The sequence below is a fragment of the Ovis canadensis genome, chromosome 2 (genome assembly GCF_042477335.2).
Source record: "Ovis canadensis isolate MfBH-ARS-UI-01 breed Bighorn chromosome 2, ARS-UI_OviCan_v2, whole genome shotgun sequence".
Lineage (NCBI taxonomy): Eukaryota > Metazoa > Chordata > Mammalia > Artiodactyla > Bovidae > Ovis > Ovis canadensis.
Window position 1 is genome coordinate 188639521 of NC_091246.1, and position 72089 is coordinate 188711609.

The following is a 72089-nucleotide window of genomic DNA, read 5'->3' on the forward strand; positions in this document are numbered from 1 at the left end:
TCTCCTGCACTACAGGCAGATTCTTTACCATCTGAGCCACCAGGGAAGCCCTCACTGAGTGCCTATCCTGTGCTGAATTCTTCACATGTGTTTTTTTCATTTAACCCCACTGTCATTCCCATGTAGCACATAAAACTTACTAAGTTTTACTAAGAAGTAAAATGAAATTAAAAGTTGCTTGCTCCTTGGAAGAAAAGCTATGACCAACCTAGACAGCATGCTAAAAAGCAGAGACATTATTTCAATGATAAAGGTCCGTCTAGTCAAAGCTATGGTTTTTCCAGTAGTCATGAATGGATATGAGAGTTGGATTATAAAAAAAACTGAGCACCAAAGAATTGATGAGAAATATCAATAATCTCAGATATACAGATGACACCACCCTTATGGCAAAGTGAAGAGGAACTAAAAAGCCTCTTGATGAAAGTGAAAGAGGAGAGTGAAAAAGTTGGCTTAAAGCTCAACATTCAGAAAACTAAGATCATGGTATCTTGTCCCATCACTTCATGGCAGATAGATGGGGAAACAGTGGAAACAGTGTCAGACTTTATTTTTTTGGGCTCCAAAATCACTGCAGATGGTGACTGAAGCCATGAAATTAAAAGATGCTTACTTCTTGGAAGGAAAGTTATGACCAATCTAGATAGCATATTCAAAAGCAGAGACATTACTTTGCCAACAAAGGTCTTTCTAGTCAAGGCTATGGTTTTTCCAGTGGTCATGTATGGATGTGAGAGTTGGACTGTGAAGAAATCTGAGTGCTGAGGAATTGATGCTTTTGAACTGTGGTGTTGGAGAAGACTCTTGAGAGTCCTTTGGACTGCAGGGAGATCCAACTAGTTCATCCTAAAGGAGACCAGTCCTGGGTGTTCATTGGAAGGACTGATGCTGAGGCTGAAGCTCCAATATTTTGGCCACCTCATGTGAAGAGTTGATTCATTGGAAAAGACCCTGATGCTGAGAGGGATTGGGGGCAGGAGGAGAAGGGGACGACAGAGGATGAGATGGCTGGATGGCATCACGGACTCGATGGACATGAGTTCTAGTGAACTCCAGGAGATGGTGATGGACAGGGAGGCCTGGTGTGCTGCGATTCATAGGGTCACAAAGAGTCAGACACGACTGAACTGAACTGAACTGAATGATAGCCTCTAAATATGAACTAGGCATATAGTAGGAAAAGAATTATTTCTCATGAATGGAGGTATGTTAACTAAAAGGCAGGGCTCCCTTTAGAGCCAACCACAGGCCTCTGGGATTGGTGCTGTACTACCCAAAACGTTTACTAAGGACTTGGAATAAGATTATGATAACATCATGACATGCAGATACAGGCTGTAGGTAACACAAAGCTGAAAGGGCTCATCATTATGTTAAATGGTGGAATTTGTACCCCAAAGATCTTTCCAGGTAGTAACTATTGACATGGTTTAAGAAAAAAATTCAACAGGGAAAGTATAAACCCTTTTGATTAGGCATCCACTCCTCACCCTCAATGGACAATGTGGAAACATCCAAACAACTCAAAATTCTACCCACAACTATAAAAGAACAGGATAAGAGAAAATGTGGTTTGTGCACATGGAAAGAATTTTCAGTTGTTTAAATTTAACAACTCAACACAACTTAATACTGGGATGTGGTTGCCAAAAATGCTACTGTGATAGGACATTTTGTTAAAAGAAGGATCCAAAACAAGGGACATGATGATGCAACTCTGGTGTTTGTTCTGGAAGTAATCCTATGGAGAGTATTAACAGACTGGAGTATGTCCAGAGAAAGCAACAGTTACGGTAAGGGGACAGAGGACCTGTGATATAGAAAATGACTAAAGAAACAGTATATTCAGCCAGGACAAGAATCTGTAGGGAGTGTGGAGTCGGAGGAGAACTGAACAAAAAGCTGTCACACAGAATGGAGTCAAGAGGCAGGAGCAATAAAAAAGGTGAGTGCAGTTGAACTCTAAGGAGAACTCTGTCATACACAGAGCTGTCTGTGCAAGGATGAAGAAGTGAGAAAGCTGCAATCCTGGAGACATTCAACAGAAATACGAAGGTCATTTGTCATGGAGAATATCAAAGTTGTTAGTAATAATACCCACAAGACTATGATTTTTTATGACTTTATAAGATGTATTCCTTACAACAAGAAGTGCTTTTAGCAATGAGGAAATGAAGGATCAGAGGGGTCAAGCAACTTGCCCAAGAATACCCAGCTGGGGATAGAGAGCAGAGATCAGAACCTAGATCTGCCTCCTTTTAAACAATGCTCATGCTTTTCCACTGGCTCACATGTTCTCAAAGAAAACCGAGCTCTAGGAGAGGATCATTCTTTAAAATAACAGAGGAGCTATGAGATCTTCTGGAGCTAAGGTATCTAATAAACCCTCCAAGAGTACTGAGCATCACCAGGACTCTCTAAGCTATCACTGAGCAACATATAATATTACTCTGTTTGGAATGTCTTTTCTACTGATGGTTCTGTCATACATCAATAGTAAAATCAATTTTATTAATCTAAGATTTTTTCTGAAGTTTTAAGTTCTTTTAATTCTCTATAATCATTATTAAAGCATTAGTTCCTAGCTTTAAAAAGAAAGTAGTTTCTCAAATATCAAGGAAGTTAAAAATTTAATTTTTTAATTGAAAAACATTATTATAGTTGATTTACCATATTGTTTTAGCTTCAGGTTTATAGTAAAGTGATTCAGTTCTATATGTATATTTTTTCAGATTATTTTCCATTATAGGTTATTAAATGATAGTGAATATAGTTCCCTGTACTGTAAGTAAATTCTTGCTGCTTATCTATTTTATGTATAGTATTTGGTATCTGTTTTTCTCATACTCCTAATTTATCCCTCCCCTTCCCTTCCTCTTTGAATTTAAAGTCATTTAAAATAGTTTATTTGTATGGAAAATTATTTTGATTGTTCCTGTTTTGGGGAAATCTAAGGTCCCACCTTACCTGTCTCCTGAGAAACCTGTATGCAGGACAAGAAGCAACAGTTAGAACCAGATGGGGAACAATGGACTGGTTCAAAATTTGGAAAGGAGTATGTCAAGGCTGTATATTGTCACCCTGCTTATTTAACTTATATGCAGAGTCCATCATGCAAAATGCCAGGCTGGATGAAGCTCAAGCTGGAATCAAGACTGCTGGGAGAAATATCAACAACTATAGATATGCAGATAACTCTCTATGCCACTCTAATGGCAGAAGGTGAAGAGGAACTAAAGAGCTTCTTGATGAAGGTGAAAGAGGAAAGTGAAAAATCTGGCTTCAAATGCACCATTCAAAAAATTTAAGATCATGGCATCCAGTCCCATCACTTTATGGCAAATAGATGGGGAAAAAGTGGAAATAGTGACAGATTTTATTTTCTTGGGCTTCAAATTCACTGCAGATGGTGACTGTAGCCATGAAATTAAGACACTTATTCCTTGGAAGAAAAGTTATGACAAACTTAGACAGAATATTAAAAAGAAGAGACATCACTTTGCTGATAAAGTTCTGTATAGTCAAAGCTATGATTTTTCAGTAGTCATTTACAGATGTGAGAGCTGGACTGTAAAGAAGGCTGAGCACCGAAGAATTGATGCTTTTGAACTGTGGTGCTGGAGAAGACTGTCGAGAGTCCCTTGGACAGCAGGGAGATCAAACCAGTCAAACCTAAAGGAAATTAACCTTGAATATTCACTGGAAGGAGACTGATGCTGAAGCTGAAGCTCCAATACTTTGTTCAACTGATGTGAACAGCCAACTTATTGGAAAAAGACCCTTATACTGGGAAACATTGAGGGTAAGAAGAGAAGGGAGTGGCAGAGGTTGAGATGGTTAGATAGCATCACTGACTCAATGAATATGAGTTTGAGTGAATTCCAGGAGATAGTGAAGGACAGGGAAGCCGGGTGTGCTGTAGTCCATGGGGTCACAGAGTCAGACACTTAGCGACTGAACAACAATTTCCAGAAGAAATCTAAATTCAAGCCCTTAAATTTCAATTTTACGTCATTACGTGCATTTTACGTCAAAAGTTTAGTCACTCAGTCGTGTCCGACTCTTTGCGACCACATGGACTATCGACTACCAGGCTCCTCCATCCATGGGATTTTCTAGGCAAGAGTACTGGAGTGGGTTGCCATTTCCTTCTCCAGAGGATCTTCCCAATCCAGGGACCAAATCTAGGTCTCCCACATTGTAGAGAGACGCTTTACTGTCTGAGCCACCAGGGAAGTCATTACATCACCTAGCCTTATGCATACTTCTTTTAGGGAACTTTGAAATATTTAGTCATTTATGTCCTCCATTTGGATCAGACAAAATATTCTGCTGTTTGTATACAGATGTACCCCCCACATGTATATATAATTGGGAAGCCAGAGGAAATTCTCTACTACTTTTTTGATCCCCGTATAAAAGCATTATACACTTTTAGACAACTGTGAGTCTAGCTTAAGTTCATTTAGAATTTAGAATACTCATATTGCCTTTGGGAGACTGAAAGCTGTATAAGCCCTCAGGTGTGCATTCATTTGAATGAAGGCGTGTTGCAGAGCTAGAATGACCATGTGGTGAATTAGCAGGAGAGAAATCTCTCAGCACCTTGTTTTTTGACCTCAAATTGTATGGGCCCTTGTAATAATTAATAGCTAGTGTCACCTCTTTATTCTTGGTCTCTATCATTGCCTCTCTGACAAATAGTTTATAGTCTATAATCTTTCCAGTTGTCTTCTCACCCTGATGTTTTATACCTCAGTGACTTTGTCTCAGAGTTGTGTTTTGCATTTGCTTGCTCATCCATGGTGACCTTGTTTGGGCTTTGTTTAGTTTATTTGTTGCCTGATGATACATACCAAGCCTTACAGGGACCATTTGATTTTATATACATTCAATTTATTGACTTTAGTCATCACTGCTTCCTAACAAACCCAAAAAGCACCCTGAAAGGGTTACATCAAGGCCAAATCTAAATGGTGAACGCTCTTCTCACTGCCTTCTTTCAGAAGATTGGAGGTTTAACCTGCCTTGTTCCCCATCCTGCCCCACTCTTTGACCACATTTTTTTTTTTTTCCTGTAGCCAGCATTGATCTTACTAATGATCACAGATGGAAGAAATTCAACCATGAAAATTCAGGTTAGTTTACCCGTCTGTGACCAGATTGATTTATAAGCACCTCCATCATTCCTTTTTTCTTCCAGTTTGTTTGAGTGTGGTATAGAGCTCATTCTCAATTTAAAAATTACAAGCAAGCTAAGGTCAGTAATTGCAGAAGATATTTACTGAGTTTGCATAAAAAAAGATAAGTGTCCCTATTAAATTAGCTCACATTTGTGATTACTACTGAATAGTGGGTGACCTCAGTGTACGGAGCTACAAAATGATAAATAATTTATATTGAACATTCTGGGCATATTATCAAGAAAATGAATAAAAGCTTTGCCTACAAATATACCAAGAATTATCCATGATTGTCACTGTTAATTATCTATTGCTGTTTGTTAAGCTAGTACAGTAGAAAAAAATTTCTGTTACATGATCTAAAAGATTTAAAGCACGGTCCTGAGAACAAGATAAATTCTTTTTTTTTTTTTTAAAGCAAGGAATTAGGAATCAGAAGATCTGATTTCTATTCTGACTCAACTAATAGTAAATCTTAGGCTCATCCTTTCCCTCTGTGAAAGGACTCCTGTCTTCTCAAAATACTGACAAAGGATGTAGGAAGATCCTGAAACAGATCACAGACATAAAGAACAGATTGTGGTTGCCAAGAGTTGGGGGCAGGGGATGGCAGGGAAGAGAGGGTATGGGAGCTTGAGATTAGCAGATGCAGACTATATGTACAAGATGGACAAACAAGGTCCTAATGTATCACACAGGGAACTATATTCAATGTCCTGTGACAAGTTATAATGGAAAAGAATATGAGAAAGAGGTGGATTCTTAACCACTGGGGAAGTCCCAGGGTCTTGTCTTTTAAATTTGAGGTCTCTGACCCCAAACTTAGCAGACTTCATGATTTTACATAGTCTCTTGTCTGAAAAGCCTGTCAAGACAGAATTTCAACTTTTCCCAATCAGCAAATAATTTCTGGGCAAGAGCAGCTTCCTTGCTATGCTTACTTTTCTGGGGTCTCATTTTCCCTTAGATTTTTGCCTGCTAATCCCTCTTTATCTTTTTAGCTCTTCGATGTTTTTAAGGTAATACTTAAAATACATTCAAATAAACACGGTTTCCAGTGGGAGGCTTTTTATCTTTTCATAACTTGGCCCACATTAACATGCTATAGTCTTTCTACAGGTCACTCACTCATGATTCTTGCTGAGAAACCAAACTGCCTTTTGAAATTGGCCTGTCCCTCTGGAAGAAGCTGGTGCCAAGTCTGAACATTTAGAATGCCATAACTCAGACTTTTTCCCAAAGTAAAATTAAAAAACCACAATTAAGTGCAACTCCTTTGCACTACATAATTCTGTCTCCAATATGCTAAAAGAACCAGCACATTTTAAGTGGACAAATTGGTGGTAGATAATGATTTTGCCTTTCTTTCTTAATGTTTTTCTTGTCAGTATTTTGAGGAAGACTGATTCACATAAATCATCTAATATAGTGCTTTCCAGTAAAATTAGTGATGATAGAAAAGTTTTAAAAACTTCAGTGTCCATCCATATGGGGTTACTGTGCTCTTGAGATGTGGCTAGTGCAACTGAGGACCTGAATTTTTATTTTATTTAAAGTAATTTAAATAGCTTCATGTGTCTAGTGCCTGCTGTATTAGAACATTCTAAGATAAATGTATTTTTGCTGTGCTAAGTTGCTTCAGTCATGTATGACTCTTTGCGACCCTATGGACTATATAGCCTGACAGGCTCCTCTGTCCATGGAATTCTCCAGACAAGAATACTGGAGTGGGATGCCATGCCATCCTCAAGGGGATCTTCTCAACCCAGGGAGTGAACTTGCGTATGCCTACGTCTCCTGCATTGCAGACAGATTCATAACTCACTGAACCACCTGGGAAGCCCATATTTCTGCTACTTCAAGTTATACACTTATTATATAAAAAGGTTAGGTTAAAATAGTTTTCTGATCATAGACCTCTCTTCAGAGGCTATGTAGTTCATGAAACCAAAATAGTAGCAATCACTATTGACATAAGACAACAAATACAACAAAAAATTAACCCTATAAATATTTATTGAGCTCCTTACGGACTAGGCACCACCCTAGGCACTGCAAAGGTGCCATAAGCTGGATGAGCCTGCTTACTATGTAGATCATGATGGACTGACTGATGACAGAGATTTCATAAACATTTTTCACTGTAAAATACAAATTCATTACTTAAACTTCTCCTAAACATATTAGAGAGGGATATTTATTTGACAGTGTATAAACATAGCCAACTGTGAGCTCTGTGAGATACTCCAAAGAAGGAAAAATTGTTTTATGGGACAAATTTTGTCCTGGAATACTATAGGATCTCAGAATCCCCATACTGACAACATCTGTTTAATTTTTTCTAATCCAATGTTTACCTTCAAGTGGGCCTTAGGAAGCATCACTATGAACAAAGCTAGTGGACGAGATGGAATTCTGGTTGAGCATCATCCTGAAAGATGATGCTGTGAAAGTGCTGCACTCAATATGCCAGCAAATATGGAAAACTCAGCAGTGGCCACAGGACTGGAAAAGGTCAGTTTTCATCCCAATCCCAAAGAAAGGCAATGCCAAAGAATGCTCAAACTACCACACAATTGCACTCATCTCACATGCTAGTAAAGTAATGCTCAAAATCCTCCAAGCCAGGCTTCAGCAATACGTGAACCATGAACTTCCATATGTTCAAGCTGGTTTTAGAAAAGGCAGAGGAACCAGAGATCAAATTGCCAACATCTGCTGGATCATCTAAAAAGCAAGAGAGTTCCAGAAAAACATCTACTTCTGCTTTATTGACTATGCCAAAGCCTTTGACTGTGTGGATCACAATAAACTGTGGAAAATTCTGAAAGAGATGGGAATACCAGACCACCTGACCTGCCTCTTGAGAAACTTGTATGCAGGTCAGGAAGCAACAGTCAGAACTGGACATGGAACAACAGACTGGTTCCAAATAGGTAAAGGAGTACATCAAGGCTGTATGTTGTCACCCTGCTTATTTAACTTATATGCAGAGTTCATCATAAGACCACTGGGCTGGATGAAGCACAAGCTGGAATCAAGCTTGCTGGGAGAAATAACAATAACCTCAGATATGCAGATGACACCACCCTTATAGCAGAAAGTGAAGAGGAACTAAAGAGCCTCTTGATGAAGTGTTGAGGAGGAGGGAAAGATGGCGGAGGAATAGGACGGGAAGATCACTTTCTCCTTCACAAATTCCTCAAAAGAACATTTCAACGCTGAGCAAACTTCACAAAACAAATTATGTAGCTGGCAGAGGACATCAGGCAACCAGAAAAGCAGACCTTTGTCTTCAAAAACAGGTAGGATAAAATATAAAAGACGAAAAAGGAGACAAAGGAGGTGGGGAGGGAGCTCCGTCCCGGGAAGGGAAGCCCGTCCTGGGAAGGGAATTTTAAGAAGAGAGGTTTCCAAACACCAGGAAACACTCTCCCTGCCGAGTCTGTGGCGAACCTTGGAAACACAGAGGGCAACATAACAGGAAGGAAAAATAGATAAATAATTAAAACCAACAGATTACAAGCCCAACAGTAACTCCCCCAGCGGAAAAGCAGCACAGACGCCTGCATCCGCCATTGGGAAGTGGGGGCAGGGCAGGGACGCGCGGGAGGCGCGGGCTGCAGAGCTTTGTAAGAATCGGGCAGGAACGCCCCACGCGCAACCAGAACGACCTAACCTGGGCTAGCAAATCAGACTGTGGGATAGCTACCACGCGAAAAGCTCGAACATAAGACCCCGCCAGGACCGAGCACAGAACAAAGGACGGAACGGAAAAAGCCGGCTGCAGACCATCCCCCGCCGGGGACAGGCAGCCAGAGCCGTAAGGTCTGGAAAGGGGCAACTGCAGACCCGGAGAGACTTTGCTTACCTAACCGCAAGCAGGCTCCTTTGCTAAGACTTCTGGGGGAGCTGGACAGTCACAATTTGCCTCACGGGGTGCGCCAGCAGTCCGCCCAGAAAGCTGAGCAGCAGCGGCAGAAAAGGTGACAAGCCGCGGCGACCGCGCTCGCCAAACTCGCCAAACTCCTGAGCTACTCGGACCTGGGAAGGGCACAAAGCGCAGTTCCAGCCGAATCTGTGCCTCTGAGGGCTGCCTGAGCGCCGAACCTGAGCGGCTTGGACCAGGGAAGTGCACACAGCCTAGGGCCGGCCCCAGACGGTTCCCAGCTGAGCATCGTAGAACCGGAGCGGTTTGTGCGCCGCAAGAAAGGACAGGTCAAGCGGAGCAGAGATACTGTGTGCACACGACAGTGCTATTTGTTCGCAGCATCCCCCCTCCCCACAGCGCGACTGAACTAGTGATCCTAAAAAACCAGCAAACAGAAGAAGTTAATCAGAGGGAACCACCTTGGAAGTGATCCCACACGGCCCATAATACCAGAAAGGGCAAGATATATATATATATATTTTAATATTTTTAAAAGCACTCCTTTTTTTTTTTTTTTTTGCTTTTTTTTCTAACTTTTTTTTTTAATTGTTGTCTTCTTTTTCTCCTTAAATTTTTATTTCTATAACCTATTATTACTAATTTTTTTTAAAGACCTTTTTTTTTTTTTTTTTTTTTTAAGGCAAACACCATATATAGTCTTTGGATGGTTGTTGATGGTTTTTTTTTTTTTTTTTTGATTGTCTGTTTGTTTTTTAATAATTCTTTTTTTTCTTTCTTCCTTTTTCCTTCTGCTTCTCTTTAATATTGTATCTTTGAAAATCCAAACTCTACTCTAGATTTTTAATCTTTGCTCTTAGGTGTTTATTGCCAATTTTGTACATTTAAAAACCCAAACTTCACTACCCCAGTTTACCTGAGAGCGAGATTACTGGCTTGACCACTCTCTCCTCCTCTGGACTCTCCTTTTTCTCCACCAGGTGGCCTCTGTCTCTTTTCCCCCCCCATCTCTCCTCTATCCAACTCTGTGAATCTCTGTGTGTTCCAGACGGTGGGGAACACCTAAGGAACAGGTTACTGGCAGGAATTGTCTCTCTCCCACTCATTCCTCTCTCTGATCCTCCTGGTCACCTCTGTCCACTTCCTCCCTCTCCTCTTCCCCGTATAACTCTGTAAATACCCCTGAGCGGGCCAAACTATAGAGCGCACATAAGGAAGTGACTACTGGCTAGTTTGCTCTCTTCTCTTTTGATCTCACCGCATCTCATTCCAGTTACCTCTAACTACCTCCTCCATCTTCTCTTCTCCTTATAACCCAGTGAACCTCTCTGAGTGTCCCTCAATGTGGAGAAACTTTTCATCTTTAACCTAGATGTTTTATCATCGGTGCTGTATAGATGGAGAAGTCTAGAGGCTACTGTAAAAATAAAACTGAAAGCCAGAAGCAGGAGGCTTAAATCCAAAGCCTGAAAACATTAGAGAACTCATGAATTCAGGGAACATTAAGCAATAGGAGCCCATCTAATGCCTTCATACCTACACCAAAACCAAGCTCCACCCAAGGGCCAACAAGTTCCAAAACAAGACATACCACGCAAATTCTCCAGCAACACAGAAACAATCCCCTGAGCCTCAATATACAGGCAGCTCAATATTATCCCAAAACCTTTGATGTCTTGTAACCCATTACGGGTTACTCCACTGCACTCGAGAGAGAAGAAACCCAGCTCCACCCGCCAAAACTCCAACACAAGCCTCCCTAACCAGGAAACCTTGACAAGCCACTGATAGAACCCCACCCAAAGTGAGGAAGCTCCAAAATAAAGAGAACTCCACAAATTACCAGAATATAAAAAGGCCACCCCAAACGCAGCAATATAACCAAGATGAAGAGACAGAGGAATACTCAGCAGGTAAAGGAACAGGAGAGCTGCCCACCAAACCAAGCAAAAGAGGAAGAAGTAGGGAATCTACCGGAGAAGGAATTCCGAATATTGATAGTGAAAATGATCCAAAATCTTGAAATCAAAATGGAATCACAGATAAATAGGCTAGAGACAAAGATTGAGAAGATGCAAGAAAGGTTTAACAAGGACCTAGAAGAAATAAAAAAGAGTCAAAATATAATGAATAACGCAATAAATGAGATCAGAAACACTCTGGAGGCAACAAATAGTAGAATAACGGAGGCAGAAGATAGGATTAGTGAAATAGAAGATAGAATGGTAGAAATAAATGAATCAGAGAGGAAACAAGAAAAACGAATTAAAAGAAATGAGGACAATCTCAGAGACCTCCAGGACAATATGAAACGCTCCAACATTCGAATTATAGGAGTCCCAGAAGAAGAAGACAGAAAGAAAGATCATGAGAAAATCCTTGAGGAGATAATAGTTGAAAACTTCCCTAAAATGGGGAAGGAAATAATCACTCAAGTCCAAGAAACACAGAGAGTTCCAAATAGGATTAACCCAAGGCGAAACACCCCAAGACACATATTAATCAAATTAACAAAGATCAAACACAAAGAACAAATATTAAAAGCAGCAAGGGAAAAACAACAAATAACACACAAGGGGATTCCCATAAGGATAACAGCTGATCTTTCAATAGAAACTCTTCAGGCCAGGAGAGAATGGCAAGACATACTTAAAGTGATGAAAGACAATAACCTACAGCCCAGATTACTGTACCCAGCAAGGATCTCATTCAAATACGAAGGAGAAATCAAAAGCTTTACAGACAAGCAAAAGCTGAGAGAATTCAGCACCACCAAACCAGCTCTCCAACAAATTCTAAAGGATATTCTCTAGAAAGGAAACACAAAAAGGGTGTATAAACCCGAACCCAAAACAACAAAGTAAATGGTAACGGGATCATACTTATCAATAATCACCTTAAACGTAAATGGGTTGAACGTCCCAACCAAAAGACAAAGACTGAACGAATGGATACAAAAACAAGACCCCTCTATTTGCTGCTTACAAGAGACCCACCTCAAAACAAGGGACACATACAGACTGAAAGTGAAGGGCTGGAAAAAGATATACCACGCAAATAGAGACCAAAAGAAAGCAGGAGTGGCAATACTCATATCCGATAAAATAGACTTTAAAACAAAGGCTGTGAAAAGAGACAAAGAAGGCCACTACATAATAATCAAAGGAACAATCCAAGAAGAAGATATAACAATTATAAATATATATGCACCTAATATAGGAGCACCGCAATATGTAAGACAAATGCTAACAAGTATGAAAGGGGAAATCAACAATAACACAATAATAGTGGGAGACTTTAATACCCCACTCACACCTATGGACAGATCAACTAAACAGAAAATTAACAAAGAAACGCAAACTTTAAATGATACATTAGATCAGTTAGATCTAATTGATATCTACAGGACATTTCACCCCAAAACAATGAATTTCACCTTTTTTTCAAATGCTCATGGAACCTTCTCCAGGATAGATCACATCCTGGGCCATAAATCTAAACTTGATAAATTCAAAAAAATCGAAATCATTCCAAGCATCTTTTCTGACCATAATGCATTAAGGTTAGATCTCAATTACAGGAGAAAAACTATTAAAAATTCCAACATATGGAGGTTGAACAACACACTTCTGAATAACCAACAAATCACAGAGGAAATCAAAAAAGAAATCAAAATATGCATAGAAACTAATGAAAATGAAAACACAACAACCCAAAACCTGTGGGACACTATAAAAGCAGTGCTAAGAGGAAAGTTCATAGCAATACAGGCATACCTCAAGAAACAAGAAAAAAGTCAAATAAACAACCTAACTCTACAACTAAAGCAACTAGAAAAGGAAGAGTTGGAGAACCCCAGAGTGAGTAGAAGGAAAGAAATCTTAAAAATTAGGGCAGAAATAAATGCAAAAGAAACAAAAGAGACCATAGCAAAAATCAACAAAGCCAAAAGCTGGTTCTTTGAAAGGATAAATAAAATTGACAAACCATTAGCCAGACTCATCAAGAAGCAAAGAGAGAAAAATCAAATCAATAAAATTAGAAATGAAAATGGAGATATCACAACTGACAACACAGAAATACAAAGGATCATAAGAGACTACTATCAGCAGTTGTATGCCAATAAAATGGACAACGTGGAAGAAATGGACCAATTCTTAGAAAAGTACAATTTTCCAAAACTGAACCAGGAAGAAATAGAAAACCTTAACAGACCCATCACAAGCACGGAAATTGAAACTGTAATCAGAAATCTTCCAGCAAACAAAAGCCCAGGTCCAGACGGCTTCACAGCTGAATTCTACCAAAAATTTCGAGAAGAGCTAACACCTATCCTCCTCAAACTCTTCCAGAAAATTGCAGAGGAAGGTAAACTTCCAAACTCATTCTATGAGGCCACCATCACCCTAATACCAAAACCTGACAAAGATGTCACAAAAAAAGAAAACTACAGGCCAATATCACTGATGAACATAGATGCAAAAATCCTCAACAAAATTCTAGCAATCAGGATCCAACAACACATTAAAAAGATCATACACCATGACCAAGTGGGCTTTATCCCAGGGATGCAAGGATTCTTCAATATCCGCAAATCAATCAATGTAATTCACCACATTAACAAATTGAAAAATAAAAACCATATGATTATCTCAATAGATGCAGAGAAGGCCTTTGACAAAATTCAACATCCATTTATGATAAAAACTCTCCAGAAAGCAGGAATAGAAGGAACATACCTCAACATAATAAAAGCTATATATGACAAACCCACAGCAAACATTATCCTCAATGGTGAAAAATTGAAAGCATTTCCCTTAAAGTCAGGAACAAGACAAGGGTGTCCACTTTCACCGCTACTATTCAACATAGTTCTGGAAGTTTTGGCCACAGCAATCAGAGCAGAAAAAGAAATAAAAGGAATCCAAATTGGAAAAGAAGAAGTAAAACTATCACTGTTTGCAGATGACATGATCCTCTACATGGAAAACCCTAAAGACTCCACCAGAAAATTACTAGAGATCATCAATGAATATAGTAAAGTTGCAGGATATAAAATCAACACACAGAAATCCCTTGCAGTCCTATACACGAATAATGAGAAAGTAGAAAAAGAAATTAAGAAAACAATTCCATTTACCATTGCAACGAAAAGAATAAAATACTTAGGAATATATCTACCTAAAGAAACTAAAGACCTATATATAGAAAACTATAAAACACTGATGAAAGAAATCAAAGAGGACACTAATAGATGGAGAAATATACCATGTTCATGGATCGGAAGAATCAATATAGTGAAAATGAGTATACTACCCAAAGCAATTTACAAATTCAATGCAATCCCTGTCAAGCTACCAGCCAAATTTTTCACAGAACTAGAACAAATAATTTCAAGATTTGTATGGAAATACAAAAAGCCTCGAATAGCCAAAGCAATCTTGAGAAAGAAGAATGGAACGGGAGGAATCAACTTGCCTGACTTCAGGCTCTACTACAAAGCCACAGTCATCAAGACAGTATGGTACTGGCACAAAGACAGACATATAGATCAATGGAACAAAATAGAAAGCCCAGAGATAAATCCACACACATATGGACACCTTATCTTTGACAAAGGAGGCAAGAATATACAATGGAGTAAAGACAATCTCTTTAACAAGTGGTGCTGGGAAAACTGGTCAACCACTTGTAAAAGAATGAAACTAGATCACTTTCTAACACCGTACACAAAAATAAACTCAAAATGGATTAAAGATCTAAATGTAAGATCAGAAACTATAAAACTCCTAGAGGAGAATATAGGCAAAACACTCTCAGAAATAAATCACAGCAGGATCCTCTATGATCCACCTCCCAGAATTCTGGAAATAAAAGCAAAAATAAACAAATGGGATCTAATTAAAATTAAAAGCTTCTGCACAACAAAGGAAAATATAAGCAAGGTGAAAAGACAGCCTTCTGAATGGGAGAAAATAATAGCAAATGAAGCAACTGACAAACAACTAATCTCAAAAATATACAACCAACTTATGCAGCTCAACTCCAGAAAAATAAACGACCCAATCAAAAAATGGGCCAAAGAACTAAATAGACATTTCTCCAAAGAAGACATACGGATGGCTAACAAACACATGAAAAGATGCTCAACATCACTCATTATTAGAGAAATGCAAATCAAAACCACAATGAGGTACCACTTCACACCAGTCAGAATGGCTGCGATCCAAAAATCTGCAAGCAATAAATGCTGGAGAGGGTGTGGAGAAAAGGGAACCCTCCTACACTGTTGGTGGGAATGCAAACTAGTACAGCCACTATGGAGAACAGTGTGGAGATTCCTTAAAAAATTGCAAATAGAACTCCCTTATGACCCAGCAATCCCACTTCTGGGCATACACACCGAGGAAACCAGAATTGAAAGAGGCACATGTACCCCAATGTTCATCGCAGCACTGTTTATAATAGCCAGGACATGGAAACAACCTAGATGTCCATCAGCAGATGAATGGATAAGAAAGCTGTGGTACATATACACAATGGAGTATTACTCAGCCGTTAAAAAGAATTCATTTGAATCAGTTCTGATGAGATGGATGAAACTGGAGCCGATTATACAGAGTGAAGTAAGCCAGAAAGAAAAACACCACGACAGTATACTAACACATATATATGGAATTTAGGAAGATGGCAATGCCGACCCTGTATGCAAGTCAGGAAAAAAGACACAGATGGGTATAACGGACTTTTGGTCTCAGAGGGAGAGGGAGAGGGTGGGATGATTTGGGAGAATGGGAATTCTAACATGTATACTATCATGTAAGAATTGAATCGCCAGTCCATGTCTGACGTAGGGTGCAGCATGCTTGGGGCTGGTACATGGGGATGACCCAGAGAGATGTTGTGGGGAGGGAGGTGGGAGGGGGGGTCATGTTTGGGAACGCATGTAAGAATTAAAGATTTTAAAATTTAAAAAAAAAAAATAAAATTAAAAAAAAAAAAAAAAAAAAAAAAAAGAGCCTCTTGATGAAAGTGAAAGAGGAGAGTGAAAAGGTTGGCTTAAAGCTCAACATTCAGAAAACTAAGATGGCATCCGGTCCCATCACTTCATGGCATGTAGATGGGAAACAGTGGAAACAGTGGCTGACTTTATTTTTCTGGGCTCCAAAACCACTGCAGATGGTGACTGCAGCCATGAAATTAAAAAGATGCTTACTCCTTGGAAGGAAAGTTATGACCAACCTAGACAGCATATTCAAAAGCAGAGACATTACTTTGCCAACAAAGGTCTTTCTAGTCAAGGCTATGGTTTTTCAAGTGATCATGTATGGATGTGAGAGTTGGACTATAAAGAAAGCTGAGCGCCGAAGAATTGATGCTCTTGAACTGTGGTGTTAAAGAATATTCTTGAGAGTCCCTTGGACTGCAAAGAGATCCAACCAGTCCATCCTAAAGGAGATCAGTCCTGGGTGTTCACTGGAAGGACTGATGTTAAAGCTGAAACTCCAATACTTTGGTCACCTGATGTGAAGAGCTGACTCATTTGAAAAGAACCTGATGCTGGGAAAGACTGAGGGCAGGAGAAGGGGACGATAGAGGATGAGATAGTTAGATGGCATCACCGACACAATGGACATGGGTTTGGGTGGACTCCAGGAGTTGGAGATGGACAGGGAGGCCTGGTGTGCTACGGTTCACAGGGTCGCAAAGAGTCGGACATGACTGAGCGTTTGAACTGAACTTAATCCTTACCAAATATGAGCACAGAATCCCATTTTCCTCACATATTCCTATTACTATTAATTCTATGGAATACATTTTGAGAATTAGAGATTTATGCTGAGGAATTTTATAAGATACAAATCAGAAAAAACACTGGATAGATTATGATAGTTTTTTTCAAAGTAGTGTTTGAAGATCTTTAGAGGACATGAATATATTCTCAGTAGTACATAATTTTATTGGAGAATTTTGAAATGATATGATTTTAGTTACACGATAAGCTTCAAATATCAATTCAAGTGTGCTTTGAATTGTATTGGTAAAACATTCTAACAGAGTACTGCTATGTGATTTCTCTTAAGATTGACTTCTAATAGTCTTACATTGATTAAAAATCAGAGATGGATTTAATTTATCACTTGCTCTAAATGAACATCAAGTAATGGTAGGGATAACTGTACAAATAAAGGTTTAATAAAGAGAAGTATTAAAAGAATTGAGCCATCACATGATAAACTGCAATTAAGAGCATGTATTACCTCAAAAATAATTCATTCTGTAACAATTATTTCAATATTTATTGTTGTTGTTGTTGTTCTCTTGCTCAGTCATGTCCAGCTCTTTGCAACCCCATGGACTGCAGCACACCAGGATTCTGCATCCTTCACCATCTCCCAGAGCTTGCTCAAACTCATGTCCACTGAGTTGGTGATGCAATTCAACCATCTTGTCCTCTGCCATCCCCTTCTCCTCTTGCCTTCAATCTTTCCCAGCATCAGGGTCTTTCCCCGTGAGTCAGCTCTTTGCATCAGGTGGTAAAATTATTGGAGCTTCAGCATCAGTCCTTCCAATGAATATTCAGGGTTAATTTCCTTTAGGATTGACCGGTTTGATCTCTCTGCATTCCAAGAGACTCTCAAGAGTCTTCTCTTAACACCACAGTTTGAAAGCATCAGTTCTTTGGTGCTCAACCCTCTTTATGGTCCAACTCTCACACGTGTAAATGACTACTGGAAAAACCATAGCTTTTACTATATGGACCTTTGTTGGCAAAGTAATGTCTCTACTTTTCAATATGCTGTCTAGGTTTGGTCATAGCTTTTCTTCCAAGGAGTAAGTGTCTTCTAAGTTCATGGCTACAGTCACTGTCCGCAGTGCTTTTGGAGACCAAGAAAATAAAATCTTTCACTGTTTCCCCATCTATTTGCCATGAAATAATAGGTCCAGAAGCTATTATCATCTTTTTTTTTTAATGTTGAGTTTTAAGCCAGCTTTTTCACTTTCCTCTTTCACCTTCATCAAGAGGTTCTTTAGCTCTCTTTGCTTTCTGCCATAAGGATGGTATCATCTGCATATCTGAGGTTATTGATATTTCTCCTGGCAATCTTGATTCCAGCTGTGCTTCATTCAGCCTGGCATTTCACATGATGTACTCTGCATATAAGTTAAATAAGCAGAGTGACAATTTACAACCTTGACATAGTCCTTTCCCAATTTGAAACTAGTCTGTTGTTCCATGTCCAGTTGGTCCATTTCAATATTTATTGAAATGCTTCAATTTCAAAAATATCTTTCACATTCTGTAACTTGAAGATTACATTTTTAAGCCTTTGTTCATATTTATTTTGTGAATGTTTTGGTTTATAGATGTATGAGTTAAGCCTAAGAATTTTCTAACTAGTTTTATATCTAGAACATTACAATTTTTTTAAGTCTAACTAATATTAAAATAATCAAAATCAAAACTAAGGTGACATACAAATTATTTATGTGTGTAAACACTGTTGTAAGATATTTCTATTACATTTTGAATGCATCATATAGCATTCTTAAATATTTGGCCAATATTTAAAATTGGTTTGCATTCTATGACTATGCATCATCTGTTAAATTGGCTGTATGGCCAGAAAAGGTCTGCAAAGTATTAAAATCTCATCATGAATACTCACAAGTTGACTGGTTTAATATCACTGTGGATAAAAATAGCTTTATTGAACTGTTCAAATATAGCAATATCAGGTTTTGTGGATTTTTTTCCCTCTTGATGTCTGCTATCTTTTTAAAAAATTCCATACACAACATACACACTATGCAAAGCATGCCTTCAACTATCACCTGGAGGTCAAGGATTTCAGAACTCTATTTCTATCCATTTGTTCACTTCAATTTCAGACACACATTACCAACACTCTAATCAAGAGTTTTACCTAAATGTCCAACAAGTATTTCAAACTTGTTGAACCCCAGATGCCAGTTCTGTGTTCTTGTTCTAGACCAGTGGTGTTCACTTCTAGCCAGTCTATGAAACTCAAAACTCTGAATTCATCTTCCACTTTTTTCTTGTTTGTCCTCACCCTAACATCAGCAATCAGCAAGTCCTGCACATTCTCTGCACCCTAGCCATTGTCTTAGTTCAGGCTTGTACCACCTTTTAAACGATGACTGCAATATCCACCCACATAGATTCCCTGATGCATCAGTTACCTTCAGTGCCAATCTAGCTTGAAATATGAACATAACTAATCTCAAGGAAAGTCCTCAGGTGACTTGCTTCTGCCTACATGAGCTGGCCAAGCTTCATTTACTGAGGCTTCTGCCTTAAAAGACTGAGTTTATGGAAGGCAAGGCCTTTGTCTTGTTCATTTTTATTTCTGTGTTTTATAAAATTCTTAGTATGTAATTAGTGTTACATGTAGTTGAATGTTAAGCACTAATGAGTGGCTAAGAGCACAGGTTTTAGAATCAGACAGATCTAGGTTTAATTTCTGCCTCCTCTGCCTCTTAGTTGCTAACTGACCCTGAGCAAATTAACTTTTAAGACTGCAATTCTCAATTCTGGCTTCATGTTAAGATTACACAAGGGATTTATTAGAAGGGCCCAAGCCCCCACTTCAGCCCAATTAAATCAGAATATATGGAGGGTGAGGCTCAGGGACTAGAAATTTTAATAGATTCACAGGTGATCTTATTATGCAGCCAAGGTTGAGAACACAGCTCTTGATCTTAATTTCTCATCTACTATGTAGTAACTGTTTTGAAGGGGTTTGGAGCATCTGAAAAGAAATGGAATTCAGTATACTGCCTGGCACATAGTGGTGATACAGTGGTAAAGAATCCACCTGCCAATGCAGGAGACACAGGAGACGCAGTTTCGATCCCTGGGATGGGAAGATGCCCTGGAATAGGAAATGGCAACCCATTCCAGTATTCTTCCCTGGAAAATTCCATGGATGGAGAAGCCTGGAGGTCTACAGTCCATGGGGTCACAAAGAGTCGCGTACACGCACACACACACACTGGCATATAGTACGTCACAATGTTAACGCACAATCTTAATTTGTAACCTTCTTCTCAATCGCTAGCCACTAGCTGCTTTGCCTTCAATTCCTGGAATGTACAGATTTTGCAGCTTTAGTACCTTCACTCTTGCTCTTCACCCTGCTCTTAGAAGATTCCTATCTTCAAGTCACACCTGAAGTCATATCTAGCCTCCAGGTTTTCCCCTTTATTTTCTATTGCATAGGGAGATGTTCATTGTCATCACTTGTCTCACTTTGAAATTATATATTAACTATTTACTGTGTGTTTCCCCAAATGTACTGCAAACTTCAGAAGGCAGAAAAGGTCACTTTCCTCCTGGGATTCAGTGCCAAGTGCCTGGGGGCGGTGCATGATGTTCAGGTAATCGTTGTTAAAGATTGGATGAATAAATAGTCCATCCTGGACTCTCAAAAAGGCAAAAATCCTTGACTTTTTGTGTCCCACAACTATATGTATTCCTAAATCCAAACTAGTACTGCTGTCACTAGTGTTCCAGTTTCTAGCTCTTGACTAGGAAAAATGTAACACTTTTTTTTTTTTTCCTCAGGAAGATGGTTTTAATTTGGGTAAGGCTTCCAAGTCCAGGTTCTTAGAGGCTTAGTCATCAACTCTTGGGCAATAATTGTTAGTCTAACAACATCTCACTTTAACAAGGTAAATAAACTTCTGTGGGTGTTTATGTTAGCTAAGTAAGAAAGGTTTTGTTTTCCAGTTTATCTTTTGTCCCATTCAGTTGGGAAGCCAAACAACATGTAAGGTTAATGGAAAAAATGTTTTTCTTAAGTTACAGAATTATCAAATCATTGATACATTTGCCTATGAAAAGGACCTTAGAAATAACCTAGACCAATCCCTCATCTTACAAACGAGAAAAAAGGCCAAAAAAAGTGAATTTTTTGGACATGATTATGCACGTGCTGTCAGAGCACCAGGTTTCAAGAATCCTTCACCAGTGTTCTCTCAGCCACATTACACCAGTTTCAAAGTAACCCAGTTATTCCAATTTCTCACAGTTCTTCATCAATTTATATTCTGGCATCAAGCAATTTGCGATTTTCATGTTTCCATAATAATAACAAATGCTTAGTCCAAATTCATGAGTATGACATTCAGATCTCATGTCTCAAGACATCTGTCCATGCGCCAGGCTCCATCATCTATTTCAAGTTTTCCCATCTCTGAGCTCTCACCAGAATGTACAGCCCCATAATATCTGCCTCCTTATAATCCATGAAAACTGTCCCCAAACTTAATCAGAAGACAGTGGTTCTCTGTGTTTCTCCTGAGGACTTTGTATTCTGCTCTATACCGCAATAGGAATGACTGTGTTGGATGTAAGAAACTTAGAAATTGGTGCCACATGGTTCTTGCTTTTTAGGTCTTGTCTCTTCTTGAAATCAATAAATATTTAAACTAAAACAAAAGCCTCTCCAGGATAAAATTTTCCATAAGTAATTTCTTGAAGACAATTTTTAAGTGTTTGAAAAAGGCAAGACGCTGATGAATAGGACTCATGCTGCTTTAAAGAGGGCCCCGGATGTAAGGACATTTTGAAGTTACTGTCTTTTCTGGGTGCTTTTCTCTTTTCAAAATTGCTCATCCATTCAGTATAATTCATCCTTATCCATTTTTTTTTCCCTACTGGTAGTGTGAAAACCTACAGGAGAGAAATTTACGACCTTTAGGAAACATTAAACAAAATAAAAAAGGCCATAGAGAAAATAAGAAAGGCCATGTAAATACTTGCTTAGGTGTATTTTGGTGCAAATTTAATATCGCCTTCAAATTTTTCACAAATAAACATACCCATAAAAAAGTCAGAAACATAGCATCATTAATCAGTTCAAAGTAAAAACAAAACAAAACAAAACAAAACAAAGGAATTTCACCAATACACTTCTTTGCACAGCTCTTAAACAGTAATTCCAGGCCCAAACTTCATGTAAAAACTTTCCACAAAAACACTGTAACCTGACCACAACCATATTATGATACTACTTCTGACAAATAAAGGGTTGTAATTTCTCTACTTTGTATTTTCCTGTTAGTAGTTTGTATTTTACTTCGCAAAATCGACTGCGCTGTAAACCTCAAAAGCTCTTTCTATGAAAACTGTCCCCATACCGCTTTACCTGGTCAAATTTGGGGAACGATTATTAATGAATGCCGCATAAAGTGCTGTGGGATGGAGAAGAGAGAATTATCAATTATGCTCTCTCCCCAAAGAAGTTATGACTTTAGAAGGGAAGGAAAAAAAGGTAAAGAATAAAAGTCGGCGAAATCACAAAAGATACTGTCTGCATCCTTAGCAGGAGGACCGGCGACCTGCGCTCCAGAACTCCAATTTCAGCTCCGAAGAGAAGGACGCGCCAAGGGTTTGCGTGAGTAGCTGCACGATTCTCTGGCACCGCCCATAGGGTCTGGGCAATCCTCACAACCCACGACTGCCCGGTCAGCAAACAACAGCTGATCTGGTTGTCTCCACCAATCGACGGTCCACGCCTACAGGTGCCCCTACCCTCGCGGAGACCGGAAGTTCTTTTGCCCCGGCTCTCCGGCCTTCCACCTGGCCCCTGTGGGAACCGGAAGTTATTCTGCCCTGATCGTCTGAGCGTCTGAGCATCGGCCGCACAGGCGCAGTGGAGCTCGGGCGGAGTTGTGGGAGGGGAGGAGGAAGAGGCGGAGGGGGGTCGGGGGCCGGTCCCAGAAGATGGCGGAGGCGGGGGTGAGTTGGGGTCCCCTAGGGAAGCGCGAGTGACTTGATGCTGAGGGAAATAGCCTGAGGAAAGGGGTGCCTTCGGGGGGAGGAACTGCTTGCATTTTTGCAACCTGGGAACCCTCCTGGCAAGTGTGAGGAGCCAGGACCACAGATGGGGCCTCCGGGGCTCCGCTTACCTGGAGGAGGGTCGGCGAGATCCGGAAGGGGACGTCTGGGTCAGGGAGAGGGCCTAGGAGAGGCCGAGACTCCCTGGACAGTGGAAGAGTGCCCGGGCGGAAAGAAGGCTGGCGGACGGCGGGAAGGGCGACCTCGAAGATATGAAGGGGTAGAGTCGGCGAGCTGTCAAGCTTAGAGCTGTCAGGACTTGGTAGGCTTGTAGCCAAGGAGACCAGACTCAGGCTTAGGAGGGGAAAGGATCTGGAAAGGTTGGTATTGTATTGATAGTACGCTTATAATCCGCCAAAAGGTTTGTAGATATTGGGCTGAGGAGTGGGACTTTGGCATTTTGGATTTTAATTGGAGACCTCTGGAGTAGGTATGAGGTAAAGCCAAAGAGAACTCTTGCCAGGACCTAGAAGTCAGTTTCCAAGATTTTAGGCTTTGTCACTGAAGATTGGCAATCTAGAAAAGGAAAGCAGTGTGGGTATAATGGGGGGCGAAGGGGAAAGGGTGCTAAAACTTAAGTGATAATGACCTATGTCCAGTTAGTATTGGCAAAAAGTTAGTGAAGTATGGCGTTAGCTAGATAGTCTAGGAAAAAATACCAAGGAGAGCTGACTATTCTGTAGGGTTATTGAGGAAATGCTTCAAGAAGGAATGAATAGTCTTGACAACTGGGGCACTGAGACTGGCAGGGATCAATATTGCAGTGGTTTCAGGGGAAGTCAGGCTCCAGTCTTGGGTTCAGGAGGAATGAAGGCAGCCTGGCAATGGCCAGCTTGTATCTTCTAATTTGGGGATTTGGCCTTGATAGGGAACAGTTGAGTGAAAATGAATGGTGGGACCCCTTTAATATCCCCCCTTCCTCTCCCGCTTAATAGCCATGTACTCTTCCTGTTCCCTCCTTTCATTCTTTCTCTGGTCATTAGGTTGAGCAGTGTTTTGTTACAGTTCTCAGTACATATCTGATATAAAGTGACAAAGCTATGAATCATGTATGTTTAAAAGAGGTTAATTCTTTTTAAACTGACAACTGTTGCTTCTACATATGGCGGAAAGTTTAAAATGCAATTCAGTAAGTTAAAGACAGAGCTTATTTTCATCGTTATCAGAAAATTATTCTGAAACGATGGAGTAACCTTTTTATGGGCTGAGATTTGTTATTTAAAAGCAGTAATGGGATGCAAATATTGCTTGTTTAATAGTTTCTGTGTTTGGATTTTAATGTTGATAGGAGAGATGAGCTGCAGGGTCTTCAAGGCTGACATGTTTTTTTCCTAGAAGTTCTAAGTGTCTGTAGCCTATGAATCACATCTGTATGATTTTTTTAAAGGAGAGTTTCATTGATTTGTGTTTTTCTAATTATGACACTTATTCTATTTTGAGAATGCCTTTCTAATTACTAGAGCATAGGATAAGAAAGTGGGAGGTAGTAATTTAATTTTATTATTGAGTAATCTTTCTGACCTAAGTACCTGAAGAGACAGGGTAATCTGAGGGAATAAACACACTTCTGTGACTGCTTTTCCTCTGAAGACTAAAGATCTTGTTTGGTTTTGGGGGTGTTGCAATTGTTAAAATACAATTGATTCTTCAGGAGATTTTGTTTGTGTGTTTGTTTTCAAATGCCTTTTGCCTGGAAGTTTTTTTACTGGCAAATGTAAACTTTGATTTTCATCCACAAAGCGGAAAATCAGTTACAACTCTGTTTTATTTATCTGATGGTAATAATAACCCATTGATTGGCAGCCATAGACTGGGAGTAATGTTTCCCAGTTTTGATGATTTGTTACTGATCTATCCAAACTATTTGAACTATTTTCATTTTGTTCAGTAATGTACTCTATAGAAATTGTAAGTCAGGGGCTTAACGTAGAATTTTTCATGTTCTGTGGAAGTTTCTTCTTTGTCAATTTTTGACACACAAAAAAAGTTGTCCTTTTCTTTTTTGCTTAAAAAATGGCTTTAAAAATTATTTCTTGTGTGGCACTAAATTGTTTTTGTATGGTGTTTTTAGAAAAGGCAATTGTGGTGAAGAAGCACTCTGGAAAGGGAGCCACTGTGCTTGGGGCCAGTGCAGGTACTACCTGGCAACAGTTTTATACTTGCAGTAGCTAGCTTAACCTATTTTATTTTGGTAAGGATTAAAAAAACACCTCCCTACTTACTAGGATTATTGTTGAGGATCTATTGAGATATTATCTTTTAAGTGGTATTTTTATACCGGAGACTTCTTGATCAGAAAATTATTTCTTGGGTAACCTAAATTTTTGAAATATAGGTGTTTAAAAATTTTTTTGAGAATCAAATTTATCACTGGTGTAATAGTAACATTTAAAAGTATAGATACACGTTAGGCAGATATTATCAATTCATAATCAGAAAACTGAACTTTAAAACATATAAAGGATACTTATTCCAAGAGCTTTCACTTTAAAATAACCTACTTCCCTAATGAGTGACTATTATAAACATGCTTTTTTAGGAACTTAATTGTTGTGCAGTAGGGGGTGTAGAATGTTTCATCCCTTCAGTTTGGCCATTTCTAGGAGTTCGCTCTATTTATTTATCATAGGAAGATCCAGTATATACATTCTTGATCTTGTCACTTCACTTAACCACTTTGGGTCTCATTTGCTTTGCCAGGAAACTGTTAGATCACTGATCCTTAACTTCTTTTGGATCATGGATTTTTTTTTTTTTTTTTTGGAGAACTTGATGTGAAAATGTCCAAACTCTCTTCTCCGAAGAATGCTTATATGCACAACTTCTTTGCTTTTGTTTTGCATCAGACTTACATACCCCCTGAAGTAGATGAACTCCCAATTCCCTTCCATTTCTTAAATTCTAGGATAGTGTGATTCTAAAGCATTCTAACTTTTATTTTGTCTCCAGAAATTATATACTATTGGATTATTATGTAGTCACAAAATTAGCTTTTTGGTCTTAAAAAAGTAGTTTAAAAAAATCTTCCAAATAAACATCAGACAAGTGTGTTAATTTTAAAAATCTACTTTTGGGGTAAAGTAGGAAACCATAAACAAGCACTTTCAGGAAAGATTGAATAAACAGCTGCGGCAGAATAACATAAACAGTGTAAAAGTCTCTAGCAGCCTTGAAATAGAATGAGGAAGGAGTTTAGCAATCAGTGGCTCTTGGTGGGAGAGCCTTGCTTCCCTGTGAGTGTTTGGGTGGTTGGAAATATGTAGGGCCATTTTTAGTTATCTCAAAGTGGGGAGGGGGCGTGCACTGGCATTTGGTGGACATGAGCCAGGGTTGCTCAATGTTTTGTAATGCTGAGGGCAGTTCCAAACAACAAGAAATTGTCTTGCCCTGTCTTATCCTGCTCTATGACAAAAACTGGTGAGTGATGTGAGATGGAGTGTACTACACCGGAAACAGGTTTTAAAAACTGAAGCTATTTTGTTCTTTTAAAAACATTATTCGACATAAAATTCCCCTTTGGAAAAAATTCAGACAGAAACAAGTGATTTACTAGAGCAGTTGGGTTACTGAAAATGTGCATTTACTCTTTGTGCACTACTAGCTGTTCTGATAGCAGAATGCAGGGGGTATTGTTGTGTCTACTGAAGTTTGGGAAGTGAAGAGTTGACTGTTGGTTGAATATTGTATGAAGTTGGCTGTATGATTTTTTTCTTTAATACATCTTTTACTCCTTGATCTGGTACTCTTAAGATCACAAGGTGTTTGTACATTTATTTTTATGATCTTTCTACTTGGATATTAATTGACATTCATAATGTCATTTTATTCTTAGTGCAGAGAGCTGACTCATTTGAAAAGACCCTGATGCTGGGAAAGATTGAGGGCAGGAGGAGAAGGGGATGACAGAGGATGAGATGGTTGGATGGCATCACCGACACAATGGACATGGGTTTGGGTGGACTCCGGAAGTTGGTGATGGACAGGGAGGCCTGGCGTGCTGCGGTTCATGGGGTTGCAGAGTCGGACATGACTGAGCGACTGAACTGAACTGAATGTCATTGGAATGTTTACAGTTGAGATTGTTTTCCGGTGTCTATCCATCTTTTCAGTAACCAAATCCCCTTCTGTAAGAGATGTGCCAAAAAAGAAGCCTGAGGAGTTGGGCTGGAATGGGACTCAAGGTTTATAGGAAAGAGGAGGGGTTTTAGCATCAGTCAGATGTAGGGTACAATTCCAGTTCTAATACTGCCAGTCGTGTAACCATAGGAAAGTTGCTAAGACTCTGACTTAATATCTTCACATGTAAAATGTGGAAGATAATACCTACCTGTAGCATTATTTTGAAAATTAGAGTTACTGTGTGCCTGGCATAGTGTAGTCCCTCCATAAATACCCATTTATAATATGCTTTATCATGATGGTGATGATGATGATGAATTCTGTAGCTACTGAACACCAGAACACATGACATTTTCCCATGAATCAACTGTAATATGTACTGCTTTCTCTAGGCGACTAAGCTATAGAGGTCAGTGATGCTGTAGACTTAAGTAGGTTTGTGAGGTTGAGGATAGAATTCCCCCTCTGGGTGTTGGGCATACGCTTTGAGTGTGGTAGAGGCAGTTAAAAAAAAAAGTCTATTGTCAGTGTTTATTGCATGGAACTGATAGGCTGTGAAAGTTCCTAGTACTTACAGATGTTCTCATTTTTTTATACTGTTTATCTCTAAAATAAGCTCCTCCATCCCTCCTACAGTGTACACATGGGCTTTATTCCAAAATTCATTTGTAAGGTAGTTTGAAACTTGGAAGCTTAGAGGAAAGGTATTTTAAATGATTAAATGTTTGGTTAGGTTCACCTTCCAAAAGACTTGTTTAACCCAGTATAGTTTGATTCAGAAAGAGCTAACCCAATTTGATTAAACAAATGTGAATTTGTGGAGCTCCCAGTATGGGCTATGTAGGTACCTTTCTGGGTTCATAGGCACAATGAAACTTGGTAGTGAATAAGATGTACAGACAAAGCTTATATTTCATAAAGCAAATATACATATCATCCATAATGTTGCTGTTCAGTTCAGTTCAGTCGCTCAGTAGTGTCCGACTCTTTGCAACCCCATGAATCGCAGCACGCCAGGCCTCCCTGTCCATCACCAACTCCTGGAGTTCACTGAAACTCACATCCATCGAGTCAGTGATGCCATCCAGCCATCTCATCCTCTGTCGTCCCTTTCTCCTCCTGTCCCCAATCCCTCCCAGTATCAGAGTCTTTTCCAATGAGTTAACTCTTGGCATGAGGTGGCCAAAGTACTGGAGTGTCAGCTTTAGCATCATTCCTTCCAGTGAACACCCAGGGCTGATCTCCTTTAGGATGGACTGGTTAGATATCCTTGCAGTCCAAGGGACTCTCAAGAGTCTTCTCCAACACCACAGTTCAAAAGCATCAATTCTTTGGCGCTCAGCTTTCTTCATAGTCCAACTCTCACATTCATACATGACTACTGGAAAAACCATAGCCTTGACTAGATGGATCTTTGTTGGCAAAGTAATGTCTCTGCTTTTGAATATGCTATTTAAGTTGGTCATAATTTCCTTCCAAGGAGTAAGCGTCTTTTAATTTCATGGCTGCAGTCACCATCTGCAGTGATTTTGGGGTCCCCAAAAATAAAATCTGACACTGTTTCCACTGTTTCCCCATCTATTTCCCATGAAGTGATGGGACCAGACGCCGTGATCTTAGTTTTCTGAATGTTGAGCCTTAAGCCAACTTTTTCACTCTTCTCTTTCACTTTCATCATTAGAAGTGCCATATTTAAGTTTTAAATAAACTAAGATTGAGAGAGAATATCATTTATGTACTGAGGTGACAATGCCCAGGATACATTGTTGGATGGGATAATAGTAAGTTATGAAAATGGTCTATATAGTACTTTCCCATTAAAAAAAATATATTGGTATTTATAGGGGAAAAAAGAAACATCTAGGGGAGTATGTAAGAGTTTGGGAGGCTGGACATGATGATGTGAATGAGGGTTTTGGAGCCAGACAGACTGCATGGATTTGAATTCTATTTTGCCGTCTTACTAAGGGTGGAAACTTGAGTGACAACCTTTCTTTGCTTTTTTACCTCACCTGTAATATGGACATAATTGCGCTTACCTGTTAGGCTTGTGAAAATTAAATGAGTTACCTTATGTCAGGTACTTAGGATAGCTCGTGTGTGCCAAGTCGATTCAGTTGTGTCCAGCTCTTTGCGACCCTATGGACTGCAGCCTGCCAAGCTCCTCTGTCCATGGGGATTCTCCAGGCAAGAGTACTGGAGTGGGTTGCCATGCCCTCACTCCAGGGGATCTTCCCCACCCAGGGATCGAACCTGTGTTTCTTATGTCTCCTGCACTGCAGGTGGGTTCTTTACCATCAGTGCCTTACATAGTCTCAACTGTTATTTGCTTTAAACAGACAAGGGGACTCTGGAGACATGGGTTCAATCCCTGGGTCAGGAAGATCCCCTGGAGTAGGAAATGGCAACCCATTCCAGTATTTCTTGCCTGGGAAATCCCATGGACAGAGGATCCTGATGGGGCTACAGTCCATGGGGTTGCAAAAAGTCAGACATGACTGAGCATGCATGCATGCTCTTAAAACTCACTTCTGGGTACAAAGGAAAGATCACTTTGGTTTGTGGAGGGCAGGGAGTGATGGTGAGTGAATACCTAGAATGGCTGTACTTGCTAAGTTCTAGGTTTTACGAATCAGATGCCCTGTGCCTTGAACTCCTTAGAATTTAGCCAAGAGGTTATTCTGTTTTCTTAGCTCTTTCTTATGCTTCCTACTCCAGCTTTCTCACAGTAGCTCTCATGATTGCGACAAAGGTGGACTGGGTGGCAGCAGGGGTGGTCACAACTCTGGCCTGGGGACAGTGGGTCAGGTCTGCTTTCTGTGCTTGATGGATGTGTTAGTGAATGGGTGGTGGTCTGTTTTTTATAGGGCACTTTTGTGCAGAAATTCACATGTTTAAGCATTAAACATTAAAAGAATCATTTTATTCCCCTAGGGAGATCGTTCTCAAGAGCAAGTCACATTTTATTGAGAACAGTAAAACACTAACAGTCAGAATATGCCAATTTTCTGTAAAGTTCTGTAAAGTGTAAAAATTTCTATGTGAATCTCCAAGCCCTTCAGTTACATGGGCTTGGAGATTTGGGTAGAAGAAACAGAAACCTGGAGATTTGATCTTGTGGTTTCTCCAATAGTAAAAGTGTCTCAGATAGCCTGAGCTGCGTTTTTCACTGATGTGGGGCAAGCAGGGTCACTAGTTCTGTCCTGGTAAATATAAATTTAGCACTTTATTTTTTATTATAATATGCATATAAAATGTTTTTTACATCTTATTCCATAAATAACTAAATAAGCATGTAAACTTGTCATTTCATTATTTGTTCTTTAAAAGGAACTAGTATTGAGATCAGGAAAACTGTATAGTCATTTATTAGGCATACATTGATTGCTTTTTTCTTATCTCTTGCAGGATTCCTGATAGGTCCTGTTTTAGGACGAGATGCAGTACTGTTGAAACACCAGTCTGCTTTGGTTCATACAATCAGCTTTTTCAGCTGGGAAACCATTTCTTCTTCCTTTTTTTTTTTTTTTTGGCCGACTTAACTGAACTTATGCAACCATGGCAGAAGGAGAGACAGAGTCACCTGGGCCCAAAAAGCGTGGTCCATATATCTCATCCGTCACTAGCCGGAGTGTGAACTTGATGATTCGAGGAGTAGTGCTGTTTTTTATTGGAGTATTTCTTGCATTAGTGTTAAATTTACTTCAGATTCAGAGAAATGTGACACTCTTTCCACCTGATGTGATTGCAAGCATCTTTTCCTCAGCATGGTGGGTACCGCCGTGCTGTGGCACAGCATCAGGTATGTGAAGGCTGTTTCTGTAACACAGAAAGACATTAGGATAAATGACCGTGGCTAGTGTCTGGGAAATAACTTGAAAAAGTCAGCACTACTGGGTTGTAGTTTAAATACAGTACAGTGGGCCTGTTTTAAGTGATGAGTTTAATGAGTTTAGATGAATCATACATTCATGTAACCACCCCCACAGTTCAGCTATAGCACATTTCAGGTACCCTCTAAATTCTTTTGTGCCCTTTTGCAGCTTACCATCAACCTCAGGCTGAATCTGGATTATTTTCACCTGTTCTAGAATTTAGTATAAATGGAATCATAGAGTTCTTATTTGTTTGTGTCTGATTTCTATGTGACCCATAGGACCTTTAAAAATTCAGTCCTAAAAACAGTCTTGATTCTCTTAAGCATGAGGCTTTTAACCTCTTAATTTTGTTCTTTCTTCAACCCATCTCATATAAATTTATTTGAAATTATTTTGATGACACTGGTTTTAAGGTTTTGATGTATGTTATCGTCTAGTTTTTCTTTTTTTTTCTGCTTTTAGGTTTTATTTTTCATTAAAGCAATGTTTTCAAGAGCCTGTTTATTTTTTTAATTTTTATTTTTACTTTATTTTACTTTACAATACTGTATTGGTTTTGCCATACATTGACATGAACCCACCACGGGTGTACATGCGTTCCCAAACATGAACCCCCCTCCCACTTCCCTCCCCATAACATCTCTCTGGGTCATCACCGTGCACCAGCCCCAAGCATGCTGTATCCTGCGTCGGACATAGACTGGCGATTCGATTCTTACATGATAGTATACATGTTTCAATGCCATTCTCCCAAATCATCCCACCCTCTCCCTCTCCCTCTGAGTCCAAAAGTCCATTATACACATCTGTGTCTTTTTTGCTGTCTTGCATGCAGGGTCATCATTGCCATCTTTCTAAATTCCATATGTATGTGTTAATATACTGTATTGGTGTTTTTCTTTGTGGCTTACTTCACTCTGTATAATCGGCTCCAGTTTCATCCATCTCATCAGAACTGATTCAAATGTATTCTTTTTAACGGCTGAGTAATACTCCATTGTGTATATGTACCACAGCTTTCTTATCCATTCATCTGCTGATGGACATCTAGGTTGTTTCCATGTCCTGGCTATTATAAACAGTGCTGCGATGAGCGTTGGGGTACATGTGTCTCTATCGTCTAGTTTTTAAAGTAAATGAAAACTTGAAAAATGGAAGACAGTTGATCCTTGAACAGCACAAGTATGAAGGGTTATGTGTGGGGTTGTTTTTTTTTAAAATAAATATGTATTACACAGTCTGAGATTGGTTGAATCTGCAGGTGCAGAACTGTGTATACAAAGGACAAACTGTAAAGTTACAGGTGTATTTTCAATTATACAGAGGGTGGTTGTCCTTAAGTCTCAGTGTTGTTCAAGGGTTGACTGTAATTTTATACAAATTTAAAGCCTCATGTTATTTTTTGGATTTTTGTATATTTTTTTCTTCATATCTTGTTTTTAGATATATTTTCAGAATAATAAATTCTTAAAGAGAAGTAAGGCAGATTGTCTTTGATTAAAATCATTATTCTATTAGTTTAGATCTCTCTTTGTGGGCAATGTATATTGGATAAAGTGGAGCATTTCTGAATGCTGTATTGATGATGCACTTCTATAATGGATAGCTCTTTGGCTTTTTCTAGTGAGACCAATAGATTACTACTACTTTATGTAATAAAGTAATAGATGTAGAAGAAAGCCATTCTTTTCTACCACACGGGTAGAAGAGAATTCATTATTTTATGAATGTCTGTTTGGTATCTCACACTTAATATATATCACTACCTTTCAATATAATGTAGATCTTCCTTGATTTATGTCCTAGAGTTAGAGGGCCAAGGGTGAGGAGTTAGCTGTGAGATAGCTTTAAAATGATCTTGTGAAACTTATTGGACACTTACATAATCCCATTGCGTGGATGGAAAGGCATTTTTGTGGTAAGGTTTCAGCATGGTTTATATACTGATGTCTCACTATTACAGTATTTACCTTAAAAGAGAACTTGTAAAGGTTATGATTCTTCATTTCCCTAGGGCTGCTATTATTCTCTGAGAGAACAGGTGACAGTTCAAATAGACAAAGGGAAGAAAGCATAAATGATATTTTATTATTCTCTATTGTATTCAATATCTACCAGTCCTCATGTGTTTTCCTTTCTTTCATTTATATTCAGAAGAGAACAGTTTTCCCAACAACTTTTTCTACTTCTTTATTTCCTCCTGTAGCAGAGCTGCTGACCCTGTACAGGAGAAGCTTTTCAGGACTTAGAGGAGCGTGTCTTTCCAGAATAGACAAAAGGAGCAGTGGGGAAGGAAAACCCTTGTTTTATTGAGTGTCTATTAATGTATTGTCTGTCCCTTAATCCCAGGGATCTGTAGGGCAACCTTGGGAATGAGATGTTTGCATTGTGCCTATTTTGAGGGGATGAGGAAATAGGAGAGGGTGTCAGTGAGCCCAGGGTTCCAGAGCAGGGAGTGGTATGGCCACATGACATCACGTCATCACATGCTGGGGAAAGGCACAGAGGGAGCCTCTCTTCCTCCCCTCTCTGAGCTGCCTCTTTGAGCCTTCCAGACTCGGTGCCTGGCCTCAAGGTACAGTGGCCTACAGTGCACTGGCCTGTGCTGCACCTTCTGGGGAACAGCTGGAGAACCGGCCTGAGGTTTCATTGCATCTCCCTCACTGGGAGGAGCAGGGGGTACATCTCTCCCTGTGATGTGGGCACTTTTGCCACAAACTCACATTTAGGAAGGAAAATTTCTAATGTTAATGCTACATTTCAGTCACCCTGTTCCTACTTTCCTACCTTTTCCCAACCACTGGCTTGTCACAGTTACCAGCTTAACCTCATATCATTTCATGTGGAGTATTTACATTTACACTTCTTGCTTAAGTGTTTCTTCTGAAAGCGGTACATTCCATTAGGTGCCCAGGCAAATGAAAGGAGAGATTCCAGTTAAGTCCACTCCTGATGGTGTTGGGTAGGTCATGGTGTTTAGTAGGTGGGGACAAGGATATCAGGTTTGTGGAAGCTGCCGTAGATGGAAAATAGATTCTTACATAATTGCTGCCTCCCCCACACCCCAGCTCCAATTTTAGGGAAAGTGTTTAAAAAAGGTAAATGCTGTGAGAAACTGTGTGTACAGTTTATGTGTATATATGATATGTATATGTTTTTGTGTATATATGTTGCTGTGCATTTTCAAAGTTCTCTTGGCTCTTATCATCTTAGATCAGAAAAACTGATAATTATCCTTTGATTTTTCTGTCCAATCAATATTTGTAGACCGAGCAGCTACCTTCTGGAGCATCTCCGAAATCACCACTTTGTACATGTAAACCCTGTTCTGGGAAATTCACTAGTGGTGCTTCGGGAGGGGCAGCTAGTAGAGAATCCTGGTAAACTCCTTTGGATCCCATTTTCCTTTTCCTGGTTGTCTGTTTTCAGTTTGATAATGGGCAGTATTTCAAGTTGGTTAACTTTTTTAACTTGCACAGAGCATTAGAATTGGAGTTAAGAACCTCTTGAATGTGGTTGAGAGCTACAAAGGAGTATTTCTGAAGAAAAAATAGGAAAAAAGATTATGTAGCTAAAATAACTGGAGAACTTGACTGACAAATCATTAGTAACTAGACTGTGTCTGTGTCTATGAAGTGAATATCTGATTTAAAAATGCAAAACAAACATCTTTCCTGTTGACCCATGCAGTCAGTCACCCTGTTACTGGAGAGCCTTACAAGGCTCCTCCTTTCTCTCTCATGGCCCACACCGGGTTTCCAAGTTTTCCATCTCTCCCATGCCTCATCTCGGTCTAGGCCCTCAACCACTCTGCTTTGAATTTTCAGTCATTTTGTTTTCCTGCCTTGGATTTTGGCTCCCTTGCCCCCCAACCAAGCCCTTCCTTTCCTGTCCTGTGTTACACCCTCACTACTGGAAGCACGTTTGTCCCTCTATCTGGCACAAGTGTGATGGTGTTATTTTCCCAGTGACTGTGGGAAAAGTCTCTTTGTATGGCCTGTAGGCTTTGCACGGGCTTTCCACCACCTGTGGAGCTAGTGGTAAAGAACCTGCCTGCCAGTGCAGGAGACGTAAGAGACATGGGCTCCATCCTTGGATTGGGAAGATCCCCTAGAAGGGGGCATGGTAACCCACTCCAGTATTCTTGCCTGGAGAATCCCATGGAGAGAGAAGCCTGGCAGGCCACAGTCCATGAGTCACAAAGAGTCAGACACGACTAATGTGACTTAGCACATGGCCCCTGCCAGCTTGTATCCTTCTCAGAGAATTTCTGGACTCTAAAACTCTTTCTGCCTAAAGTTACCAGTTTTCAGATGATACCAGGAATTTTCTGTTGTCTGTGCTTCTCCTCAGATACTTCCCTTTGATTAGAAAGCCCTTTCCAGACCACTCAGCTGCTGAACACGCTACCTTAAGGGTCACCTCTTCTGTGTTACTCTCCTAACAGGCTTACACCCTTCTCCCCTTGGCGTATGGCAGGAGAGACGGGACCTTTGGGCCCTGTTAGTGCTGCCCCTAACACGTTACTTGATCAAATTGTTTCTGTGGTCACTTTGGGACTGAGTCACGTCTTCCTCATTTACCCTTTTTAAATCCCCAGCAAATACGAAGAACCAGACACACTGTGGGTTCTGTTTCATCTTGTTAGATGAACACATTGCTCAGCCTGTCAGAGTTTTCCATGAAAGTATATCTCATTCCATGGTTGTGCTTGTTCAGCTCCCTTTCCTTGAAAAATGTTTGACTTAACTTTTTCTTTTAGTGGAGTGCTGCATTAAACACATTGCCATGAAAAATAATGACTTGATGTTTTACAAACTTCTCTTGTTTTTGGTCTTGGTAGCCTACAATTAGTTACTTGGAAATAACTGAAATACATCCCAAGAAATGTGATTTTTGCCGCAGAGAACCATCTGATTAAGCAGGACTGTGTTTGCATATGGTTTTACACAGGCATGATTTTTAGTCTCTTGTGTTAAAATAAGAAACTGGAGGAAGAGGACAGGAAGACCAGACACATTTATGCTGAGCTCTCAACACAGCCTTCCTGCACTGTAGATGTTGCTCTCAGACTCTGCCAGGCCTCTATTTAAAGGAAAGAAAAAAGACATTTAATGGGAAGTGACAAGCTCCCTCGAATTCTCCCTCTCAGTGAGCATCCAAGAACCATGCAGCCTCGATGGGTTTGATTTTTATTGGCAGATCCCAAGGTTGGCGGCGTGGCAGTTTAAATTTCTTTCTGTGTTTTCACTTTCTCTCCTCAGTTGTCTCTCACTTGTGAGTCTGAAATCACATGCATAAAAATATAGTCAATTTTACTTATTTATATCTTTGCCCACACATGTCAGTACTCTCTATGTGATAATTCTCTACCTATGGCATCAGCTGCTGAGGAAAATTGACTTGGAATGCCTGATCTTAGTTGATAGCCTCAGCAACAGGCAAAGGAAGGGAAGAGGGAGCAAGAACAAGGAGCGACACATTGAGCTGCTAGTTTCATGACCCCTTGAGAACGAAAAAAGAGGTAATATTCATTCAGATATATTTCAACTGTTAGGCTTGCTTGTTCCCACTTTAACTTTGTAGAAATTTGGAAATGCTGTCAGTTAGTCTCACGGGATATTAGAGCAGAACCTTTTAAATAGGAATATAATTTGAAACTTTAAAATTTGCTAGTAGTTGTTGGAGCTCTGCATTGCTGAAATGTGTTGCTAATGTCTTGATGGTGTGTGAACCATTTATCCTCAGCAAAAGCCTAATTGGAAGAGCCCATTCAGTTTTGTGGATTAGAAAATGTATATATCATTGCAACATCTCAAATCCAGATGGCATGGTGGCCTTGTGGCCTGTTTCTATACTGTTCCATTTGTTTGCTAGCTTGTGATTTTTTTTATTAATTGATTTTCATTTTTCCTTGAAGATAGGATGCACTGTTTGTGAGCTAGAGCTAACCAATACCAGCCCAGGCAAGGGCTTCTAACCCTTTGGTCTCTTAGGTTTGGGTACCATAATTTCATGATTCATTGTAGGTAATACTGGACATTTTAAGCATACTTTTCAACCAGTGTAACAGTTGTGTGTTTATTACCAAATGGCAGCATAAACATTCTGTTTTTAGGAAGATTATCAGACTAAAGCTGCCCAGATATTTCCCAGATATTAAATTTCCCAGATATTAAATTTAGCCCATAGAAGTACATTTTATTCATAACTTGTTGAAAAATGTTTTGGTTCATGAAATACTCTTTTTTTTCTTTTTTAAATCAGTAACTTAGCATTTTAAATCCTCTCCCACTAAATGAGTAAAATGTTGAGGTTTGGCAAGAATTTAAGTTAAAAATTGAATTACTCATAATTAATTGCACTGTTAGCTTTCAGTATGTTCTTTCCAAAATGAAGAAATATTCTAAAATGATTTTTTCTGATCTTTTTAACAGTGAATTTCAGTTTTTACTGAAGACGTGATTCCGTATACCATGTTTTCTCCATTTTTCCTCTGCAGATTGAGTCTTACAATAGATTTCTGTTGCGAGTTTCCCTGCTTTGACAGGCTGATCTACAGTCTCATTAGAGGGCCAGGTTGAAAGGGAGTGTCAGGATAAGACATTAGATGGGGGGACAGGATCCTCCATATAGCAGTATTGCCATAGCCATCTAGTAGTACGTGTGTGATGAGCTTGTATGTGTTTACACTTCAAGCTTCTCTTTAGATTTGTGTCATTTCATGGCATGTTGTGTGCTTATATAGCTTAAAGAGAACATTACTTAACTGCTAACTGGTTTGATGGTTTCCAAGTCTCAGAGATGGTAGCAGTAGAAAAGTGGTGTGACTCATCTCTAGTCCAGTCTGTTGAATTCTGAATCGTACGATGAAATACTGTTTTGCCTGTTGTAATTGAGACTGCTGTTGCAATCATTTACAGCGCTGTCTTCAGCGCTGTTATCCCCACTTTTTTTTTTTTCTTTTGGGAGGTAAGTTTATACTATCAATGATTAATGTTAAGTAAGTTGGAAAGCTTTTCTAGACAATCTTTCAAATGCTTATGATGGTTGTTGTGCCGCTTAGCTTAACCGTTGGAGATGACTTAATTTTTTGCTTTTCTCCCCCACAGCTGTGATTGGGTTATTATACCCCTGCATTGACAGGCATCTAGGAGAACCGCATAAGTTTAAAAGAGAATGGTCCAGTGTGATGCGGTGCGTAGCCGTCTTTGTTGGTATAAATCACGCCAGCGCTGTATCCTTTCTGCTGTGATGAGATGCATAATAGCAAGGCAGCTTCCGAGAAACCAAAGGTTAAGCAGACCCTTGCAACCTCACTGTTGTCGAATTGTGATATACCCACTTAGTCATAAAAAGAACACATGCCACGTTGTTGAAGCATCTATGCAAGTACAGTGTGGGGTCCAGCCTTTCACTTCAATTCCTATTTTTCAGTATCACTCAGAAACTTTGTACATTAAAAAAATTTTCCCTATTTTTCTTTAAATTAGGTTACTTCATTACCTCCATCTAGTTTTGCTAACTCGAACATTGAAACAGGTACATTTTCAAAGGAATTTCTTTTCTTTCTTTATTTAAGATTTGCCAGTAAGGACATGTGGTGACTTCAGGTACTAGATGTTTTTTTGTCTTGTTTTGTTTTCAATTTGAAATATATATATATATGTATATATACTTTCTTTTTTTAAAGACTGTCATTTGTTGGTGTTAATCAACACCCACAAACCACATAAATGTTCTTAAAAGGGGCAGAAGTAGAAGTAACCAATTTATAGACCTGTGTTCGAAATGAACTTCTTTTTCCTAAGTTACGTATTCTTAAAGTTTAATCATTTTAAGGATTCTGATGTTTTAATTTACTGATTCATGAGTGTTTTCATAATGTTCTGGCTTGAAGGATAAAGTAACGTCTATTTCCCATCTCTCCTCTGCCTTCTGCCCCTCCCCAGAAAAAGATGTCCCCCCAAGAACAAAAACTTTTGCCCTCATAAGGTTCTTATCCTGTCATCCTCTCTGCCTCCTACCTGAAACCCTGTCCCTGATTTCCCTCTGTAGAAGAGGATCTGGGAAATGCTAGTTCAGTCTTCCCTTTTCTAGAAGATACGGCTTAGAAGGTGGAAGTAGAAGAGATCTGTGACTCAGACTGTGAGGTTTCCTCTTGAAACTCTGTGCTGGGCTCAGTTAGCTGAAGAGAGGATGTGTCATGGGGCAAGGGGATTGCAGTGTCTCTTACCAGAAAGTATCAAAGTGATTGTTTGGGAGAAGCTGGAGAAGAGGAACCAAGGAAAGAAGCTGAGTCCTAGATTCTGAAAACACATCTTATCTCTCTGTTCCCAGTTGTGCTGGTTCTTGGAGATCTGTGAAGCCACTGGAAAATGCCTCAGTGGCTCTTATTTTTGGTTTTTCCCTTTCTTGTGTCTTAAAAGAGTTCCTCAACATGTTTAGTTTTGTGAAATCTTTGAGAATTAGGATTTTATAACAAATCTAGTGGTTAGGAGGGCTTTAGAAAGACAGACTCATGAATATTATATCTGGAGGAAAACTTAGAAATCTCCTAGTTCCATGTTTTCTTTATTAAGATAAGAGAAGGGAAAGCTCTAAAGATTCAGTACTTGGCTAAGTAATTCATACTGCAAGGCTGTGCCAGAGCTGAGTCCAGACCCTGGAGATCCTGGTGAATCTAGGAGCTTTCCGTTTCTGACCCAGGAGCCCTACAAGTGTGTAAATTCATCTCTGTCTGCTGGATTAGACCTTTCTATCCTAGACAGTTCAGTTCTTTCTAAGTTGAGAAATTTAAATAACCTTTTCTGGAATTTAAAAGATTTACATGTCTATTTTAAATTCTTTGCTTTGGTGGTTCTTTTCTTCCTTGCTAAATGAAATCCTTAAATATAACCATCTCACCTGTTCTGTTTATCCTTTAAGCAAAATACAAAATTTTTACAAATTTTATAACACAAACTTAATATTAGATTGCTTAGACTTTAGAAAGTCACATTATAATATTGTTAAGATTGATGTTTTTACCTGTTCCCTGGAAATCTCCTTATTTTGCTTTGACTCTTATAACAAAGTTAATTTAGTTAGCAAAGATAGAACCCAGTTAATGTCAAACTCTACTCATTACAAGAGTGCTTATTACATAGAGAAATCAGAGAACTCAAGCATTTTTTTGGAGTTGGAGGTTTAAAAGCTTCTAAAGAATAAAAGCTTTTTCAGAAAGCATACCCATAGACTATAGGTTTCTTTATAAGTCGAGCTTAAGCAAGGACTGATTTTGAGTGGTCCTTGACTGCTGAGACATAAGAAGGCTGGGTGTCCAGGGTACCCACTGGTTGGGTGGGAGAGGGGGGATGGTGGTATACAGCACAGTGTTAAAGGAAGTGGAAAATGGTTTTATTTGGAGCTTGTTCTCTCTTCTCTGTAGTTGCAGCATGGCCAGTTAGTTTGGCAAGATATGTAGTCTCCTCTGGGGAGCTGAATATAGAGCCAAGATGTGGCCTTTGGGACATAGATAATGCCCTTTTAATGATACTTGAAATTAATTCCTTTAGTGTAATCCTCTGGCAAAGAAATTAGAAAATTGAATTTATAAAGCTTCATTTTGCCTAGAGATTTTGGAGTAGAAAAGGGCTGTATATTTGTGAATAGATGCTTAAGTAGGTGACGGAAATAAAATATCATTTGAGCAAACTGTCCTATACCAGAAAGTCTCAGGAACCAAAATAGCTTGGCAGGTTGGAAGATAATGTTCACTTCAAGGCTTTCTCCTCAACAAATTAAAACTAGAACAGTTGACATAATAGAAAGGGATAGTGTGTCCTTGGTACTCTTGTTTCTGAACTGCATTATAAAATGTGTCTGTCAGTAAATCATATAGAGACTGTGGTACCCTGTTAAATAGCTGTCAACTCTTCTATTTTCAAGTTCCTGTATGATTTTCAAACAATTCTAAACCTGTTTGAGAAGTAATAGTGGTTTCCATTTTAGCAAAAGTGTGTGCCTTTAGCAATACTTGTATTTTGAAGCTTCCAGTTACATTTTTTGTGAAGAAAGCGCTTCTTAAATAATGGATCTGATCTGATAATTGGAAATGTATATACTGTGCTATTTTTTGGAGAGATTGCACATCACATCAGTAAGATCTATTAGTGAAGTATCAAGCCATCATAGTTTTAATCCTCTCTAGTCTTGTACATTGTATTACAAAATTGAATGCACTCCAGTCCCAACAGTAACATCTTTTATTTTAGAAAAATGAACAGATGATATTATTTGGTTACAAATTTTAAGATGACTCTTTAACACTGATCTCAGAAAGTGGATTTTGATAACAACATACAGTTGTCTCTCACACTGGCTGCACTATCCATTGGATTGTGGTGGACTTTTGATAGATCTAGAAGTGGTTTTGGCCTTGGAATAGGAATTGCTTTCTTGGCAACTGTGGTCACTCAACTGCTAGTCTATAATGGTGTTTATCAGTAAGTATTCTTTTTGGTGCTTGTTTCCTAAAATAATGATAAGTGAATTCAGAATTGAGATTTAAAAATTGCATTAGCCACTTTAATTTTCAGAGTAACTTATTTCCATTGTAATTATCTTAATAGTGTCATTGTACTTACTTCCTATGTGAGCTGATAAAAATTTTTCTGTTATTCTAGATATACATCTCCAGATTTTCTCTATGTTCGTTCTTGGTTACCATGTATATTTTTTGCTGGAGGCATAACGATGGGAAACATTGGCCGACAACTGGCAATGGTAAGCTCATGCTTATTTAGTCACCTGTCTGTTTTTGAGATGTAAGATAAATTTTCTCCAAAGGGCAGTGGAATAAATCCCTTGGAAGAATTTAATTGCAAGTGTATTAAAAAATAGAAAGAACCTCTGGATAGAAAATCTAAAATGTGTTACTGATAGGTGATATGATTTATCCTCCAATTTTTATTAATTATTTTACTCCTCTATACAGTTCTACTCCATAAAAAAGGGAAAGTTTTAAAAATGAGAAGAGGCACTATTGATAATAATGTTGCTACAGTAGATATAAATTAGGACTATTTCAGCAAATCAAGGTGTTTGATCACTTTAATTAAGAAGGAAAAGGACATTGTTGATAAGCCCAGCCATAGATGTCAAGTCAAGGAGTAGCATTCAGATGCCACAGCACTTTCATGAGTAAGTGCTGTCACTTTTACCATTTTAGCCACCTGAGAAAATTGAGTGGTTTACAATGCTAGATTTGGTAACCTAACCTCCCAGTTATCCTAAATCCATTGGTTTACTTTATTTTGAATTATGAGTATACATTTTTATAGCTCTATTTCTAAAATATTGTTTTGATTTGAAACTTTTGCTAATATAGTAGATTTTTTCTTTTCAATTTTTAAGTTATTTGAAAAAATATCTGAATTTATGATATTAGTCCTGTCCTTAAGTGCATAATGTTTCCTTTGCTTGTATGCCTTAGTGAGTGCACAAAGAAGTGTATTTTGCCTCCTTTTATATTGTCGGATTGATCTAAATTATATGCTATTGTCATTTGGTTGTAATGCAGAAATCTCATTTTTTCCTGCTTTTGACTATGCCTCTAGAATGTGAATTTTCTTTTTTCCTATCATAATGGTAATTTAATCCTAATAGTTGTGCAACTCTTGGATTCTTCAAGGAATACAGTGGGCATATGCTAATGAACTATTACATTTAGACCTTTTTAGTTTATATGGAAATTGCTATTCAAAATCAACTTACTCTGTTAACCTTTTAATTTTTACAGTATGAATGTAAAGTTATTGCAGAAAAATCTCATCAAGAATGAAGAAGGCAGAAATATATCTTTTGTACAGAAAAGCAAGATGAAAAAGGCATGCAAATGATAAGATAGACCAACAAAACTTCGGACTATAAAATTGCCGGGATGCAGTTTTTCCCTTGATTGGTGTGTGTATACACACACACACACACACACATACACAAATATACATACACATATATATACACACATACATATGTTACTGCAATCTGTGATTGCTTCATCTGTAAATCAAGTACAAGCCTTTATGTATTTGACTTAAATAACTGTAAAATATATATATGCTACTTTAAAAAACATGTTGATTAATAGATGACATTTTTAAATTAATTTTTTAGGTATACCATATATCGTATCACAGTATTGACGTGCCAAAATAATTCTGTTACCGTCATGCAGACTATAGAGTGCTTTGAACAATTTATAAAGTTGATGAAATAAAATATGAGGAAAGCCAAAAAAAAAAAAGCCAATGGAAAGCTGGTATATTCTCTTTCACTTACTGTTGTGCCTTTTTATTTTTCTAATTACAGCAGTGTGAGTTATGGATGCCCTAATGTGTGGTTAGTTTCTATTTTAATGTCATCTCAAAGAGCTTTGGGTATTTAAATATATGATGAAAAAGAACTTCCATGGAATATTTGCAAACCTGAATTACTGGAGAGAGTTCAAAGAGTAATTTTTTGTTTTGAGAGATTTTACTGGAGGTGAAAAGTGACAAGCAGGAGAGTGTATCAGCATTAAATTGTTTTGAGTCTAAATCTAGAAATTAAAGGTAGGGACCATTGAAAAATTTAACTAGAATAAATATGCTTTAGAAATACAAACGACCTTCTGCAGTGCCACAGTGTTAAGTGATATTAACTGTCAATTACAATGTAGTATCCCATTACTTTTGTACATGGAATGTATAAGAAATCCCAAACAGGTCCAAGTGAAATTTCTAATTCTCTTGGGTTCTATAATCTATTGGATTCTATAAAGTAAACCATTTGAGCTGGGCTGCATCATACGATTTATTGTCAGCGGATTGCCATCTGGGGAGTGGATGGGCACACGATGTCCTATGTATTCATGTGCTCATTAGTGAACAGTTCAGGAATATATTATTTAAGACTAAATTGGGAGGGCATACTGTGCACGTTAAAGATCCTGATAATAGTTTCATGCGTATCTTTCCAACAGCTGGAGGCTTTGAAGTATGATTTAAACATACTCTTAGTTAACTTTTTTCTCCAATGTTTTTGAAATAGATGGCACTTATCTGATACACAAGGGCAAAATCTGCTTACTCTGGAAGTGTGTGTGTTTTTGTTTGTGTGTGTCTGTATATGTTGGATTGAATGAGGGAGAGAATGTATATGTGTGTGTGTGTGTGTGTGTGTGTGTGTGTGTGCGCTCACGCACGCGTGTGCTGCTCTTGTAATGTCAACTAGATATTTTTTCATTTTTTATTTTAAAACCATCGCTATCAAACAGATCTTATATGCCAAACTTTAATCTGCTCTTATGTTTTAAGGCTGAAAGTATGAAAATCCTAAGATTTCATATTGAATATATGTACACAGTCTTAACTGTAGTGGTGGTAAACATGCTACTATAATTTATTATTCTATCTTCCAGATAATGTTATTCATTTAGAACAAATAAGGTATATTTTTAGAATCAACTTTGTAAGCACTATAAATCTTTAATAAGTTATAAGGTCTATGATGTGTTTACTTTGGAAATTGCTGTTTAAAGCAAGATGTATTAAATATATAATTATTATCTTAGTTAAGAGTCTTCTTTTCTTCTTTGTGATTAATCTTAGAATTTTACTACTGAGGATTAATTTAATAAAATTTAACATGTATGGTTGAATTTATTAAGAAAAATGAAGGAAACTAGTATTAGTTTAGTATTACAGAAACTGAATGATTATTACTTTAAGTTCTTGAATTATTTTCCTATCACCTAGAAAACAAGAAAAGGTATTTCTGACAAAAATAAAATTGTTTTGATATTTTGATAAGTATATTTTTTTCTTGGCAATGGAAGAAGATGGTAAATGTATTTTAATATGGATGTATTGGCAGTGCTTCCTGGCATTTATTATTTAAAGTCTCAAATGTTGACTAGTTGAAAACTGAAACTTAGAATTCTATGAAAGCGCAAGCAAATAATTAAAATTAACTAGCAAGAACCCTGGTCATACTGTTGTTATAATCTTTATTTGTTAGCACTAAACTACTTTACCCTCATTGAGGTCATTGGGTCCTCTCTGGGTGCATCTGTTTCACACATCTAGGGGAAATCCAGATTGGGTCAACATCATTAAATACTTCTGTAATCTTTTGGCTCACTTACCTGGATAATGACATAATGTTCTTTGTAAGGTAATTCTGCAAGTGATGGTCCATGAATAGTAGCGTCTTAGCTTTGTATGTATGAAAAAGTCATTCTTGAAGAGCAATTTAGCTGGCCATAGCATCTAGGTTCACAGTCTCCCGCCAGTCCCACCACTTTGAAGATTTTTTTAACTTGTCTTCTGTCATCTAATGTTGCAGATGACAAGTCTCCTATTAGTGTAGTTTTCTTCCCTTTGTAGGTAAGTTGTCTTGTCTTTCCAAGAGCTTTTTCATGAATTTCCCTTTATCCTTGAGGTTATTTGGTTCTTCCCTGGTAGCTCAGATGGTAAAGAATCAACCTACAATGTGGAAGACCTGGGTTCGATCCCTGGGTTGGAAAGATCCCCTGGAGAAGGGAATGGCAACCCACTCCTGTATTCTTGCCTGGAGAATTACATGGACAGAGGACCCTAGTGGGCTACAGTCCATGTGGTTGCAAAGAATCGGGCATGAATGAGGAACTAACACTGTCTTGTCTTGTAAGACAATATGTCTTGTCTCTCTAGGCACTTTTTCATAAATTTCCCTTTATCCTTGAGGTTATTTAGTTTCACTTTTACTTGTTTCATTTTAAAATTTGTTTTCATTTTTCTTGCTTAGTATTCAGTATGTACTTTCATTCTGTGGGCTCATATCTGGAAATTTTAAAGTCTGAGTGCATGTTAGAGTCCTCTGGAGTCTTATAAAAATGTGCTGATTGTGAATCCCACTCTCAGAGACTTAATATATTATAATTGACCTAGGTGTGCTCTGAGCAATAGGAGTTTCATAAGTTCCCCATGTGATTCTAATGTGCAGCCCAGGTTGCCTCTCACAGGTGAAGATACATGTAATATAAGATGGAGGTTCTGGGTGAGAGAGATGTAGTGACTTTGCAAATGACAAGTGAGGAACGCATTGAGCTACATTTTGGATTAAATCGTGAGCTTGTTTACTTGGGTGTAAGTTTTTAGGAAGAAGAAATGTGAAAGGTGACTTAAGTTTCCTTTCTTGGAAAAGTAAGTGGATGGTATTTCCATAAACCAAAAGAGGAATGCAGAAAAGTAGATTATATAGATAAGAGTTTGATTTGATATATTGAGGCTGAGATGTGTAGAAGGCACCTGGTAAAGATGATTATATGCAGTTGGATATTTGAGTCTGTGTTATTGGATATAATGAGGGAGTCATCAGCATATGACAGTAATAAATGCAGCTGTAGGAGTGGATGAGATCACCTAGGGAGCATGTTACAGTGAAAAGGAGGAGATCTGAGGCATACTGGCCTGTGGGCAGAGAAGCTGGTGAAGGAGATGAAAGGGCTGTGGTCAGAAGTGGGAAGGAAAACAGAAGAGTGATATGGAAGCCAAAATAGGAGGGAATTTCAGGCATGGTAACTGGTAGGATGAAGTGCAATTGAAAGGAATAATTGACTTCATAAGAACAGGAAGTAATACCTTATTGTTCTATGTTGACAAATAGTCTTTTTTCTAACCTATTTTACCTTAACATTTAGAGTATATCATTGTATACTAATAACTCACAAAATATATTTGAGAAAAGCTTGATCATGTGGGTTTCCCTGGTGGCTCAGACAGTAAGGAGTCCGCCTGCAATGCAGGAGACTCGGGTTTGATCCCTGGGTTGGGAAGATCCCCTGCAGAAGAAAATGGCTACCTACTCCAGTATTCTTGCCTGGAGAATTCCATGACCAGACAAGCCTGGCAGGCTACAGTCCATGGGGTCTCAAAGAGTTGGACATGACTGAGTGACTAACACTGATGATGTACTGTCATTTGTTAAGTGTGAGGGGAGTTGGGTCATCTAGAGAACTTTGGAAGAATGGTGGAGATTTGGGATCTAACTCTGAAGAATGGGCTTAGGACCTGACTTGAAGCAAAGAAAAAGACTTTTCAGATAGTTTTGAGGCCATCAAGGACCCAGGTAAGGCTAGAGATCAGATGTTTGCAGCAGAGCCAATTGATATGATTGTGTCATGTCCAAGTGGGCTAGTAGCCCAAGCGTTAGGCCGTTTGTGATGGAATATATTGAGTCTAGTGGAGAGTTTGTTGGTAAACATGGCACAAGGCTATGTGGAAGATTAACGGAGGCTCCTAATGCAACATCAAGAGATTTATTGTGGGATCCAGACGAACTGAGGAAGGAAGTTGGATCAACAGTGCTAACTTGGCAGCATGGGAGAACAATGTGATGGTGAAAGGACAGCAAGTCTGAGGAGGCCAAAGACCCTGTTTGATGGGAAGGGTGATAGGCTTGGGGTTTGCAGTCAGAGGAATTTAGTGGCTCATTTCAAGATCTCGAGGTCCAAGATGTGATCTGAACAACTGTATTTCCATAGTTCACAGAAGTGGGTGGAGGTCCAAGGCCTGGGTGACCAGCTGTTGGTAGCAGTATGGATGCTACTGAAATGATTGATCCCAGAGGCTGGGTGGAAAGGAAGGTCTCGTCTGTAGGCCTACTGCCCATTTGAGTGAAACAGCTTATCCAAATGCTTGATTGTATTGGAATTCTAATCAGAGTCCCTTCCTCTCTTTATGTGCTTATTTTTAGTTGTTTCAACATCCTAGGTGATCTAAAAACTCATGCTGTTTATGAATAAATCTACTGATCCTGTTCAATCAGAGATCATCTCTTTAATTCTGTACAATTTTCTTTCTCTCTTTGTTGTTACTATTCCTTTGTTCACCTTCTCTGGTCTTCTGAAATTCTTCTGTTTGGGAGGTCTTTGATCTTATGTTCCTGTTTTCTATATACCCCTTAGCTTTTCTCTATTGTGCTTATATTCTGGAAGTATTACTCAACTGGAGCTTCCAGCTCAGTGAATTGCTCTTCAGCTGTGCCCATTCAGTGTTCAACCTATCCGTTGAATTTTTAATTTCAGTGATGACAATTTAAATTTCCAAGATCTCTGTTTTTTGGGGGTGTATGTATGTGGTCATTCTTGCATTTGCTGAGGATATTAATCAATCTAAAGTTCTAAACTCTTCCAAAGAGCAGGGAAGGGCAGGATGAGCCTGTGCCAGTCTGTCTGTGGGTGTGAACGCTCCCCAGTCTACCTTAGGCCCCCTCTCAGGCCTCTCTGAACTTAGTGCTCACACAGCTTGCATCTGGGAACAGATACCGTGTGTCTGTCTGGTCCAAGGTGGCCAGTAGAAGTGTCAAGGGGCTGGCCACATGGCTACTTTTGTAGGAAGACTCCTAGCCCACAAGGTCTGTTGCCCTTGGTATTTTGGGCTCCATGTATTAGCCACCTCTGGTTTCATTTTTAGCACAGCCTTTCCTTGAGTGTTTGAACTGTGATTTTTCTCTGTCTGTCTGCAGTCAGTTGTTTTCTTGCTTTCATGGATTCCTTGTAGTGGCTAGTCCATGGAGAATACTTCTCTTTACCTGGCAGTATAGTGGATTCCTTTTCCTTTTGAAAATCGTTTGTTGTTTCTGTGGATTTGGGGTAGGTGGGAGAAGCTACAACTTGACCAGTCTGCCGCCCTGATTCAATCTTCCTCACCATTTTTTTATACCATAAAATCTTAGCATCTGCCTGATCATTTGTCTTTACATTTCAAAAACTCAGTTTAGTTGGGAACTGAGATAAATGGATTAAGTTTCTTACTTGGTCTCAATAAAAATTGGAGTGTGGAAGTTTTGTTTTTTTCCCCATTGAAATACATTTATTGAGTTCACTGAGATCATTGTGCCAGGAAGGGTAAGTATCCTGATATCAGTTCCTTTATGCCTCCCTTCTTTTTATCACTGATGAAATCTGTGAAACCTGTCATCTTTCTTTGTGATTTACAAGACAGACTTTTCCAGGGTACGTCAACTGTTCTGAAGACGATGTTGTTAAGGATCAGCTTTGGCAGATCAGATAGATAATGATGTGCCTGTGAAAGACTGGGCTATTGATGAGCCTTGTGTTGAAACTGATTGCCATATATGGGCAATTTTTCCCTTTCACTGTTGCCCTGGTTGTACTGTTTATGAGGATGTTCGTGAACAAGGGACAGTTTTATTTTTAATCAGAATTCTGTGCCAGCACAAGAGTGTTCCACTCTGCTTTGCCATGGTAGGATTTATAACTGCCAGTTGTTCTGTGGCTTCCCTCAAAAGTGGGCTTTAAAAGTAATGAGCACATAGAAAACATTTCCATTTAAAACAGTCCTTTTATTACTGTTCTGAAATTAATAAATTCATTTAGTCCTACTGTGTTTCCATGAGTTTGTTCCATTCGCAGGATTTTGTCTCTCTTTGAAACATGTTTTGAATAACTTATACAGAATGTGATCATGGACCAATTCATTGTGATGAGCAACTGAGCAGACAAAAAAAAGAATCTAAGTGTTGAATCTGTTTTAGAAGAAAAGTTTCTAAAATGTATTCCCTGGAAATTTCTGCCATTGAATGAAACTCATTTCTATTCCCTTTGTAGTCATCACGTGTCACTCCTAGATCTTCCGGAAATGTCTGCCCAACCAAGTTATGACAGTGGCAGTTCTGTTTTTAAACAGTTCCTTCTGCTTTGACAAAACCTTGAGATTTTGCAGCAGGACATTACAGGAAGGCAGACTGCTGCCCCGTCATCTTAGGATCAACTGGAAGCAGCTGCTGTGCTCAGTCTCCACACACTGGGCTTAGGAAGGCTGCAGACTGATAAATTGAAGATGAAGGTTAAAGATATTTGTAAAGACAAATCTTTGTGGAATTCTCTATGCCTCAGATCTGTCCAGGAGGGAAAAGCAGGTCAGGATATGTTAAAGTGAGTCTTTCCAGAATATATGTAAAATTCACAATAAAGTTGAGTCAAATTCAACTTTTTTCCCCCAGAAAAAATAAATTAATGATCCTTAAGTCTTTGTTAGGATGGGTTCTGGTCCTGTGTCCCTGGCTAACCACAGAGAGGCTGGAATGTGTGATCCTTCCCATGACAGACAGGAGGACCAAATACTGGTGATCACTAGCAATGCCTACAGCAGCTGGTTTAAAGCGTTTTGTAGCACTCTCTTCCCACTAGAATATTTTTCTTCATAAATGATTCATAGTGAATACAAATACAAGACAATGAAAATTTGGAGTGTTAAAATTTTGCAGGAGGAGAAGGGGGTGTCAGAGGATGAGATGTTTGGATGGCATCACTGACTTGATGGACGTGAGTTTGAGTAAGCTCCGGGAGTTAGCGATTTACAGGGAAGCCTGGTGTGCTGCAGTCCCTGGGGTCGCAAAGAGTCGGACAGGACTGAGTGACTGAACTGACTGAAAATTACAATCTTTAAAATACATAAAATATAAACTGTGTATCCATGTCCCAGAACAGTGGGGAAGAAGGAAGAACTCCACTTTTGTCTTCTCCTACCATCTGAAAGTGAGAAGGTGTCAGAAATTAATTGTTTCCTTAGTGCTTCCTACAAATGTTGCTGCCACCCCTGGCAGACACTCATCGTTTTACAGCTGCCAACTTCCATGATTTTCTGAATGGTGGAGCAGGATTTCAAAGTTGGGTCTAACTTTGCTCCAGCAGCTAAGGATTCTTAGCACCACATGGTACTGTCCCTACAAGTCCCTGCAAGCTGTTTTGCCTGTGCATTTCCAGCAGAATCCCAAGACCATTGCTAAGTGTCTTGGCACCAAGGTACCTCTGACATGAATACACCTTGAGTTCACACGTTTAACATGTTTACTTCACTCTGGAATCAAGGTTCTCTAGTCAACAAAAGTGTTCTTGGAGAGTCTGATGACTTCAGCCATGGGGGAATGCCTGAACTCTGAAGCCTCTCTAGATAGCAGACTTTTCTACTCTAGCCTCTATAGGCACAGTCCCATATGGAAATCTGACAGCACAGAAAGGATGTGTTAACAGGTTTTGACTTCTGACCTTTAAGTTCAGTCTGAGAGAAGTCTGTGTGAGTTATTGTGCTTGCTGGTCTAGTTTTTGATGTGCTTGTAATATAAATACTGGCCTGGTGGGATCCATCTGTGCATATGGTTTGTATAGATGGTAAGTTCTGTTAGAGTAAGACAGGATGTTTATACGGTAGCCAGGAAAGGCCCCTGGAAGGCAAGGGCACAGGTACTGATGAGTCAGATCAGCTCGAGGAGGGGAGGACAGTTCTCTGGGGCATGAGATGAACAGGAAAACCACATGGACAGACAGGTGGATGTACTCTGAAGACTCCAAAGGTGGGTCTGGGCGTAGTGAAGGTTGCAGGTAGAGGACGTGGTGGGAAGTAGAACCTAAAACAGGGCTTCACTTCACTTTGGGGTTTTTAAATCTATTTATTTGTTTTTATCTATTTTTGGCTGCACTGATCTTTGTTGCTGTGCAGGCTTCTCTAGTTGTGGCAGGCAGGGGCTACTCTCCAGTGTGGTGCACGGGCTTTCACTGCTGTGGCTTCTGTTGTGGAGCACAGACTGGGATGGGCGGGCTTCAGTAGTTGTGGCTCCTGAGCTCTAGCGTACAGGCCCAGTAGTTGTGGCAACTGGGCTTATTTGTCCCCAGGCATTTAGTATCTTCATGGACTGGGGTTGAACCTGTGTCCCCTGCACTGGCAGACAGATTCTTAGCCCCTGGCCCACCAAAGAAGTCCCTCACTTTGATATTTAAATGGCTCCCAAAGAGCTTATAGGCAGGGTGTGCTCTGCTAAGGGGGGACCCCCACCTGCCTGTGGGGTTACTTGTGGGAGTCCTGCAAGTTGGGGCTGCCCCATCTAGCACAGCTCAGAGAATTCCCATTAGCATCAGACTTGTACTGAAAAAGAACATCCTGTGGCTAATGAAGGTGTGATCTTGAGGTTGAGCAGAATCAGGAAAGAGCCTTGGAAATTTAGTCAAAGTCAAGCTTGAACACCTGAGGAGTTATTTACAGACTAGAACCCCAGGCAAGGGGCTTTGCAGGTGGCTCAGCAGCAAAGAATCCACCTGCCAGTGCAGGAGATGCAGGTTTGAACCCTAGGTGAGGAAGAACCCCTGAAGGAAATGGCAACCCACTCCAGTGTTCTTACCTGGAGAATCCCATGGACAGAGGAGCCTGGTGGGCTACAGTCTATGGGGTCACAAAAGAGTTGGATATGACTTAGTGACTAAACAACAACAACCCTGGACAAGTCCCCCAAGCTCTTGAGATTTCAGTTTTTCCATCTCTGAAATGGAGATACACTACCATCTTCCTTAGAGGTCTGTTAACATTAAACACAGTAATATGTAGACAGGTTTCCAGTAAAATATTAGTTCTCTTGTCCCTCCTGTTTGTTCACTTCAGAGTACAGGTTCTGCACCAGCACATGGACATCCCCTCTGTATCAGGAAAACGCCTTTCATGTTTCCATTGAAATGGAAGGAAGCAGGATGCAGGAATCCACAACACCGATAACTACTGTCCACAGCTTCCCTCACCAGGTTAGTCAACAGTGAGCTGGTCCCTAGGGAAGTGGGAGAAAACGCTTGCTGGTCATTGTCATTCTGAGAAATTGTTTGGCAGGAGGTTAGGCCAGGTTGGGCTGCAGTGTCATCCAGGGAGGGAAGCTCAGGTGAGGTGCCGCAGGACGGCATGAGGACACCAGAGGGAAAGAAGGATGTGGGAAACAGGAGATGGGTTTTGTCAGCATCTTATTCTTGCCTGGGGATGACGGCTCTGTCCTCATCCTTTACAGTGTCACAACCATGAGAGTGCACTTCACCGAAGAAGGAGTTACATTTTAATTAGCCGCATGACACCGGATCTCTAGCCTATCAGTCCATTTCTCCAGGCCTCATCTTTTCAGATTATTTTTGCCTGTGTCCGCCACTTGCCTGTGCCTTTCATGTGTATCAGAAGGAAATCACCAAACAGCCTGGGAATCCTATTACCAGACCTCAGGATATTAATTGTCGAGTTCTCCCCAACGGTTACACAAGTGCTGAAGAAGTGGTTCTCTTTCAATAGTGTCTTGTCAAAATGCCAGGTACAGTTTGTTTTTGACATTTGCTGCTACTGTTAAATAATAGTCTTGCTTCTGTCATAGCTAATGTTGACTTGAAGGCATTTGGAGGGCATTTCTCAACTCCAGCCTTAGCAGTGAGACCTGGGTCTTGACAGATATTTTTTCTTGGTTGCCCAAGGCAACTGAATGTAAGGTTTGCAACCTTTGCTTTTCTAAGCTCAAGAAAATTTCTAATGGGCACACATCATTTAAAACTTCAGATCTCATTGTGCACATGTGCTTGTATTCATAGCCATGAACACCTACACACATGTACAAGTTGAAGTTCTTGAAGTTTTGCCATCCTGAGAATGACATTTACATCAATTAAATAGTATCCTGTTTTAAGATCCCTTAAATCCTGGCTGTTCTACCTTAGTAAACCTTTATTTGTTAGAATGTCATACTTCATTACAGAGCTCTTTAAAAAATCGCTGAACGGTTTTATTGTTTCTGTATCTGCAATGGAGCAAACCTCGAGCACTGCCCAGCAAGCACTGTGTGCCATCTGTCAGAGAATCAGGGCTCTCCACACACAGCACTTTCTTCTGTTTGAAATTTAATTTATGTGACTTTCCCCTACTTTTGTGTATGGAGGCATCTTTTGAATTTTTCCTTCAGTGTCTTATAGAACAATGTGTAGAGGTCTCCTAATGGGATCATCATTCCTGAGATGCTCACCATTTATGAGGGAAAAGAGGGGAAAGTAAGACAAAAATTGGGCAACGCAAGCGAGAACTGTGCAAGAATTCTGTGGAATTGTGTAAGAGCTGGCATCGTTTGTATGTGAAGAGGCCAAGAACCACACAGTTGGTTTCAAAATAAATACCAAAGGAGTAGTTAATAGACAAATCTGTTTTGCAGTTTCAGAAAAATAGAAGCACAGCAGTCATTAGAGTTTCCTATAACTGAGGCATCTTGGGTTTGGTGTTTTTCATGGGGAGCCATAGATTGTAAATCTAGTGGGTAAGTGTCCGCCGTGTCCGGCTACACATTTTCGTCCACTACAGCTGTGTCACAAAATTGATCTTCAAGTTTTGAAAATCTGTTTTCAGAGATTTCCAAAATTATAAAATCTGAGCATATGAATTACTGTACGGTCATCTTTCACTTACTCTCTCTCTCTGCTTTTATCCTAATTTTATTTAGGAGGATAGTTTTAGATGGCAGCCATTTTTCTTCTTCTGAGATCAATATGAATTCATTTAAAATCAAGATGTGATTATCCCATGATGACTCGTATAATATCGCATAGCAACTTAACTGCACTCTATAAGATTCAGGGAGAAGAATGACAGAGCTAGAAGAGACCCTAAAATTCATCATGGGCAGCCCAGTCTTGTCATTTTACAAAATTCACATTGGTTAAGTGCTTGTCCCCGGTCACAGAGCCAATTAGTAGCAGAAAGAGACATTTCAGTAGCTTTAACGGGGCATTAACATTTCAATTCATGAAAAATGTAGATTTAATTTTATAACTCGGCAAGATTTATGGCAATGTTGACAACTGGTAGAAAAGGGACATTCATGAATTATGAATGTATCTGTTATAATGGGAAAGTATTTGTTGCCTTAAGTAATAGCTGGTATGTTATAACACTGAGTATCTATTATATGATTTACATATATCACCTCATTTAATTGCCCCATTAAAGCTATGATATAAATACTATTATCTATAATATAATATGAAGAAACAAAGGCTTATCCAGATGACACATAACTTGCCAACATCATGCAAGTAGACGCTAAGCTGAGGGTAATTCCAAGCCCTCCTCCTTCCCAGGCTGAAAGATGCAGCTCTTTACTGTCTGTACTGTCAAAACAGAAATACGTTAGTGGAACCTATTTCTTTCTTTAATTAACTTTTACTGAGGTGTAGTTGCTTTATAATATTGTATTAGTTTCTACTCTACAGCAAAGTGAATCAGCTATACGTACACATACATCCCTTCGTTTTTTGGATTTTCTTCCCCCAAATTGATTTATTTCTATGAAATATATTAAATGTGGGACTAAAACATATATGGGGAAGTCATGCCTTTACCCTTCCTAAACAATTTTAAATTTTAGCTGGAGCAATGAACAACTTCAGTGGTGCCACTCTTGGCTAAGAAATGGATTCTGAGCATGAGATTTACTATTTTGTGATGAAATAAATTGGGTATCTTGAAAGAAAAGCTATGGGAGAAGATTATTTGCATCATGACTTGTTAGAGATATTTTTAAATCTAAGAATTGGGTTATTCCCTTAATGAAGAAATAAGATGAAAAGCATTTCTTATCAGATACATTTTCATTTATCACTTAAATTTGACCTCCTATGTCATCCAGTGTCTTTAGTTTTAAAATTAAAGTTAGTATAATGAAAAATTTAAAATATTGTTGGCATGTCCACAGAAGAATAACAAGGAAATGAACATTTTCTAAATTTCCATTAGCCTTTCATGTGAAAAAAATCACAAGCACTATTTAAGAAGTTGGAAATGATTCCTGTAGATTATCACTTATATTTTGACATTAATGACTTTAATGAAGAGAGGATGGATTCAGGCTAATTATGAGATCAAACTTCTAATTAGTGAATATAAATGAAGAGGTTAATGACTTCCTCTCACTCTGCCCACCTTTACCTCTGCAAAGAATTGTCCCACATACCACAGTGAACTCCATTCCTTCCTGAGCAAGCCCTACCTAACAAGGCTAATCAGGAGTCTAGAGCTATGAGGTCAGGTCAGGAATGGGATTGACTCTGGAATCTGGGGCTGATGCTTTACAGCATTTGGGACTTTCAGGGATATGCATGACAGAATGTTATCGTTGTTTAGTGTTTTAAGTCATGCCCAACTCTTTTCCGACCCCAATGACTGTAGCCCGCCAGGTTCCTCTGTCCATGGGATTTTCCAGGCAAGAATACTGGAATGAGTTGCCGTTTCCTTTTCCAGGGGATCTTCCCCTCTCAAGGATCGAACCGCATTTCCTGCATTGGCAGGTGGATTCTTTATCACTGAGCCACCAGGGAAGCCTGCCTGACAGAATACCTGGTTCAAAATGACTTAAGCAAAAAAAGTTATTGGCTCATGAAACTAACAAGCAAGACTGGCTTCATATGCAGCCAGGAATCAGGTAGCAAAAACTACCATCAGAGCACAGCTTCTTTCCATTTTTCTCTGTGTCTACTGTATTGACATGAGGGTAGGGCTTTACAAGGCTAGATGGTGTTGGCAGCTCCAGCCTCAAGTCCTCCCCACGCATGTCCTATTTCTCAGGAGATTCTGCTAAAGTCTCAGAAAATTTTTGGCTCTGGTCAGGTCAGGTATCTCTTGCCACACCAATCTCAAGCCTGGTTCTGCACAGACAAAATGCGATATTGATACTCACAGGGATTTTTGGACTTGGCCAAGAAATGGAAATTGATAAGAGGGCAGAAAAGAAATTCAGGCAAGTCTTTATTGGGGCCTCTGCTGCAGCAGTGGGGAGTGAGAACAAGTATAGCTTCCCTTGCTTGCTGCTTAAGTGGGGTGGGGGGTGAGAGTTGGTTCCTTATATGGGGTGAGGGTAGATGTATGTCCAGAGTTCAGGCAGGAGGGGTGGCTTACTGTCTGCCCATCCCTTTGGTAGTGTTGGATGCAAAGGACATGTCCATTACCCTGCTTTTACTCCTGACCTTAGTTTTTTGTTCCCAGCTCTACAGAGTTGGCAATTGGACCTTTTTGATCCTTTTGTATCTTGTCCAGAATTTGCCCCAACTGTGCATTAGTCCCTTACAGCATTTTTTTTTGGGGGGGGGGTGTGTGCCTTGAGGAGACAGGTACAAGCATTGCATCAATGTGGCAAAGGATCTGTCCCAGCCTGTTTCAATATGATTACAAAAATAACGATAACTAAAAAGACAAGTGCCATCAGAGCCCAAAAGTCATTATGAACTGGAAGCTGCAAAGGCAAGATAAAGTTGCTAAGTGGAGAGAGAAACAGTAGGTGATAAAAAAAGAGAGAGAAAACCAACTCTTGTCTTTCTACTTCCCATGAAACCTATACTCTTCTTCCAATAAACTCTTTAAAAAAAGGATTTAAATTGATTAGTTTTCTCTTCTTTGTAACTGACCAACCTTGACTAAAATAATGTGCTGGTGTTCCCTCTACTGATTAATGTGCTCAGTCATTCAGTCACGCCTGACTCTCAGCAACCCCATGGACTGTAATCCTCTGAACTCTTCTATCCGCAGGGTTTTGCAGGCAAGAATAGTGGAGTGGGTTGCCATTTCCTTCTCCATACTGATTAATATCCCGGATTACATGTAAGTTATACATGCCCTTCAGATAACGTGTGTCCCTTAATGGGAAGAGAAGCCTGCCCACCAAACAGATCATCCAAAGATTATTTGAGCAATTATGGGTGGCTAGAACTAAATGATATTGGAAACAGCCATAAAATCTGTTCCTGAGGTTATCTGGTTCTCTGAAAATACCTACATACAGTTTCATGAAAAACTCACCTTTTTTCAACTCTTTTCCCACTTTTGCCAGATACCTTTTCATTAATGACTTAAATTTTAACCACATGTGAAAGTTCCCAGTTCAGCTATCTCACTTAGTGTCATGGAAGAGGCTCCTGATAATCTATGTGGTTAATCACTAGTTGGCTGTACTTTCTTTTAAATAAAATCTTTTGCAAATAAAAATGTTTAGGTCAGTGAAGCTAGAGACATCACTGAAGCAATTCCCTCAAATCTGAGCTATCCAACAATTAAGTCATTTCAGTCTCTTGTTTGAAATGAAAACTAGGAAAATTGGGAAAGGAGAGTCCAGAACCTCTCCAAGAGACCCATCCCAGCTGCTCTCACTTCACTATTCTTGCCTGGAAAATCGCATGGACAGAGGAGCCTGGCAGGCCACAGTCCATGGGGTAGCAAAGAGTTGGACACAACTGAGCGACTGAACAAACTCAAATGCTAAGTTAGAAGGCTTGTGAGGCCAATTTGCTCTTTACAATGATGGAAACATGTTTTATTTAGCTTCTGCTGCAAAACCCAGAAGCAATAGTTTATGGGACCAGCTTTGAACAAATATTTTCACGATGCTGTGATTTGAGAAAGTCCTTAGTTTTCTGTTCTCATTCTTCGTAGAGATTCTGTACAGTGAGAGGACAGTTTTCCAGGGTTTGTAGTTGATCCTACCTTGTTGCTTTATTGTGAACGAATCCAACTGGAACACCACCAGCTCCAGCCACAGTAGCAGGTTCCCTAACCTGGGCTTCTGAAAGCCTCTGTGTGTAGAGTTGTACAGAGTATCACCTCTAGTCATTTGCCTTATGGCCCTGCCCTTGCCAGCTTAACAACTTTGATTTTTGGTAAGCCAAATAATTCCAGTGGGAGATGATGTTACAATTTCAGAATGAAATTCTCTTGTTTTGCCAAAACCATTGTGTCATTTCTTAGTAAAATTGCTATAGCAGATCAGTTTCTTCTAAAATGTCATAAACTCCTTTCTCTTTTCATAATTTTTGGAATAAGTATGGAATGGAGAAAAGAGTTTACCATCTGAAGCCAAGCTATCTTGGGAGATGTTAGATCACTTTTCACAATAGAGAAAGGCTCTCAGGGCTGGACTTGGTTACAAGAAATACAAGAAACTCACCACTTTATGTGCTGTTTTTAGTGATCATGCTCTCCCCTGAGAATTGATTGGTATTCTTTCCCAATCTTAAGTTCCTACTTGTCTTGAGAAAGTGCCTGTTTTTAAGCCTGACACCCACAATCCATGAACAAAGAATGAAGTCATGTGTGTGGGAACTGGAGAGTAGAGGAGATGCCTAGTGAAAGTACATTGGCACCTAGAAGAATTTCTCTCTTAAAGAATTATTACTTTTTGTAGTTTTGTATATCCTAATCGTATTAAAGGGCTTCCCTGTGGCTCAGATGGTAAAGAATCTGCCTGCAATACAGGAGACTGGGTTCAATCCCTGGGTTGGGATCGTAGCTGGGGCGGGTCTCTTGGAGAGGTCCTAGAGAAGGAGATGGCAACCCACTCCAGTATTCTTACCTGCAGAATCCCATGGACAGAAGAGACTGGCAGGCTTTAGTCCACAGGGTCGCGCAGAGTCAGACATGACTGAGCGACTAACATACACACACAATCATACTAAAAGTGATTTTATTCCATAAGTGAACTGTTTGTTCAGGAACCAGAAGGTATTTGCTGCTAAGTCACTTCAGTCATGCCCGACTCTGTGCGATCCCATAGACAGCAGCACACCAGGTTCCCCTGTTCCTGGGATTCTCCAGGCAAGAGTACTGGAGTGGGGTGCCATTGCCTTCTCCAAGAAGGTATTTAGGTAGCCCATAAGTTAAAACATCTTTCCATTTACTATGATGTTACCCTATAGACATGTGAGGTGAGGTAGGCAGCAGTTGCTAAAAATGATTAGCCCATATCATCCAGCAAATTATATCTTCTGGAAAAGGCTACCCATTCCAGTATTCTGGCCTGGAGAAGTTCATGGACTACAGTCCATGGGGTCGCAAAGAGTTGGACACGACCGAGCGACTTTCACTTTCTTTTCTATTACAAAACATTGCTTCTATGCGTAGCGTGCTGTTATAGTGAGAAAGTTCTGGATGAAGGTCCGAATGTTAGAGGTCTAGTTTTAACTCTGTTGCGAGCTTGCTAGCTGACTCAACAACTTTAGGTCTATTACTTCACCTGTAAAATGAACCCTCTGGAAGAGCTAGTCTCTAAAAGGGACCCCAGAGCATAGTAGCTAAGGTTGGGGTCCTGGCTCCTCCACTCACTAGCAGTTTGAACTTGAACAAGTTTTTTTACCTCCACTTGTCTTGTTTTTAATTTGCAAAATGGGAATATAATGAGTTCATACAAGGATTAAGTGACCTAAGACATACAAAGTACCTTGAAGAGAGTTTGGCCGTTAGTGAGTTCTCAGATGTTATTGTTAGCGACATCACCATATAAACTCCCTCCAAGTCACGAAAAGGCCGTGTCTTGCCCATCATGGAAATAAAGAAGGAGAACCAGATTTTTTGACTTGGTTTGGTAAGCAAAATCAACATATGAAAAAAGAAACCCATACAAAATTACCTGATTAAATGAGAGGTTGATTCTTTCTCCTTCCAAGAATACCATTAGAAATTAAACAATAGAGACCTTGATCAATTTGGATCAGCCCTTTTCTTTACAGCAAGAGTATATTGGTTGGAGATGATCTGACAGATGTCTCCAACAAAGCCATGATTTCTTCACAGCCCACTCCCCTGTCCCTGCCTGAGCCTGTGCTCCCACACCACCCCCAGGAACTGGCTTCTTCTCAGCCTTTTCATGTCTCAGGAAATAGTAAGACATCCTCTCAGATCTATTGGACCAAAAATGAATAGGAATACAAAGGACCTAAGCCATATAATCAAAAAGGTAGATGAGAAAAGCTTCATTCAGAGCCAAAACCATAGGTCTTTGTTTAAAAAATGTATTTATTTATTTAATTTATTTCTGTCTGCACTAGATCTTTGTTGCCATAGGCAGTCTTTCTCTAGTTGCAGCAAGCAGGAGCTACTCTTTATTGTGGTGTGCAGGCTCCTCTTTGCAGTGGCTTCTCCTATGGCAGAGCACAGGCTCTAGGCTCACAGGATCAGGGGTTGGGCCCTAGAGCGTGCAGGCTTCAGTACTTGTGGTACATGAGCTCAGCTGTTCCTTGGGATGTGGGATCTTCCCAGACTAGGGATCTAACATATGTCCCCTGCATTGACAGGTGAATTTATAACTACTGGACCACTAGGGTTGAAAAGGCCCTGATGCTGGGAAAGATTGAGGGCAGGAGGAGAAGGGGACGACAGAGGATGAGATGGTTGGATGGCATCAGAGACTCAATGGATGTGAGTTTGGGTAAACTCCGGGAGTTGGTGATGGACAGGGAGGCCTGGAATGCTGAGGTTCATGGGGTCGCAAAGAGTCAGACATGACTGAGCGACTGAACTGACTGGACCACTAGGGAGTCCCCAAAACAGGCTTTGTTTACCGAACCAAATGGAAAATCCAATTACCCTTCTATAGTGGGTAGGACAAGGGCCCTTCATGACTTGGAGGGACTTTAGGTGCTGCTAATAATAATACGTGAACCGTGAACTTCCAGATGTTCAAGCTGGTTTTAGAAAAGGCAGAGAAACCAGAGATCAAATTGCCAACATCTGCTGGATCATGGAAAAAGCAAGAGTTCCAGAAAAACATCTATTTCTGCTTTATTGACTATGCTAAAGCCTTTGACTCTGTAGATCACAATAAACTGTGGAAAATTCTTCAAGAGGTGGGAATACCAGACCACCTAACCTGCCTCCTGAGAAACCTGTATGCAGGTCAGGAAGCAACAGTTAGAACTGGACATGGAACAACAGACTGGTTCCAAATAGGAAAAGGAGTATGTCAAGGCTGTATATTGTCACCCTGCTTATTTAACTTCTATGCAGAGTACATCATGAGAAACGCTGGGCTGGAAGAAGCACAAGTTGGAATCAAGATTGCCGGGAGAAATATCAATAACCTCAGACATGCAGATGACACCACTCTTATGGCAGAAAGTGAAGAGGAGCTAAAAGAGCCTCTTGATGAAAGTGAAAGAGGAGAGTGAAAAAGTTGGCTTAAAGCTCAACATTCAGAAAACTAAGATCATGGCATCTGGTCCCATCACGTCATGGGAAATAGATGGGGAAACAATGGAAACAGTGTCAGACTTTACTTTTTTGGGCTCCAAAATCACTGCAGATGGTGACTGCAGTCATGAAATTAAAAGATGCTTACTCCTTGGAAGGAAAGTTATGACCAACCTAGACAGCATATTCAAAAGCAGAGACATTACTTTGCCAACAAAGATCCATCTAGTCAAGGCTATGGTTTTCCCAGTGGTCATGTATGAATGTGAGAGTTGGACTGTAAAGAAAGCTGAGTGCCGAAGAATTTATGCTTTTGAACTGTGGTGTTAGAGAAGACTCTTGAGAGTCCCTTGGACTGCAAGGAGATCCAACCAGTCCATGCTAAAGGAGACCAGTCCTGGGTGGTCATTGGAAGGACTGATGCTGAGGCTGAAACTCCAATACTTTGGCCACTTCATGCGAAGGGTTGACTCATTGGAAAAGACCCTGATGCTGGGAGGGGTTGGAAGCAGGAGAAGAAGGGGACTAAAGAGGATGAGACGGCTGGATGGCATCATCAACTTAATGGACATGAGTTTGAGTAAACTCCAGGAGTTGATGATGGACAGGGAGGCCTGGTGTGCTGCGATTCATGGGTCGCAAAGAGTCAGACACGACTGAGCGACTGAACTGAACCGAACTGAATAATAATATTTGCATGCTTAGTATGATGCAAACTCTCTTTCTCTCTGAAGGTAGGAATATATTTTTGCTTCAAGTGCACATGGAACAGTCACAATAATTGACCATAACATTAACCACCATAATGAAGTTATAACAAATTTCAAAAAGTAGAAATAATGTAAACATTATTTTCTGTTTACAATGCAGTAATAATACAATTTTAAAAAAATAAAAGAATTTTGAAGAAAATAATCATTCGAACAACTCCTGAGTTAAAGTAAAAGCACAAATCCAAATTGCAGAATTTCGATAAACCAATAATAGTGAAAATACTGCATATTATGTTCTGAATCTAAAAGATAGAACGAAAGCATTACTCATAGGAAATGTCATAGCCTAAAATGCAAAAGAAAGTGAAAGTGTTATTTGCTCAGTCATGTTCGACTCTTTGCAACCCCATGGGCTGTAACCCACCAGGCTCCTCTGTCTGTGGAATTCTCCAGGTAAGAATATTGCAATGGGTTGCCATTCCTTTCTCTAGGGCATCTTCCTGACCCAGGGATCGAACCCAGGTCTCCTTCATTGCAGGTAAATTCTTTATTCTCTGAGCCACCAGGTAAAAGAAATATTTATATAAAAAGGATGAAATTGAAAGAACTGAGAATCGGAGAGTTAAGAAAAAGAGCAATAAATCAAAGGAAAGCAGAAGGAATAAAGTAAAAATAAAAGGAATTAATGAGTTAGATAACAGGGTTGGGTAGACAATGTAAATAAGTGAGTACCTGAATCACTGGCAATGAAACAAAAAAGTCTTCTCATAAATCAAGGAGGAATGAACAGATGCAAAACATAATACATGACAAGAAGAAAATAATGAAGAGAGGAAGAAAAATTTAAAAAGGTTTTATACAATTTAAATTTGAAAATCTGAAAGAAATGGATTTTTCTAGAAGGATATAATTTACTCAAACCAGCTCTAAATAGGCCGTTTTTCATAGAAAAAAATTAGAGAAAATTGTAAAATTAAAAAATTTTTTAAGTACTAGAAGGGCTAGAAGTTTCATGGGCAAATTTAACCAAAACTTAAAAGATTGGATGCTTCCAACACTATTTAAATTGGTCCAGTGTATGCATGTATGCTAAGTCACTTCAGTCATGTCCAACTCTGTGCAACCCTATGGACTGAAGCCTGCCAGGCTCCTCTGTCCATGGGATTTTCCAGGCAAGAACACTGGAGTGGGTTCCCATCCCCTCCTCCAAGGAATCTTCCCAACCCAGGATCGAACTCAAATCTCTTAAGTCTCCTGCACTGCAGATGGCTTCTTGACCACTAGTGCCACCTGGGAAGCCCAGATTGTTTCAGAGCATATACAAAAAAGGGGCTTCTCCAGTGGCTCAATTGGTAAAGAACCTGCCTGCCGATGCAGGAAACACAAGAGATGAGGGTTCAATTACTGGATGGGGAAGATCACCTGGAGAAGGAAATGGCACCTGCTCCAGTATTCTTGCCTGGAGAATTCCATGGACAGAGGAGCCTGGTGGGTGGGCTACAATCCATGGGGTTGCAAAGAGTTGGATTTGACTCAGTGTGCAGGCACAGGCATATACACAAAAGGACAACTTTCAAATAATTTTCACCTGGCAAAGATAAATTGAATACAAAGGCTATACAAAAAAGAAATGACAAATGAACCTCACATATGAGTATTGATACATAAATCCTAGAGAAAATATTAACAATCAGCATGCAACAACATACTAAAAGAGTAATGCTCCATAACCAAGTGCAGCTTATTCTAAAAACGCAAAGATAGTTCATCAAAATAGATCTAAGAAGAAAAAATCATATGATTGTCTCCACAGAGACTCAAGATGCAGTTAACAAAATTCTGCATATGCTTGCATTTGCATAAAGGATCACTGGAAGGGCAGGTAGGAAGCTGGTGACTCATGGGGGCAGAGAGCAGGTTATCAAACATGGAAGATATCAGCCTGATGAGGTCAAGGTTCTCAACGTCCATTTTTGCTATTACTTTCATCTTTGAGCCATGTGACCCTTTTACCTGTTCAAAAATTACAGTTCTCCATAAACAGTATTCTTTTAGCTATCATTGTGTTCTATGCCAGGCGCTTGAACTCTGTTCTTGTTGAAAAAGTAAGCTTCAGGTGACTCACAGACAAGAGGAACACTCTGTCACAGAATTGTAGGTCAGAAGGAAATAAAGGAAAGACCAAATGTGATGTTACCTCCTTTCTGGATAATCTCTCTCTGCTCCATCTTGAGCATAGGATGTAAGGTTGACCTTGGACTTGCTGTAGCACAAACAAACCTACTCATGGGCTTTGGTAAATTCTATCGCATCCCAAGTCCACCACGGTCTCACTCAATGTGTCTTTTGATGAAAGAGGAAAACAACCTTAAGTGGCATGCTGAAGTCATTCTGGCAGAGCCTGGGCCTCCAACCTTTCTATTATCTCCAAACTGCTTCCTCAGAAAGGAACTGTAACTTGGCTAAATGGGCAGTATGGCCCAGGACTACCCAAAGGGTCCTGATGTGTGTTAAAAACCTGCTGGGTATGCTGTGACTATCCCACTGTGTCTACGGAAGACCTGCTCTGTGCTGCAACAGGGACACAGAGCTGAAATAATCCTTGCTTCTGGCAGACCAGAGAGCTCTGCTCATACCTACTGTCTGTTCATAGGTGCTCCTACAGATTGGCGTAAGGTACAGAAGAATCCCACAGAAAGGCCCTGTGATACAGCCAGAGAGGTCAGGCCTGCCCATGTGACATGGAGGTGGGGAGGAGTGGTGAAAACACAGCTTTAGAGCAACCGTCCTTGGCTCAAATGGCCCCCCTGCCCACAAAGCCCTCCACCTCTCCTCAACCACTCTCATCCTTTAAGTTCCCTACACAAAGACAATTCAAGCAGGGCACTCTCTGTTCTTTCTCCCATGCTGGTGTGGTGGCTATGTCTGCCACTGAATCCCTAGGACCCAGCCCAATGCTTGGCATCCAGTAGGTGCTTGGTAAATGTTTGAACAAATATTAAATGAACAAATAAACGATTTGTAAGTCATGCTCTTCAAAGCTGGCCAGGAATTTTTGCATCAGGATGTTCTGTTTCTTTGGATAAATTTCTATGTCAAATGAAAAACATTCATGTACTTATTAGTTTCTGAAAGAGATTGTGCAGGATGGAGTGTTTGAACACATAGCCAGCAATTTACAATCCCGGGCTCAGGAACAGCAATTCCCTGACCCGATTCCACTTAATTCTGTTTCCTTTGCTCTGCTCCCTCCCCCCTTCCCAAACTCCTCCTCTCCCCACAAATCATAACAAGGAAATCAAGAAAGTCAGTCATTTAGGCAGACAAATGTTTTTAAAGGGTTCTACCCTTGGTCGATAGTACACATATGTCCCACAGCTGCTGCTGCTGCTGCTGCTGCTGCTGCTGCTGCTGCTGCTGAGTCGCTTCAGTCGTGTCCGATTCTGTGCGACCCCATAGACGGTCCCACTACTTTTTATTATTTACTCTGTGATCTTCAGCCACTCACTTAACTTCTCGAAGTCTTACTTGTTCCCTCTATAAAACAGAAATGTTATTTCTACTGTTTATTGGCCATGTTTATAAAATTCATAACTGAAGACCTCGTACATAATAGATGCTCAATAAACAGGAGGTGAGACTCTCACTTAGTAATAGAGGTTGTTATTATTATTGGTGATGGTGACGGTGTGTGTATGAGTTCATTCATCAGTCTCAGTACATTACAAATACCAATCAGCAGAACCTCCTCCTTCATCCTAGTATGTCTATGTGTGCAGAAAGCAGTAATGCATCCACAAAAATATTGAGAAATTAATTAAACGTACTAAATGAGTGGGGTAGTGAGATGTGAAATCTTGGAACATGAAGACTTGGGAAAAATAAGACTGAAAGGAAGGACTTTTTGAATTGCAAGGAAAAGCTCTATGTTTTAGACACCCAAGCTTGGGTTCAAGTACTCAGGACTCAGTTGGAAGTAAATTCTTGGTGTCTAAACTAGATCCTTCACCCTTCACCTTTCCTTGGGTTTTTGGCTTGTTTTCCTTTATCCTCTCATGCTCACTCTTCAGCTGTTTTCTCCAGGTTCTGCTTCCTGTGACATTCCTTCAGTAGTGCCTTCCAGGTCTTCCTCCTCATGCCCTGGTGCATGCCACCCTGACCCTTCAATCACCTGAGCCAGGATCCAATAGTCATGCTTGATTTCTTTTCCTCATTCTCTTTCATCAATCTCTGTATCTTAATAGTTTTCAAACTTTACAGTAAATTGGCATAGCCTACTCTCAGATTCCAATAATAGTAGACTTCTGTGATAGCCCCTGACCTTCACTGTTGCCCATGCCCCCCTCTCCTAGTTTGTTCTTCCCACTGCAGTCAGGGGGAGCCTCCCAATGTAGGTCCTTGGTGCCATCAGAAGATGTGGGATTGAACCCAGGTCTCCTACATTGCAGGCAGATTCTTTACCAGCTGAACCACCAGGGAAGCCCAAGAACACTGGAGTGGGTAGCCTATCCCTTCTCCAACAGATCTTCCCAACCCAGGAATTGAACTGGGGTCTCCTGCATTGCAGGTGGATTCGTTATTAACTGAACTATCAGGGAAGCCAGTGATGGTATGGAAACTAGCTATTCAGACTGCAGTACTCATGCCTTTGGAATTTGGGGATTTTAATAGCTGAGACTCAGTCAGCATCTTCTCTTTCTCTGGAAGTCTCTTTTCCAGATTTTGTCTAGCCAGTTCTCACTTGTACTGCAAGTTGTCTCTCCCAGGGAGCCTTGATGACCCTTACGTGCCACATGTCCCCATTTCTCTGTGAGCCCTTTAAATGCAAGAATCATTCATGATTCACTGATATTTTTCATGCATAGCATGGTGCTGGCAGGTGAAGGTTAAGCATGGCTGAAGCTTGGCTCCTTCAGCCTGTGATATGCTCAGAGGGTGGCATATGGTGTGGATGGCAGGCAGAGGTACACTGTGTGTGTGGCGGGGGTGCTGGCCAGGACTCCTGCCTCCTGCCCAATCCTACCCTTGAAGTCCTGGGCATCAATCAATCTTCCCAAAGTTTCTCAAGCCTCCCCCAGGGTGGGCACCACAGCACCTCTGCTGAAGAGCTGGACACATCTCCCAAATTCCACCTTCCTGACTGCCTCCACAGAAAGATCCTCAAGGTGTGAGATAGTTTCATCACAGGCAGTCAAGAGTCACTGCCAATGCAACTACCCAATACTCAGCTCTCTGAAAGAAAGGAGAGGAAAATCTGCTTCACCCTTTGTAAAGACTGTAAACCTGTTTTTGAGGCTTCATGGTAAGTGTATAATCCCAAACTCTATAAGATAAGAAAAGTACCTCATACTCAGAATATTGGTTATTTTTTTTCCTCAGAGTCTGGTTCTCCATGGAATACAAGTGTTAGTGATCTAAGCCAGGAGCCACTCACTTGGTATAATCACAAGGACAAAGTGTGGCAGGAATCTGGACCGCTAATCAGGTGCTTGTCTTTAGTCTAAAATGATTAGAGCACTTTAGCAATTGATAATTCAGATTCCAGGGCTATATATGTAAAATGACAGATGTTCATTATTGAACCTTGATATCCTCACCTATATAATAAAGACCCTGTTAATATTTTGGAAAGTAATTGTAAAGATAAAAAGATGATAAATTCATATAGTTATTGCCCTCAAGGAACCTCTTTTTAGCCAGATTGGGAAGGTAATTCTTTGGCAGATTAGGTGTGACTGGGGGTGGTAGACTGTGTTATGCTCAGTCGCTAGGTCCTGTCCAACTTTTTGAGACTCTATGGACTGTAGATTGCCAGGCTCCTCTGTCCATGGGATTTTCCAGGCGAGGATACTAGAGTCGGTTGTGGCCATTTCTACTCCAGGGCCTAGATTGCCTTAATGCTCGTGTGACTATATTCACACTCATTGCCATGCATCTCTGTAGCACCTTTGCACTCTGATTCTGGGCTCAGCTTTGTGACTTATTTTGGCCAATAGAATAAAACAGAAGAAATAGTGTGCTAATTCTGAGACCAAACCTCAAGAGCCTCTTCATTTGTCTGGTATTGCTTTTATCATTATTGGGGCATGTCTGAGCTTGCCCATGGCTTCCAGAAGACAATGAAGACACATGGAGCTGAGTCATTTCAGCCAAGTCCAGCCTAGATTAGCCAACCCCGCTGAGGTTCGGACACGACTGAGCGACTTCAATTTCACTTTTCACTTTTCACTTTCATGCATTGGAGAAGGAAATGGCAACCCACTCCAGTGTTCTTGCCTGGAGAATCCCAGGGACGGGGGAGCCTGGTGGGCTGCCGTCTATGGGGTTGCACAGAGTCGGACACAACTGAAGCAACTTAGCAGCAGCAGCAGCTACACTGAGATCCCAGCTGAGATCAGTAAGACTGTCCAGTCAAGCTGGTTTTGATCATCACTGAGCATTGCAGACATGTGAGTAATAAATGTTTATTGTTTTAGGTTCTAAATAGTCTTTTGTTATACAACAATAGCTACTATGAATAATTCACCGCAAATGTGTTACTAGGTTTAACTCCTCTTGATATGAGATCCTGCCTGTAAATAGACAGATTTTCAGATAAGTTTTGCGATTGCAGAAGCTTTTCTACTTGATAGTGATAAGAAGGGAGTACGTGTGAAAGACTCCCTCCTTTTTAAACAAATTACCTCCTAATCAGGGATTTTCTTGTCTCTGTCATCTCTCCTATCCCTTCCTTGCTACTTGTATTTAGAAGATTATAACATTGAAAAAGTTGATGTTAACTGAGAAGATAAGGGATCTAGTATTTCTTGTGCCTAGTATGTACACAACATGTATCTCACTTTTTATTCAGGAGAAATTATTATGAATTCGTTAGTTACTAGTTTTCAGCAGATGAAACTGTATTTAATTAATGTCTTCCTTTGAAGGGTTGTGGAAGTATTTTGTGAGTGGAATCATGCCGTGTTCCAGTCTTTGGTTACATAATTCTCTGTTGGTTCATACATTTTTCTGGAATGCTCTTTATGACAGCTAAACATTTATAAACCATGTTCACATTGATGGTTTACCCTGTTTCACCACTGGTTTCAATTCTAGATGCCTAACAACATGACTTTGGTCATCAGTGAGCCTTGATGTTAACCTGGCCTGGCTAAATGCTGACTGGCTTTTGTCAAGTTAAACTAGAAACCTCTATGGTCTAATTTCTAATGGGAGTAAAAAGTACTCAGCCCATAGAATTGTTGTGAGTATCAACTCTGATAAAGATGTAAAGCATCCAGTACCTGGATATGTGGCACATAGTCACATTGAAGAAATATTAATTTCCTCTTTCCTAGTGGAAAAATTACCAGTGGAAATTATTGCATCTGAGGAGCAGAAAGAAAAATGATTGGAGACGACTGAACCGAGCCCAAGAAATATGTAGGACACCAACCAGCAGACCAATGTATGCATTGTGGAAGTCCCAGAATGAGGAGAGGGAGAGGGAAAAGGGCAGGGAGATAATTTTTGGTAGTTATACTAATATTTTTAACTTCTTCTACTAGTTACCATGTAGCTTTAAATAATATATATGTAAAGTTCTATTTTTTGTCTATTGCTTTCTACTGTGTCTCTTAAACTTTCATTTTGCAAAATGAATGTATTACCTTCCTAATCCTTCCCTCTTTTTTCCCCCTCCCTTTTCATCTCCTTATTTCTGTTCATTGTTTTTACATTATCAATGTGGATAACATTTACATTCTGTTTTGTAACCACTCAGTTTTCTATGATTTATCTATGAATGTTTCTAACTATTAAAAAGCTAGCAATCAGCTATGACAAACCTAGTTTAGTTCAGTTTAGTTGCTCATTTATGTCTGACTCTTTGTGGCGCCATGAACTGCAACACGCCAGGTATCGCTGTCCATCACCAACTCCTGGAGCTTGCTCAAAATCATGTCCATTGAGTTGGTAATGCCATTTAGTCATCTCATTCTCTGTTGTCCCCTTCTCCTCTTGCCTTTAATCTCCTCCTGCCTTCAAACCTAGATAGCATATTAAAAGCAGAGATATCATCTTGCCAACAAAGGTCTGTAATAGTCAAAGCTGTGGTTTTTTCAGTAGTCATGTATGGATGTGAGTGTTGGACCATAAAGAAGGCTGAGCACTGAAGAAGTGATACTTTCAAATTGTGGTGCTTGAGAGTCTTGAGAGTCTCTTGGACAGCAAGGAGATCAAACCAGTCAAACCTACAGGAAATCAACCCTGAATATTCATTGGAAGGACTGATGCTGAAGCTGAAGCTCCTATACTTTAACCATTTGATGTGACTCACTGAAAAAGATCCTGATGCTGGGAAAGATTGAAAGCAAGAGAAGAGGGTGGCAGAGATGAGATAGTATGATAGTATGACCAACTCAATGAACATGAATTTGAGCAAATTCAAGGAGACAGTGGAGGACAGAGGAGCCTGGCATACTGCAGTTCATGGGGTCACAAAGAGTCAGAAATGACTTAGGAACTGAACAACAGCAACAACAGAGTCAGTGTTTATACTATGATATTGTTTAGTGAAGAACTAAGTTCTGTGCATTTTTTTTTTTCACAAGTCCAATGTTATAGACCCTTTCCTTAGTCAAAAGAACATTCTTAACATCAGAGTCAAAAGTACTTTTTCCTTCCTCTCAAAACTGTTTAAATTTATGCCACATTTTGTTCATTTTCTGTTTTTGCCATAATTATTTAGTAAAAATTTCATTTCCTTGACTTTTGACTTTTTCCTTCTAGAAGGAAAACCCGCATATATTCTTATTATATTACAAATACCTTCTAGTTCTATAGTCAGTCTATTAATTTCTTGGAATTCTTTTTATTTTTCTTAAGACAATGTTCTTGAAACTCAACAGCTTTTTAAAATTGCTTTCAATGCTTTTGGCAGACTTACTGCCAGGGGCTTCTTTTCACTGTAATCCTAGTGAGCTTTACAATTTTCTACATTCCATAATTCTCCCTTTCTTGGTTTTGCCCACTCTCCTCTAACCCAATCCCTCTTTAGGGAGTATATCTCAAAATTTTTTAGAAAATATATGAGAGAAACAAAATATTATGAGGACTTGAATGTCTGAAAAGGAAGTTGTCTTTTTCTCAGTCTTAATCTAGATATTAAGCTCTATACAGTCAGCAAAAACAAGACAGGGAGCCGACTATGGCTCAGATCATGAACTCCTTATTGCCAAATTCAGACTTAAATTGAAGAAAGTAGGGAAAACCCTAGACTATTCAGGCATGACCTAAATCAAATCCCTTACAATTATACAGTGGAAGTGACAAACAGATTCAACAGATTAGGTCTGATAGAGTGCCTGAAGAACTATGGATGGAGGTTTGTGACATTGTACAGGAGGCAGTGATCAAGACTATCCCCAAGAAAAAGAAATGCAAAAAGACAAAATTATTGTGTGAGGAGGCCTTACAAATAGCCAAGAAAAGAAGAGAAGCAAAAGAAAACGGAGAAAAGGAAAGATATATCCATTTGAATGCAAATTCCAAAGAATAGCAAGGAGAGATAACAAAGCCTTCCTAAGTGATCAGTGCCAAGAAAATAGAGGGAAACAATAGAATGGGAAAGACTAGAGATCTCTTCAAG

The 72089-nt window shown here is 39.7% G+C and overlaps 1 protein-coding gene across 14 annotated transcripts; it reads left to right on the forward strand.

Annotated features, from left to right (window-relative positions):
- Positions 1–1675: 1675 nt before the first annotated feature.
- On the forward strand, positions 1676–43222 carry INSIG2 (insulin induced gene 2). 14 transcript variants are annotated; one of them, XM_069577786.1, is made up of 9 exons: positions 1738–1945; positions 5082–5138; positions 20663–20769; positions 22425–22496; positions 30467–30860; positions 38049–38173; positions 41257–41423; positions 41604–41703; positions 42719–43222. In XM_069577786.1, exons 5-9 carry the CDS (start codon positions 30617–30619, stop codon positions 42758–42760), a joined length of 678 nt encoding a protein of 225 aa, XP_069433887.1. In that variant the 5' UTR covers positions 1738–1945; positions 5082–5138; positions 20663–20769; positions 22425–22496; positions 30467–30616; the 3' UTR covers positions 42761–43222. The 14 variants fall into 14 exon arrangements, with proteins under 14 accessions (XP_069433892.1, XP_069433887.1, XP_069433886.1 ...); XM_069577787.1 differs by lacking the exon at positions 20663–20769 and adding an exon at positions 3105–3802 and having other exon boundaries at positions 1753–1945; XM_069577791.1 differs by lacking the exon at positions 20663–20769 and having other exon boundaries at positions 1676–1793.
- Positions 43223–72089: the final 28867 nt, after the last annotated feature.

What these genes read in the sequence shown, in the direction of transcription:
- INSIG2 (XM_069577791.1), top strand. Translation starts at nt 30,617, where the DNA reads ATGGCAGAAGGAGAGACAGAGTCACCTGGGCCCAAAAAGCGTGGTCCA. An exon ending in GTCTATAATGGTGTTTATCA is followed by an intron (nt 41,424 to 41,603) that starts GTAAGTATTCTT and finishes CTGTTATTCTAG; the next exon opens with ATATACATCTCCAGATTTTC. An exon ending in TTGGCCGACAACTGGCAATG is followed by an intron (nt 41,704 to 42,718) that starts GTAAGCTCATGC and finishes TAATTTTTACAG; the next exon opens with TATGAATGTAAAGTTATTGC.